This window comes from Primulina tabacum, chromosome 3 (genome assembly GCF_025594145.1).
Source record: "Primulina tabacum isolate GXHZ01 chromosome 3, ASM2559414v2, whole genome shotgun sequence".
Classification (NCBI taxonomy): domain Eukaryota; kingdom Viridiplantae; phylum Streptophyta; class Magnoliopsida; order Lamiales; family Gesneriaceae; genus Primulina; species Primulina tabacum.
Window position 1 is genome coordinate 3,116,353 of NC_134552.1, and position 58,772 is coordinate 3,175,124.

Consider the following 58,772-nt stretch of genomic DNA (forward strand, 5'->3'; position numbering starts at 1 on the left):
CAAGAAATAAATAGACCAAGGAAAGTAATTTACCAGCCTGCGACCCGGGTTGATCAAACTCATCTATCATCTGGTCCACACAGGGTCTTCAGGCCGGGACTCGATCCCATAATGAACCAGATTATTTCCCCCGATCAACACCGAGGATAAGAAGGATTGGCCCTCAATCGCGTCCCAGGCCTGGGTGAAAGGGGGAAGGAGTTTGTAGTCTCGGGAAAGATCGGGTTGATCGGGAAGGGAAGATAAGAAACCGGTATCACACGCAAGGAGACTGGGGAGTTGTAAAAAGAAAAATTTGTTTTTCCATCCCTTCAGAGAGGAAAGGATGTCTATCAAAAATCGATATTTCATGCGGGCCATGAAAGAAAAGACCCTTTCGTTAAAGCGACATGAATAGAAGAAGTGAAAGATGGACGAACTAATTAATAAATTTTTCATACGGAATAGAATAAAGGTAGCTGCCATAATCCGAAAGGCATTGGGGTGGAGATGATTGATCGGGAGACCATAAAATCGGGCAACCCCCTCAAAGAAATGATGGACCGGAAAACGAAAACTACTCTTAAGTTGTTCTAGGAAAAAGGTCTGGAAGCCGGGATGATGGGTGTCCGGGTGGTCATTTAGCCCAGGAATTTTGATTTTGTAGTTAGAAGGGATAGAACCTAAGGATCTTATCTCCTCTAAGCTACCCGGACGAAGGGTAGAGGTCACAGTAGAGAACCACAAGGGCCCTGCTACTTTGTCCTTCCCCTTGCCAGAAACCCCAGTAGATCGGGAGGAAGAGGCTTTGGCTTGTTTTTTGGAAGGGGGTCGGGAAGAAAGAATAGGTAGATGTGCTCGGAAGTTGCGGAAGGGGTCGGGGAGTTATCCTCCGATAGACCCTTAGCGTTACGACCGGAGGTAGAAGAGGTGGAGTTAGACATGATGAAAAGAAGAGTATTTTAAAAAGACTTACTGAAAAGATGAGGGGAAGTGGTCACGGATAAACGTAGAAGTCACAGGAAACACGATTTGTACGTCGGAAAGCTTGAGAGGAAAAATTGCAAGAGTTTGGCCACCTTTTTGATTTTGAACGTGATTTTTGAAAATCTCCTATGCTACTATATATAGAGGGTAAAAAGTGATCTGGGTCGTCGATAGGAGGACACGTGGACATCTCAGATATGCCTCGAAAGTTGTGTCGGGTAGTCGAAAGGACAAGAGCGGGATTCGAGGCGCCATGATATTTATCTTCTCGGAATACGAAAAGTTCCTGACAACTTTAATGATAGGGCGTACGTCGGCACTGACAAATATGACCTCATCCTTATCATCTCGGGGAGACTAAACGACAAAATATCTCTCTCGACCGGGCACATAAGATTAATCGGGACAGCGAGTACGACTCTAGCCCGACTATTTAAGGAGGAAGTGATGATACCCCGGGATGTCCCGGGTCATGGATAGTACCCGGAACGTCCCGGGCCATGGAGATTGTGCGTGGAAGAGTGCCTGGGTCCGAAATATGGATTGCTCCGGATTGACAAGACGACAAACTGGACCGACATCCAAGTCATATGATTGCTTAGACGAAGAGAGCACGACTTGAAGAAATCATGGAGGGGCCAGTCAGTTGAGATGCCGGGCCATAGGAGCACCCGGGACATTATCTCCCCGGGACGTTGTATGCCCGGGCTCTCTTAAGAAACCCCGAGAAGCATTTTACCCAGGCTACTTCGATATGAGTGTCGCATTTAATACCGTCGATAAAGTAGGGTGTGCGCAGCCGACCTATCTCTGACACTAGTGCAAGTGGTTGATAAAATCAAGTAGGCTGGATGTGGCTAGTATGCGATTCGACATGTCAGAATAATAGGGTATAATCAGCCATCCTACTATAACTAATGCTCACACACAGAGAACGAGGTCATCATTGCATCCTCTACTATAAATACCAGGTTCTTTACTTGTATTTACTCTCTATTCATATATTGAATTCACACATTGAATGCTCTCATTTATTGTTCATTTACTTCCAGTCTTTACACCAATCGCACAGCCATCACTTGGCTACATTGGTTTTCTTGCTTGAGTTCCTCACTGACTTAAGCGTCGGAGTGGTCACGCCCGACACCCCTCCGGCGCCCATTCACGTGGTTAATTTCTTGCTCGCAGATCTCTCAAATCTCTCAGGAAGGAAGGAAGTTCAATCCAGACGTCCAACTCATATTTCCTCAACATCTTGATAGCAAATCCGGCAGAGTACCCGACCCGACTCGTCTATTTCACCCGGGTTGCATCAACAGGTATGGGGCAATTCTCGAAAACTAGAAAGCTGAAAATCGAACTTAAATTACTTCAAATTCGGAAGACCGATGGTGGAAGTTGCGGTGATCGGTTGGAAGTTGTGCAAAAATAGTGACGAATGATTTTCTGGTTGTTCCAAAACTTCACGAAATTGATATGAAAAGATAACTCTCATCGTGGGATTTTCAAATCCGGGCTCGGTTTGAAATTTTGGCTAGTGCATGTGTTGCTTTTAATTTTTGACAATTTGTGGTGATGATAAGGTCGATCAAAAGTATCAAAAATGATTGAAAATGAAATTGATAAAGAAGAAGACGCTGAGAAGGGGATATAATTTTTTAAATCGACAACTAACAATCAATAAACAGAAAAATTATTGCTTCTCTTATCTTGTGACAGGTTTGGGCTTGCTCTTACAGCATGTTCATTGGTGCGAGGATCTTGGTGTGACGAAGTTGGTTACACGACGGTGGGATGATGTTACATATATAATGTTGAAAAATTAATTGTTTGTTTCATTAAATATATGGATATTTAAACATAAAATAAAATTGCATATAATTGAAAATTTTTGAATGACACATAATTAAAACTTAAAAGCTTAAATAATTTTAAAAACATAATTAAGCGAATTTATAAGAGATTGAAAATATATAAGTTCCCAGCCGTTGGAGATCTCTATGCAATATTTTTTTTAAAAAAAATTTAGTGATTTTTCTATTTTTTAAAATTTTTAAAGGCTAACATACTTTTGACGATGGATCTACAATGACCAAATCATCTCATTCAATTTTTTTTTAATTATTTTTAAAAATGTTTTATCCTTAATTTTAATTTTTAAATTTTTTTATTAATTTTATTAATTAAAACGATCAAATTAATCTGGCTATTGGATCATCGATAGATTTTATTAAAATAATTAAAAAAAATGATACAGACGGGCTTCACCGCGCGATTCCAACCTGCATCATCGAACCAGGATTGCTCCTCGTGCGATTGATGGGGCGACAAATTAATTGCCCATTTGCCCTTATGGTATGCGCCCGAGTTATCAAGCTTATATATTGAAAAAGCATCACTGTACCATCGTAAATAGTGAATCGGACATGCGAGCACATCGAACACGACAAGTCGACAACACGATCAATTAGGCCATGTTAACACACACATACACACAAAAATACCATGTTTTATAAAGCTGCAGAATCATGCCAAAGATTACCGACACTTGCTCAAGTTTCTCAGCTAAAAGGACACTCAATTCAACTACCAAAGGAAATTAAACTAACTGGGATTTTGCTGAAAGGAAGAGGCTAACTCCTACACCTATACTCGAACTACTTGTACAACAAGTTCGAATAAAGACATGACACTGGAACATTAGTGAACAACAGGGAAAAGGACAATGCCACGGATAGGGATTCAATTCCCAAATGAATCCTGAAGAGATCATATAATAACAGAATGAGATGGTTCTGTCATCATCACCATGTGAGAAAAAATAAGTAATCTGCCGGTAGTTCAGTCCAAACTAGTCCAGTTCAAGTTCTTGGTACCTGAAAAGCAACCGTTCATGATTCATCATTGATCTATCTGGTTTCTTTGGTTTCCTCCCTCTTCAAGTGTACTAACAAAAAAATCGTCAAAAGACTGCAATAACTAATGAAGACATAATTCAACTATGAGACATCACAAAAGGCAAGAAACAAAATTTGGTAGCCGAAACTGGATCTCTGTAGAAATGTTATTTCTTTTATATTTTTTCCTCCCTATTTCAGGGTATTTGAATAAAACAACAATAAAAGCATAATCATTCTTGAACAATTAACGGACTAACCAAGTATTGTACACCTGGACATACATGATCGGAATAGAAATCGAGCATAGCAATTTTCTATTTATAGAGTAGAAATTATCTCTGATAGTTGCCTCCTGAAAACAATTTCAGTACCCTCAACCACTAAAGTGATTTGCTCAACATAACAACAGCCAGAATGCGAAACTAACCTGAGCATGATTTAACCATTGGCCACTAGAATGAAAATTTCAGGTTTAATAGATATCAGATTCATGTATTCAATGTAGCAAAAGCAGCCCAAGTTTGCCCTAAATACTTAACAATTTTAATTAATAAGCAATGGTGGAACTTTAACAATAAGTCAAGAAGTTTGTATTTACATAGTTTCTTGATTTTTGTTAAATGATATTCCATCGTTCTTCGTGTGGGATGTCACCATCAAAGAAAGGATACAATGTCTTAAGCCACTGTAGGGATCTTTCTTACGTTCACTTTTTTTTTTTTTTTTGTCTTTGTTCTTTTTGAATTCCTGTTATTATCAATCAAGTTCAGGGAAAAATTTGGGCACATATTACACATAGAAGTTACAAACCACAAGAACAATACTGGAAAATGGCAACAAATTTTGGGAAATATGTACCGCAGGATTTAGATCGTCTAAATGAAAAATACAAGATGCAGATCTCATCTCAGTTATTCATACCAGAATAAGTATAAATATTCTGTATGAAATCGTTATCAACTGAACTGCTGCGTTTTGGGGTAGAAGGTGGCATGATTTGGGGCGGTGAGCATATGTCGCTTCCACTCAAGAGCTCATTTGTAATCTGATTACCCATTTGATGGTTAAAGTATATGTCCAGGCTTGAGCATGATACTATTCCTGCCTTCCTCTTGATTTTAAACCTTCACTTAACAGAGATATGAGGAACCAAATAGAAACTAGAAGCACTTAACACGTGTCTTGTTTGTAACACAGATAGCAACTTAATTATTTAAGATACCTGTCTTTTTTCTTCTCGAGATACCTTTGCACAGACGCCTTTCGGGTCAATGACTCTTCCACTGCTTAGAAAAGGAGATACATAAGAATGAAGTTTATTTGAAAATACACGACAGAGTTCTTATACTAATCTTATTTCAAAACAGACAAATTTGGTTCCCATAGATTATAAATTAGCCTCATCGCGGTAGAGAATCTTCCTCTCTAGGAATATAAATAGTGATTGTACAAGTATTTCCATATAATTAAAGCACACATATATTCTATTTGAAATCCATAATAGCACTGATGCAGTTTGTATGCATTATCGTAATCTAAAACACTAGTAAATAAGTTTCTCCAAACTAAATGACATATTATGCCTTATTTTGCAGTTAATATTTCTGAAGACAAAATAAAATGAAATCCCCAATTTATTATCTAAAAGAGGGTCCAGAATTGTACAGGAGAGTATTTGTCATTGCCAGTGAGATGAGTAACCAAGTAAGCTCGTCCGAGCACATTGGGATATGGTTGGCGTTTTTTAGATATGAGGAGCCATTGTAATCCAATTCCATTAAAATAAATGAATTATTTGCTGAATAAAAGATGGACACGAAAGTTAATCAAAATCTTTTGATCGTCTTTTTGTGCATTTCACTTTAACTTAGTTTACCCGACAGTTTCAGTCCTATGGATTGAATTGATGCATTGCTAGTCCATTCAAGGCGTCTTCGTCAATAAAAAAAATGGGTCCTTCAACATGAATATGATACTTTGCAGCTTTCAACCCACGAGTTAATGAAGTATGATAAGTTAGTGCGAATGTAGCCTAAAAGTATAAACCCCATATAAGGCTATTGCAAAAGTAATCCTCCGCAAATTCAGTCATTCTGATAGTTTTAGATAATTTTTAAAAATTAAAGCATTTTACCAGGGTTTTCTTCACGAGGCGTGTTACTTTCTTCCGCGAGAAATCGAGAACCGCCACTTGTTTTCACTGGAAAAAACATTTCAAAATACATAAATTACATTAATTCTATTGAAATAAGTTGTTTTCAAAATTGAATATACGTCCTCCATGAAATTCCTGGTCAATCACAATTAATATGATAAATTATACGAGTCATGAGACTGAACACCGCATGCAGGCATACTTCACGTGCATACAGAGAGAGAGAGACTACTTCAGGCGTCAATTAAAATTTTGATAGATAAGAAAGGCAATAGCACATTACATGGAACAATCACCTGTTTGCATAGACGGCAAGCGAATAACATTATAATCAGGACAAGCTTTGGCCTTGACAGCTTTTGAAAACCATGGTGAAGACTGCATCAAAACAGTGCCCTCAACTGGATGTTCTTGTGGAAAAAGCATCGGGCTTGCAGCGATATGCATTATTTCTTGTGCCTAAGACAGATACCATTATGGTGTAGGCCAGAAGATTTGTAAGCAGTTTAACCTCGCAAGTCAAACATAACTTGGGAAAGGAATATAACATAGTTGGCATACATATTCGGTAAAAAAGAGTAGTAAATATGCACAAGACTGGCCTCGATGTATTCTATTCTTCTAAAAGGGAAAAAATGGCTTCAATACCTTATCTAACGGCACATCTTCATACACATTCACCTCACCAGAGTAAAATATTGTCATCTGTCCTACTGTCATCTTTGTTGAAACTGTGGTTCTGGAAATGACGAAAAAACCCTATTTAGAAGAGATGTCAGACTTCAAGCCATGCCAACAGTTGCATTGAGTCGGATGAGAATGGTAACATGAAGCTATAGTATAGACAGTACTCAATTTATGGTGAAGTGCAAGACACGGGTAACAAATGCAATGGCAAGAGATTCAGTTAACTGAAAAAACCATGCTCCAAATATGATAAATCATGGTCGTATCAATCTCTCAAGCTGAAAATTTTAAACGGAATTAAAACAAATGAAAAGTGTTTATATTCAAGAATGCTAAGATAAGTCGGTAATAGCAATTAACAATAATAAATGTAAGCAATGTGGAATGCTTATTCGTTGACAGGATGCCACAAATAATTCAATTCAAGAAAAAAATGTTATATAATACAAGTAAAATCCTCATGAAATATTTCTTCAATTTGAACTTTCTAAAAGAATTATTAATGAAAGTAAAGGACGGCTGCAGTAGATTATCCATAGGTGTACGCACGCATTAATGTCCGTCATATCATATATAAAATTATATAACTTTTGGATCTAAAGCATACATCAAAGAACAATAATAACCTAGTGAAAGCAGAGCTATCATCGGCGGCAGCAAAGCCACCGGAAGCATCTTCTTTATCCACATCCTTTCTACGGTATGGTGCGGCATCCAGCGCCAATGCGGAATCTGCATCACGGCATGCCCCTTGGGGAACCTACAGTTGTTTAGTTAGTTTAATAACTTAATCAGTGCTAAATACTGTTTTAAACAGCGTCACTGAAACCGATACAGAGCATGTGCCGAATCTTTTATTTTTCTATTCCAAACAAACACATGATAATGCTAACAATAAAATAATCATACGGATAGATTACGCACACTTTCAGAAGCAATCGTGTTATTATGAAGCTTATTAGGGCGGGAAATACGGAGCTTCTTGCGAAAATCAGCATCGCAATCCGCCGGCGTTTCCAGCAGAGCCTTCAGCATTATCACCTGCTGAATTGCCTGTGACTTGTTCCACGACGGTCTCCTCATCCCTGCGTCAAAAAAAAAATCGTACAGAAATTAACTCGTCAAAACAAGATCGCGCTTCTGCTTCTTAATAACTTCAATTTTACTGAATCTCAGCAACCTTTCTCCTTCAGGTACCGGCGGCAGTCCTCACGAGTAACCTGAGCGATGTCATCTTCGGTGAGCTGCTGAAGCGGCTTGTCGAGAGGAGACTTTGCTACAGCAACTTCCTCGTGCGGGACGGAGCCAGACTCCGGTATCATCTGCCGAATTTCGAGATCGTACGCAAGATCTTTAGCTTAGGGAGGAAATTTGGTTCAAATTGGGGTCTTCCATTGGCTGCAGCCGAGGAAGTTACGGCGCTAGCGCAGGTTACTTCTCAGTATTCGTCTGATGGTCGGTGGGGCCCCGGCGTCGCTGCTTTGTTGGGTGAGGACGATTTTTTAAAATTAAATAATAAAATACAACCCCAGGACGCCACGTAATACACTCCTGCCCCTGAGTTTTACTGCTACCGATGGATAATCCCTTTCTAAAATTGACGGTTTCGATTCCAATAAGATTTTTTAAAAATATGATCCTAACTGTTTAGATATAGTTTTGGTTCCGATTGCCAACGGTTTTGGCTCTGTTTTTTTTTTTTTTTTTTTTACGGCATATCAGATAAACATTTTAAAGTTTGTTATACTTGGCTCAAAAGAGGAATTTGTTGGAGCGATATCATTCAAGTACAATCTTCCTCACACAACATTTGAGAGAATGTTAATAGGAAAAATCGAATATATAATTATTAGTCAAACACTCACATATTTCGTCTACTCGGACACTTTTTAAAAATTGTTTTGGTTCTGATTTGATTATGGTGTGAGCCATTTTAATTGAAATTTGTTTTCTAATGTTTTAATGATTATAAAAATATATACAACGACACGACTTCTGGACTAATCAAATGTTAAAGTTAATTTATTTAAACAACAATTCATATGCAACCATCTCACGTTGTGATACAGAGCTCTATCTCGATCCGGTTCATGAAAAATATTATTTTTTACTATTATTTTCCTTTGTAAATACGGATCGGGTCAACTTATATCACAAAGATAAACTCGTAAGACCATGTAATAAGAGACTTATTCTGTTATTTGTAAAAACTTTGTCATGTCGGTTTATATGTTTGCTCGATTCATGCAACTCTAATTATTATTATAATAACAATAACACACATACTGATTATTTATAATATATCACATGCATTATAAATAATAAAAGATGATCGATAACCGAGCGCTATTTGATCTGTGAGAGCCACACGCGAATCTAAGTCCAAATAGGTAAATGCATGTATGTAAATATTGTAAGGCCCATGAGCAACCTATTTTGGGTTCTACAATCACAACCCTCATGATAGCCATGAAGCCCTACTCACATAACACACCACTCCTGACAGTGGAGTACGTGCATCCCTATGTCTCGAACCCAAGACTTCTGTCCAGGCTATAAGTATTTGGAGTAAAGAGACTTGGTACCAATCGAGACTTCTGTCCATGCCATAAGTACTTAGATTAAAGAGACTTGGTACCAATCGAGACCTGGGGAGGCACGTACTCCATTGCTATGTCTGGAGTTGTAAGGACCGTATATTGTATTATCGAACATCTTATGTGATTATCGATAATTTATGAAATTGTTATGTGATTATGTATTTGATGTATATCGTGACAATGAAATTGAGAAAATAAGTATTGAATATGAATTGACGTTGTAAGAGCTCGAGTGGAGAATCCGGACGCCAATACAATGCAAAATCAATATTGGGACAGAACTTGTGGCGCCCGAGCGGTAGAAAATGACCGCCCGAGCGCCAGTGTGGGAAAAATTGAGGCTCGGACAGAACATTCCGCGCCCGAGCGCGGTGTAAGTAGAACTCAGGGACAGAATGTCTCGCGCTCGGGCGCGAGAATTCTACCGCCCGAGCGCGAGAGCGGTGGGAAGATAAGAACAATTTTTGCTGTTCGTTTTCTTCATTTTCTTTCGGCGACTTCGAGAGACACGAGGGATTTTGATTTTCTTTCGTCCAAATCGACTTCGAAACGCTGTCTAAACGCGAAACAAATTATATATTTGTGAACGTCGCGTCAAGGGCTTCTGACTGAGGTAATTTTCTTCTAGTTCCAGCAGCTCGAAATATCAAAGTGCTGGAATAGCATGCATTTGAAGTTGAATTTCTGATATGTAGTAGAATAACCGACATGAAACTTGTATTCGAAGTCGGAAATGAATTATGATATGAATTTGATTTGATATGAATTTTTGAAGTTTCAAAATATATTTGAAACTCATATTGAGTATGTTATTGATGTAGATAAAGTGTAATATCAATATCTTCAGGCTACATCAACTGGAAACGAAGAATTGAGGTATGTTGCGACCGGATAACATACGACATGTATCTGTATTATATGATATATGTCGGATTGATTTGATTGATTGGAATGAGATTATGTGTCTATATGCCTTATTTGTCGATTTATGTGGCATACATGACATTGAGATTGAGATATCGGTGTATAAAATAAATGTTTTGTTAACACACATCATTTTATGCATACATCGATACATGACATGCACGTTGAGCTATGATCCTTGGATACCCTGATATGATTTGATTGGATTCTGGGGTTTGTGAATACAATCGCTATGCCGGTATTATATGACCCGTAAAGCATAGACAATTGTGGCCCCATATGATTGGATATGAGATTTGGGATTTGATGGCGCTTTGCCGACGCTATCATAGGAGTATCCCATATTGGCCGGTGTGCCAGCTCGAGCATTGATTTGATAGCGATTCGATTGGTTCTGACATGTGCTCAGTGGATGGGCATATTCCCTGATACCTCCACGACATACATGCATTGTATACCATATATCATTGTTTAGATATCTGTGGTATATATGATTGGTTGTTCCATACGGAGCTTTGCTCACCCCCAAGGGGGGCTGTTGTTGTCTTTGTGTGTGGACAATGGCAGGTACTCCAGGATATCAGGAGACCGGAGATGGTACTTCTGGAGGGAGCCACAGCTTGGGCTGAGGTTTTATGTTTTTGTCTTGTTCCCAGTATATATGTATATGTATCTATATATCGGGGCATGTCCCGAGAATATGAGTTGTTTGTATATGATTGATTATGACTTTGTGTGGGCATGTTTATGATATGAGATTAAATACTATTTTTAGTATTTAAATTATAGAAGAAATATTTCGGGCTCATTGTAAAGAAATTTTAAACTCGTTTTTCGCTGAAATTAGTTAATCCTAATCAGATTGCATTGTAATAACGATTAGGAGCTAAGGGCCCCTCAAGAGTTCTGTGAGTATGACTCCATGGCTAGGGTTGTGATTGCATGATCCAAAAGGGGTAGACCCATGGGTCTTAAAAATATAATATTACAAAAGTTTACAATAATTTACATGTCTTCAGTCTTCAAAACTCTTGATGATCTGGTCCCACCATCTTCAAATCTTAATGTCCCACTAAATCTAATATCTACATAAAATTTCAATGATACATTGTGATTAGGGATGTAATCGAGCCGAGCCGAGCCGAGCCGAACTCTTGAATGTTTGAGCTTGACTTGTTTATAATCGATCCGAGCTCGAGCTTTATTTAACAAATATATTCATGGCTCACGAGCTTATTCAAGCTTTTATCGAACTTAAACGAGCTCAATAAATATGAATTGTACATTTAAATATTCATTAAATTCATTAAAAGATAAATTATACATTTAGAAAAAAATATAATATTCTTATTAAAATTTGTTAATTTATTATAATAAATAAATTTAATAGATTTTTCTATATACTTCATAATTAATGTGTTAAATCAATAAATTAAATATTAAAATTATTATTTTTCATCTAAGATATTACTTATGAATTTACTAACGAACATGTTCACGAGCTAACGAGCCGAATATTGTAGAGCTTGAACTTGATTCGTTTATCTTAACGAGCCTTATTAAACGAGCTCAAACGAGCTTTTATCGAATCGTGCTTCGAATAGCTCACAAACGGTTTGGTTCATTTACATCCCTAATTATGATACAAGCTTAAGGGGAAGGAATATGACACAAACAGGTCTACTAAATAATTAAAACACAACAATGTAAAATATCATAACATACATATAGCAAATTGATCATGACCATCGGTCATCCTTTTAACATATAATATCATATATAAAAAACATGATATCAAATATAGTTAAATTATGTATTTTACAAAGGCAAAAACTTGTATGAGACGGTCTTACGGGTTGTATTTTGTGAGACAGATATCTTATTTGGGTCATCCATGACAAAATATTACTTTTTATGCTAAGAGTATTACTTTTTATTGTGAATCGGTAGGGTTGACCCGTCTCACAGATAAAGATTTGTAAGACCGTCTCACAAGATACCTACTCTCTTACAAATATGTCACTAACCGCCGTAATTAAAAATAAATTTAAATTAATAAACAACTTTATTTAATTATCCAAATTATTAATAATTATATTTATTTTAAAACAATTTTACTATAAATAATAAAAATCGTTTTTTTCAATTGTTTATTTTATAAGAAAATCACATGATTTTATTAAAAATAAATTTATCAAATTTTCATAAAATATCAACTCTAACACATTATTTTGGAAAATCATAAATCGCACGCGAGTTCAATTTTTTCGAGCCCAAGGATTACCGAGAACTATATCTGGAAACATGTGTTTCTGCCCTACTCGCTGCCCACCCATTACTCGAAATTTATCTGGTTACGCTGTCTTTGCGTGAAATAGCCTAACAATTTTTTTTCTTTAAAATAAATTCGGACCATCGCCACAACCCAAATGTGCACGGCAGCCACTACGCATAGCAAAAATATTTTTTTTTGTTTTTAAAAATTTCAGGTCATGCGATTTGTTTGGATTTCTTTGTTCAACTTGATTTAAACAATAAACAATTGAAGAGTAGGTTTTTTGTGAGACGGTCTCACGAATCTTTATCTGTGAGACGAGTCAATCTTATCGATATTCATAATAAAAAATAATACTCTTAGCATAAAAAGCAATATTTTTTCATGGATGACCCAAATAAGATATTCGTCTCACAAAATACGACCCGTGAGACCGTCTCACGCAAGTTTTTGTCACAATTGAATTAATCACACGATTGAGAAAACTATTTTTGATACTACATTTGGTGTATCATTTTTCATACCTAAGATGTAGTGGAAATTTAAAAATTTTCAAAAAAATTTCATTTGACAATCAAATTTTCTCAGGTTCAAATCTCATCTATACGATGATTAGAGTTTAATTACCTTGGCGTTCAAAAACGCTTGCACCAAACTACTCTAGGATTAACTTGTCATAATTTTTCTCAAAATCATGTTTCTACGTATATATAAACATGATAAATAATATGTGAAAGCGAATCGAGTGTTAGATCCGGCCATTGAATAATTTGAAACTTTTCTGATTTTCCTCATATTGATGTCTTCTAAGCACTCAACACTCTCTGTAGATGGTGTATATTTTTTCTTATAAGGTGTGTACTTAGGGACCTCAATCACTTCTATTTATAGGCGTTTCTCATACCATCAACGAGAAAAGTCGTGAGTATGAATGTCAAAAAAAGAGGCGCGTGTCTTCTCAATTGTCAAAAATTTGAGGCTGCATGTATTGTTCGTAAAAAATGGTAGGCTTCTTGGCCGTCGCCAATTCCTACACGATACTTCTTTTATTATGTGTCATATTTCTTAAATTCTCCCACTTGACACATATATCTCATTTACCATATGAGAAAATAAAATACATGAATTATGACGATAGGTCATCTAAAAACGATTATTATCTTCCATGTATCACAATGTATTATATATCTCAAATAACTTAATGAATAAACTCTATGTTTATTCGAGGTCCAACTTTATTGATATTTCTCGAATTAATGAATGTGTGCACAACAAATATGAGAAAATATCACATCGTAGTTTCATTAATTTGTTCTTACAACAAAATTACATAAAGGAACCAAGTCTCATTCTTTCTGTATGTTCCTTAAATTTCAATGGTGGCATACCTTTAGTCAAATGATCTGCAATCATCAATTCAGTGCTAATGTGCTCGATAAGTAACTTCTTATCTTTAATACGTTCTCGTATGGCTAAATACTTAGTGTCGATGTGCTTGCTTCGATTACCACTTTTGTTATTTTTAGCCATAAAAACAACAGCTGAATTGTCATAATATATTTTTAATGGCCTAGATATAGATTCCATGATTCTAAGCCTCGAAATGAAACTCTTTAATCATACATCATGTGAGGTTGCCTCAAAACAAGATACAAACTCAGCTTCCATAGTGGAAGTAGCAGTCAATGTCTGCTTTGCACTCCTCCAAGATACAGCTCCACCAGCTAGCATAAAAATATATCCTAAAATGGATTTTCGTGAATCAATGCAGCCATCGTAGTCTGAATCAGAGTAGCCAATTACTTCCAAATTCTCAGTTCGTCTGAACATAAGCATATAATATTTGGGCCATGGAATGTACCTCATTACTTTCTTTGCAGCTTTCCAGTGGTCTAAACCTCAATTACTCTGATATCTTCCCAACATCCCAACAACAAATGCAATGTTAGGTCTAGTGCAAACCCGAGCATACATAAAGCCCATCAGAAGCATAAGGAATGTTTTTCATTTGTCATTCTTTGGGCATTGGCTCAAATTGAATTTATCTCTTTCACAACGGGAGCTATACTTGGTGAACAACCTTTCATCCAATATCTCTCTAAAACTTTTTTGATATAGGTTTCTTGAGACAGACCTAGAATACCTTTAATTCGGTCTCTATGTATCTTAATGTCAATGACATAAGATGCATCACCCATATACTTCATATCAAAGTTTTTAGAGAGAAATTGTTTCAACTCATATAAAAAACCCTTATCATTATTTGCAAGTAATATATCATTCACGTATAGAATAATGAAACAAATCTTGCTCCCACTGACCTTCTGGTATATACATTGATCCATGGGATTCTCAACGAATCTGATGAAGAGATAACATCATGAAGTTTTAAATACCATTGACGGAATCTTGTTTCAATCCATATATAGATTTCTTAAGCTTACAAACCAATTGCTCACCATTACTAGAGAAGAATCATTCAGGTTGTTTCATATAAACCTCTTACTCTAGTTCTCCGTTGAGAAAAATTGTTTTCACATCCATTTATTGTAAATCTAAGTCAAAATGTACAACTAATGATAGAATGATACGAAAAAAATCTTTCTCAGATACATGAGAAAAAGTTTCCTTGTAGTCGATTCCTTCCTGCTGAGTGAATCTTTTAGCTACGAGTCTTGCTTTATACTTTTCAATATTGCCTAATGAGTCTTTTTTTTGTTTTGTAGATCCATTTACATCCAATGGCTTTTACAACATCGGGCAACTGAACAAGATCTCAAACTCCATTAAATGCCATAGAATTCATCTCTTCTTTCATAGCATTAAACCATAGTTTTGACTCATTACAACTCATGACTTGTGAAAACGTTTTAGGATCATTTTCGGCTCCGATGTTAAAGTCCGATTCTTGTAAATACACAACACAATTACTAGATATTGCTGATCTTCTTATTCTAGTATATCTCCTAAGGTTGTTTGGTTGATCAACAATTTCTTGTTGTTCTTCATTAACAATTTGATCTACTGGATTTCATCAGCGATTTGTGGAACTTCAGTAACTGGTTGTCTAACACTCATTTGGTCTTGAGGGATGTGAATAACGACCAATCTGTCATTTGAATAAGAGGGTTGTGCATTAATGTGATCATTCTAAAAAATTATGTCATGATCACTACCATTAATCAAGTCATTTTCAAGAAATTTTGCATTTCTTGACTCCACAATTCTATTGTTGTGAGATGGACAAAAGAATCTCTACCATTTGGATTTTTCGGCATACCCAATGAAATATCCACTTATAGTTCTTGGGTCTAGTTTCTTTTCATGTGTGTTGTAAACTCTTATTTCAGAAGGACAATCTCAAACGCGTATATGTTGCAAACTCGGTTTCCAACCTTTTAAAAACTCAAATGGCGTCTTTGGGACATCCTTAGTTGGAACTCGATTTAATATATACACAGCTGTCTTAAAAGCTTCAGCCCACAAGGCTTTAGGAAGTTTGGAGCTACTTAACATGCTCCTCACCATGTCCAATAATGTTCGGTTTCTCCTCTCAGCTACGCCATTTTGGTCCGGAGAACCAGGCATAGTATATTGGGCAACAATGTCATGTTCTTGGAGAAACTTCGCAAACGGACCAGGTGCCTGTCCATTCTCAGTGTATCTACCATAACATTCTCCACCTCTATCAGTTCTCACAATCTTAATATGTTTTCCACATTGCTTTTTCACTTCAGCCTTAGAAACCTTGAAGGCTTCTAGTGCTTCGTTTTTATTATGAAGTATGTAGGTATACATGTATCTTGAATAATCATCAATGAAGGAGATGAAGTATTTCGGACTTTGCATGTCCATATCAGGACAACAAATATCTGAATGTAAGATTTCTAATATTTCTGTACTCCTCTTGGCACCCTTTTTACACTCATTGGTTTACTTTCTCTTAATGCAGTCTACACAAGTCTCAAAATCAGTAAAATCTAAAATACTAAGTACTCTTTCATTCACTAATCTTTTAATAATCTCTATGGAGATGTGTCTTAATCTCCGATGCCATAGTATAGAGGAATCTTCATTTATAACACATCTTTTAATACCTCATTGAACATGCATAGTGATGTTATTATTTTGTAAAGAAATAGAGAAAAGACTATCAACCATTGTACCATTTCCAATATGATTTGGTTTATAAAACAAATTTATTGATTTATCCAAAAACTGAAAGAAATAACCAAGAGGTACAAAGTTTAAAACCGAAATTAAATTCCTAGAAAAACTAGGAACATAAAATGGTTTTTCCAATTTTAAAATAAAATCACTATCCAATATAAGGCAGCAAGTCCCAATAGCTTCCACATGTGAAGACATCTTGTTTCCTGAGTAGATGTTTCGCTCATTTTCTATTGGCTTCCTTAGGTTTTGCATACCATGCAAGGCATTTGTAACATGGATTGTAGAACCAGAATCAATCCACCATGTGTTATAAATCATATCAACCATATTAAATTCATAACAGATAAATAAAGTAGGAATACCTTTCTTTTCAAGCCAATCCTTAAATTTAATGCAATCCTTCTCGTGTGTCCCGTATTTTTACAGAAAAAACACTTGGATTCTTTCTTGATGTCAGGTTGGGGTTGAATTATTCATTTCCCTTTTCCCTTGACTTTGGCTTGTTTCTTAAATTTTCTTTGTGTAGTCATAAAGACATTATCATTTGTTTCCATCAACAACCTTCCTTCCTCTTGAACACACATGGTCATTAATTCATAATTGACCATTTATTCTTATGTCTGTTGTATGAAATTTTGAAGGGTCCATATTGCTGTGAAAGAGTGCATAAAATACAGTGCACAAGAAAAGTTTCAGACATTTCCACTTCAAGTGTCTTTAGTCGAGCCGCTATGTCCCACATCTTCATGATGTGCTGTCGCACACCTCTCACACTGGTGAGCCTTAATGAAGAAAATTACATAATTAAGATACTAAAAAGTTCTTTATCTGAAGACTGAAATTGTTCATCAATATACTTCATTAATTCTCTGACATTATTATGCTGATCGACAGAACCACGCATACCAGCAGAGATTTTGGTCTTTATGAACATTACGCATAGTCGATTAGATTGCTCTCATTTTTCATAAAGATCAACATCATCCGGAATGATGTTTTCAGTAATAGCAGATGGTTCGTCTTTCCGTATAGCATAATCAATATCTATCCACCCCAATTGAAGAAGATTTCTTTCTTTCCATATTTTACAGTTATCGTCCTTTAGTTCGGGAATATCACATTTCATATCAGAAAAACTCGCAGGTTGCATAACTGTACAAAATATCATATGTTTAAAATTTTGAGACAATATCATGTTTTACCTGTAATGCCCAGAAATTAATTATCGTAATCGAATATGATTATTGATTTTGAATTGATATGATTATAGACGGGTTATTCCGAGACCAGATTGGCCAAAGCATATGAAGGGTGCAATTTTTGGACAGAACTAGTGGCGTCCGAGCGGTAGAAAATGACCGTCCGAGCGCCAATGTTCAACAAGAACATGTTCGGGCAGAAGATGTGGCGCCCGGGCGGTAGATTGTGACTGCCCGAGCGCCAAGGGAAAGTGCTTGGACAGAGAGTGCCGCGCCCGAACGGTAAATTACCACCGCCCGAGCGCCGGCTGAAGTTTAAGAAAATGAGACACGTTTCCTTCAGCATGCAACGTGGGAGGTATATATATATATACATATATAGACGTATCATTCTTCACAAAACAAAAGAGAGAAACAAAGGAAAAGAACGAGAAAGCTTCAGAGAAACTTCGTGAAAAATCCTTACGCCTTTATATTTCAATCCGCCCGTTAGATTTTGAATATGACTTTAGTACTGGGTTCCTATCAACGTAGGCTACAACTGGACGTAAGTTTTACTACGTTTTGACATGCTTCGAAATTATGCTATTGTCAGAATTGAATAGGATTCATATATGATGTTCTTGTTATGTTAGACATCATATAATCGAAGTCAGATTGAGAAACGGACTGATTATGAAATTGTTATGATTTTCTGAGTATATTGATTTGAAATCGGACAGATTTGGATTATGAATGAGTTATAGACTATATCAGATATGAGTTATGATTTGTAATTGATGTCTGTTGATATGGTAGTGACGAGGAGACTGAAATTGTTCCGTTATGCCGATGATTTGAATTAAATCCAGATTAATCAGATTCAGTGTTGAATTGAGAATTGAATATTGATATTAGGATTCTCAATATATCGTTTCAGATTTACAGAGACAGTCTTCAGTTCAGAACTGATATTGCTACAGACCGAGACTACAAACGGAAGGTATAAGTCAATGTGGTATTGGGAGATCGACTTGAGTCAGTTTAGACTTAAGTTTCCCTAAATCACATACTTTACTTTATTGCATTGATATTGCATTGATTTGATTGATATACTTGTTCTCTTGATTTATAGATAGCAGGTATTAGAAGAGTATTCTTATGACAGAAGTGCCTGATAGTGGTGGGATCGCCACGGACACATTGTACGATGTCATAAGATGGTGTATTGGCGATAGTGCCAAAGTCTGTCACTGGATGTTTGGCTATCGATGAGGATAGAATGGTAGCTTCTTCTATTACTGGTAATCGGTACTGTATCGATGTGGATAGAATCGTAACTCTTCTATTACTGATGATCGATGTTATCTCGATGTGGATAGAATCAGAGTTTCTTCTATTACTGGTGATCGATACTATATCGATGTGGATAGAATTATAGCTTCTTCTATTACTGGTGATCGATACCATATCGACGTGAATAGAACTGGAGTCTTTTCTATTACTGTTGGTCGATATAAGAATGCCAACTTCTGAAAAACCGGGATCCCTAGACTAGGATTGAGTCTAGTCTAAATTGTGTAGCTACGAGTATAGTCGACAGTTTGATATTACTTATGTTTCAGATTTTGATACATATTGCTGTTACCTGTTACATGCTTTATATTTGTTTATATGATTGCATGTTTCGTTGATTTATACTGGGATTTATTCTCACCGGAGTTATTCGGCTGTTGTCTTGTCTGTATGTGTACATGACAACAGGTGGGACAGGTTCAGGGTTGAGGAGATGAAGAGAGATCGTGAATAGAGTGGAGATTCCGGACTTGGATTAGAGATAGGGTTGAACACTTGATATTAGCTGTTAAACCTTAGTTAAATAAATGTATGTGATACATGATTTGTACTTTTATATACTGAGATGTATATATGTTTTTATATCACTACGTTCCGCATTATTTAAAAAAAATTAATTAGACCTTGTTTATTATAATTGATTAATTAGTCCCAATGATGATTAAGAACATGATTAGCGTCTGGGTCCCCACATTACCAATGTAATTCATGTTTTAAAAAATCTATTTACATAAAATTTGCATGTGGCCTAAATTCTAATCAATAAAATTTTTCTGTAACTTTATGATAAAACTATCAAAATGTATTTTCCTTAACTCCAGTGGGTAAATTAAGACAAATACAATATTTTAACCTAATTAGTATAATACAAATATCTGTGGGGTAAAATTTATTATGTTTATATAATTAATTACAATTGATGTCCATTATGTGATCCAAATCCACTTAATGCATAATTTTTTTATAATTAAGGATGACGTGGCTATTCCTCAATTATTTAAAATTATACGGTTCACCGGACAAAATTTTGGTTTTAGTTTAATACTTTCTATAATAATTATTTAGTAACATAATCAACATTTTCCAAGAGTACTCACAGGAAAGATAGGTGGTGCTAAGACCCTTTAAATATCTAACTCCTAGTCAGAGCAACATTTCTCAAAGAGACCAGTGGCAAGTCAAGGCAGTTTAAATCGATCTATGAAGAACACCCTCAGATCATGTTTTCTTATGTCATCTTATAATTATTATTCACTTAATTATCAACATTTATGTGAATCTTTATAAGCCAAAATTTTTCATTAAATAACTTTATATTTACATTTTTACTTAATATGAACAAATACGTTCTCCACCAGTTTTTCTCTTCAATCAGAGTAATGATAAAGTGATGATTATATTTACGTTAAAATGTGGGTTCCTCATCAGTTTTTCTCTTTAATCAGAGTAGTGATAAAGTGAGGATATTATTTGTTCATTTGTGAACATCTAAAATATTTTATTTTATAATATTATATTCACATCTTACTTGATATGTTTATTTCAAATTATAAACAACTTAATATAATTTAATATGAACCTAATGTGAATATTGATGTACCAATTATTTGTTTTTAATATTATCTGCATTTTAAATTTCAAGAATAAATGCAAACATATTATTAAATTTGCATGTACACATCAAACAATTATCCATAATATTTGACATTATATCTAACATGCAAAAATAATTTCTAAACATGTATTAGAAATTACATCGAACTTGAAATTATTTTAATGTGTACAAATTATTTAACCAAATGCTATATGTATTAACGACAATTGGTTCAATTGTCAAATTTATGTAGGTCTCTTTCAACATTAATTGATACCAATAATATATATACACATTAATTATTATTATTATTAAAATAATAATAATAATAATAAATAAATAATTTGACCAAATGGTCACCGACACTTTGGAAGAAATTTGAAAAACGTGTGGGCTCCTTTATATTAATTTGCATGTGTTTGTCTAAATGATTGATTAATATAATCATGTCATTCAATTGCATCATTCTTCAAGCTTTCTTCTACAACTTCTTCGTAAATGTTTTGCTCTCAAAAAAATTTCCCATCTACAATTTCTCATCGTAAAAAAAATTTTAGAAAGCAAATCTACAATTTTTGAGATTTCAAAGAAGAACTTCAAGGTGCAACCGAGAACAAATTTTCAGGTAAGTTTCTTAATATTATTATATCCAAATTTTCATTTTTACGTAAACTTTCAGAAATTCCAAACTTTCATTTTTATGTAAATTTTCATAAATCAATTTCTTAAAGTTCATGATATCCGATCTTCAAGCTTCTTACACAAATTTCAGAAAGAAATTTTTCAAAGTTTTATGTTATCGGATAAATGAAAACAAATTTTCAAGGCAGAGGTAACACGGCTCTGATACCAAATGTCAGAAATTTTATCAAAATCATGTTTTCACGTATATATAAACATGATAAATAATATGCGGAAGCGAATCGAGTGTTACCTCCGGCCATTGAATAATTTGAAACTTTTCTGCTTTCCTCCGATTGATATCTTCTAAGCACTCAACACTCTCTGTAGATGGTGTATATTTTTTCTTATGAGTTGTGTGCTTAGGGACCTCGATCACATCTATTTATAGGCGTTTCTCATACCATCAATGAGAAAAGTCGTGAGTATGAATGTCAAAAGAAGAGGCGCATGCCGTCTCAATTGTCAAAAATTTGAGGCCTCATGTATTGTTTGTCAAAAATGGTAGGTTTCTTGGTCGTCGTCAATTCCTACACGATACTTCTTTTAATATGTATCATATTTCTTACATAACGTGTGTAGTCCTTCTTGTAAATCCCTACGAACGATATACTAGAATAACCTTCGTTCTTCAATATCCAAGTTAGGCGAACGATTGAAGACTGGATTCCTCTTCTAATTCGCACTACAGAATATAGAAGAAATTTGTGTTAAGCCGCGATCGCAAGAAGATGGTATGATCACTGCGGCCGCTGCGTGGTGGTGGAAGTGGATCGGCTAAAATTCTTGTTCAAGAGACAAGGGTGGTCGAATTTTGAATTATGTGAAGGAGTGGGAAAATTCTAGCATCTAAATATGACATCTAACGTTATATTTATAGATTTCACAGATTGACTTATTCTAGGACTCAAAACTCATGTAAAACATTGTTGATCGTAATCTATATAATGGCAGCCTCCTTACCACAATTAACACATGAATTTGGAATCAAAAAATCTAAGTTTAGAACACATGTACATGCAATTTCGAAAATAATTATCATGGCCCTTGATTTTTCATTCCAAACATGCAATAAATCTTAATATGGTGTGGTGATGTTTTGAAGGAAAGAATAGGCGTGCCTTTGCGTATTTAACGCACGATTATCCGTTGACGATGGCGAAGAACGGGGCAAGAACCTTGGCTTGAAACTCCCTTGAAATTTTCGACTTATCTCTACCAATTTGTGATGTGTGTGTGCCATGAATATGGTGAGTTTGGGAGAGCAAAATTCTGATTTGAGGCGTAGGAAATTGTGAGGGTTTGAGGTGGTTTACATATTATATAATTAAATATTATACTAACAAGGCTTTAGGCCTATTAAGCATAAGTTTAGGCCCATTAGTGCTTGATTAGGATTTAACTAAAATATTAAAATAGTTTTGTTAAAGTAAGTTTGTGAATTTATTAGCCGGGTTGCTAAAAAATTCGTATTTTTGTTGAAAAACCAACACCGATAAAATTTACATCCCGGCGTATAAAATCACATCAAAACTCTTTATTTTCAAAAATATGCAAAACCATCAACCATATTTTAAATAATTAAAAACAATTATTTAATAAAAATATTTTACGTTTTTCAGCCCTCGGTCTCTGTTCTTCGATCACAACTTGAATAATCCTTTAAAAATACAGTTTTGTGCATAATGACAATTAAATCATATTTAACATATAATCATGCATGTCACATAACCAATTAAGCAATTAAATCAATTAATTACTTATTTTTCATATTCCCTAGATTTGCATGCAGTTGTGTTACGTCATCTTAATTTTTGGACCTTACAAGGAATTTGCGTTAAAATGAGATTGCCAGAAGATGGTAGGATCACTGCGGCCGCTGCGTGGTGGTGGAAGTGGATCGGCTAAAATTCATGTTCAAGAGACAAGGGTGGTCGAATTTTGAATTATGTAAGGAGTGGGAAAATTCTAGCATCTAAATATGACATCTAATGTACACCGGTGCCGCATTTATTTGTCATGGGCCGGTAGGATTGTATGCTTCGAACAAGTAACTGTATAAATATGATTTTTGCTACTCTTTCCCTATAAATAATTGAACACTTTTTACTCTACCGTTTGTTGTGTGAATCTGTGTGTTGTTCATACACCATTGCATTGCCATGTATCCTGGCAAATTATTCCCGCAGAATGACGTTGGTTCTCGCCTCTTGGTTAGTTGTTAAGTGAAGCCACGTTCTCCAGGCTTCTTCATTTGTGGTTGTTTGTTTCTCAGTAAATTGGTGCCCCAACTCTTCATAGCTTATGAACATTTCTTTCGCAGTTACCAATTATTGGCTTAACTATGGATCTCTATCTCCGTGAGTGTTGTGTACTTTCGCACGACATGTTATTTTCTGTAATATATTCGCCCCTACACAAGTTAATTCATGCTGAGCGATGTCCATTTTCAGAAAGTTGTTCATAACTACTAAAGGGAGGCAAAGGGGACAAAACATCAAATTACAAGGGGAGGCAAACAAGCCAAAGCATAATCCAGGGAGGATAATAAAAATACAAACCATAGTTATTTATCTTATATCCTACAAGTTTTTTTTGCCACTCAAGTAGCTATTTTTTTATTCCTTCTTTTCCTTTCAGACACAATTGACAGAAGCCGGGAGACACCTTGAGTCCACATCTCGTAATCTCTTGCATTTTTGCACTCGAATTCAACAACGCCACGTCCTTCCGTCTTTAGTCCAAAATATCGTCTCTGCTCTCCGTCCTCAAACAGATGCCTCCCTGGCCATGCTGGTATGTCTTTACAAACATCTAAAACCACATCTGCAGTGTTGTGAATCGCGTTGAGTAATACAGTAGTTTTTAGTTTAGCATGGGCTATAATTTAATATCATTGTGGGAGCAGAAACTTACTCTTCTTCTTTTTAGTGATGGTCTTTCCTACATATTTGCTCTTCATCTTCAGCATCACCTGCAAAACATTAATTAGATTGCAAAGACTAACGAAACTACGTACGCTTTATGAAAAAATGGAACCTGGATCAACTTACATTTCCACTTCGATGTATGTAAACTGAGACGATCTTCCAATGAAGATCACCTGCGACATCATATTCACTTATACGCATGAGTTGCTTACTTTAATTTCTACTAGTGCCTTTTATGTAGTTTTACTATTTTCATCCAAATAAAAGAGCAAGATGTCGGTACCAGTACGAGTTCTTTTGAGAAGCTCGCTACCTCGAGCCAGCAGTTCTTGATTACAAGCAGCAAGAAAATTCTCTTCAGGTACCAGTTCCTCACAGTAGCTTCCAGAATTGTTGCTGCTGCTGTTGGTCCCTGTGCCTAAACTGATCCCTTTTTCTATTGGTATAGCTGATGCAACGTTCCATACTTCTTTCAATGCCCTGGCTTTCAATGTCGCTACACCCCGCAAAGCTGTAAAGTGGGAATGGAATTTGGGTTTTAGAAAGATTGCTCGTGAAGTTTGAACCTTTTCATTTGATCATCTGAAACCTTGATTGTTGTTTCAAACTATTTACCTGTGGCTGCGGCAGCAGTGAGGGTTGATATATCGCCATGTGACCGGACATTCACAGCCGAACTAATTGCGGACATAAGGTGATCACGATCAGCTCCGATGTTCTCCGCAGCCTCCATACATTGTGCAGCCACCAGAGTGGCGGCTGAAGCCACCGCCATATCCGTTTTCGCCATCAGCTCATCCTTTTCCTTAGAAGACGCAGCTGCTGTCGCTGCTGCTATTGCCGCCACGGCCGCTGCCACTCCAGCTACAGCAACAGCAGCATGGAGCTGCGCGTTTCGGGTTCGAGTCTCTTCTTTCTTCTTCTCCCTCCTCTCCTTCAACCACCTTCCCACCGTCTTGCCACCTGGGGTGTTAACGCTACCTACACCTCCACCACCACCGTTGTAGCCGCTGCGGTTGCCCGTGAACAACGGTTGCAGCGTGTTGTTGGCACGTAAGTACTAAATAACATGGTTTTTTTGCCGTAGTCAGGAACTAAATTGAATGGTTATATATTTTTGACAAATTCAAGTCACATTTAGAAATTTGGTGCAAAATTCACAAGACTGTTGCAAAAATTCATTTGTTTTCCATTCTGAGGTAGCGAAGGTTATGTTGCGTTTTTGAGAGGACATTTCTCAACTTGTAAGCTAAGGAGCAATGTTGTCACTATCACTATATTACGGTTCTGGTTTCTTGTTATATTATGATACTGAACAAATTACCCTTTAAACCAACAACGTTACATTATAACATCAAAATATTCAGATCTCAAGTCTAAAAAACTAGAAAACTCCATTGGATCAATGTCTATCATGGGAATAACAAGTCAAGCTCGAGTCAAGGTATTAAAGTTTTTCAAGTTCATATCCTTACCCATTAAACTTGGAGTTTGAATTTACAGATGATTCAAAATAAATTATAAGTATAAGGAGGACAATGAAATCAAACTTAAGTACTGTGTACAAATGAAGAAACTTTGTGTACAGTGTGAATTGAAGTGTTCTGCAGATTGTAATGCTATATTTAGAGGATGATGTAGTAAATGTTGAGTGAGAGGCACTGATAAACTGAGATGAAAAGGGTTAAAAAGGATTCAGTTTCATCCAACTAGTATACAAGTGTAAGTCTGTGCCAATGCCTTCAAGTGAACTTAAACAAGAAAAAGAGAGAAACAATAAAATTTTTGCCACTTGTTCACCCAACCAGCTGTTACCAAACAGAGGAGTGTATGTGTATATGTATATGTATATTATTTATCTTTTTTACTTTATATTTTTCCTCTTTGTGGAATAAAGTGATACAAGAACTGTTCAAGTTTATGTAATTGGTTTTGCATGTGAAAAATCTTTTAGGGTGAAGTCAAAAAGGTGAGTGAGGAACGGCTAAAGCTAAAACATTTAAATGTAAAGAAAACAAAAGTTAATATCGAAAGTGACAAAAGTAGACTTATGTTTGCTCACTTTTCTGCAATATACATTGTGAAAGCTGAAACAATGCCTTAACCCCAATCAAACGTAGACCCCATCACACACTAATCATATATCACTACCAACTTGTGTTGTAGTAAATCAAGAATATAGCATCTGTCACACTCACACAGACCAAAAGAATAAATAAAATGATAAAATATTTTATCCTAAATTTTATTAATGATATTTTTATGCATGAGAATGATAAATTTTGATATTAAAAAAAAGTGCATGATGAGTAGGAAAAAAGTTGGTGTGTACGGGGAAAAAGTAAAGACCCGTCACTGATTAATAAACTAGATTTTGAAAGAACCAACAATTGACCATATGTATCTTGGGATTAAATTTTTTTGGAAAAAGACTCATTAATTCTAATGAATGACAGCTCGCAACTTCTGTTCGATTAAAACAAGGATTTTGTGGGAAAGAAACAAACACAGAAACTAAATATTTTTGAGAAAATAATAAAATGAACCCACGTTGCCAACATTCTACCAATGCGGAGAAATTCTTGGAAATATAGAAAAGGAGAGGACAAAAAAACATGAGAAATAATTAAGATACCTTAACTACATCTTCGTACTCGTCGGATGGAGATATTGGAGGGCTCTGATCAGTTTCTTCCGTCAGGCAACCGTTCAAAGGTCCGCTGCTATGAGAAAGCCTGCCCGATGTCAACGGTGATATTTCCTACATTTTTCAAGATTGTTTGAGAGAGAGAACTTTACTAAAAAATTTGTACAAAATTTCAAAAAAAAGAAGATAACAATTAATAACGTCATCCCTTCAACCGCCGGATATTTTACAAAACAAGAAAATAATTCAGATTATATTATTTCTTTAAGCTTCATGCATGCGAAGAATTCTGGAAAGCTTACAGATTGGGACATAATGCGGTCGAGTATGAGCTGAGAGGTAGCAGAAGAAGCAAAAGAGAAGGTGTTTCCTGAGAGCTTGGCGCCGGATTCTTGTTCTTCTCCGGCGATGTTTTCCGGTATGACACTGTTACCGTGTGCATTAACATTACTGCTTTTCTCAATGGAAAGCTTGTGAAACGTCAATGGCGGATTTGGAGGGGACAATGCTTTAGAAACTTGGAAAGCGGAGGAGCTCCAGGATCTTGAGAGGAACTCCATGGGACCTCTGGGGCTTTCCGGCAGATGGACTTCTTCGGCCGCCAGGCCCTTGTCCGCCCACAGCAAGTCCATTTTGCTCGTACTGTTGTTGTACATGCTAACGGGAAAATAGACGAATATTTTGGTTGCTTTTTGGAAACAATGTGCGTGTGAAAGGGTGACAGTGTGTGTGTTTTATAAGGAATTCTTGACTGGTCTTTGTGACTGAGCTTGGAAAATCCCGACTGAAAATACTCAATAATTTTTTTTTCCCTCGTCTCGAATATACAGAGTAGAATATTTTTTAAATACAACTCGTGAGACCGTCTCACACAAGTTTTTGCCAGATATATATATTTGTTTCATTTTTCGCACGATTAAAATTTTAATAACAAAATTGCTATTTTAGTCTTATTTTTCAAAACTTAGTCAATAAAATATATTAGTGAAAAAAACAAAAAAAATGGTACTAAATGTGAAACTAATTAGCCTAATTAACCAATATCTTTTTCAATACTTATATCCTACAAAAACCTTAGATTTGGTCTATGGATAAGAAATTTGGGCATTTTTTGGTTACAAAACCAATGGGTTGGCCCTCAAAAAAGTGTAGGCAGGAAAAAGCAAGTGCTTTATTCTTTTTCTTTTTATCCTTGAGCGAAAGTTTAACACACCAAATATTAGCTCAAATTAACATTTCCAAGACTTGAAATTACTCATTTCACACTGTATGGGAAGACAAAAATTTGTGTGAGACGGTTTCACGAGTCGTATTTTGTGAGACGGATCCCTTATTTGAGTCATCCATAAAAAATATTATTTTTTATGCTAAGAGTATTATTTTTTATTATGAATATCGGTATGGTTGACTCGTCTCACTGATAAAAATTCGTAAGACCATCTCACAAAAGACCTACTCATATGGAAATCGAATTAGTCTAAAGAGTAGTGATAGTTTAGTGATATCTGAAAAAAATAAAGACTTTTTATTAAATATTTAATAACTAGTAATCATATGTTGTGTGCATATAAATTAGTCTTTCATTTACGATATTTAGTGGCTTTGTTAAATTTTCTGTCTACAAACTTTAGAAATCGTATTAAAAAAGAGAGCAAATGATCCATAAATCATCATCTCAATAGTTAAATGTGTATTGTTCTTATGAAACGTATTTTTTTTGCAGCTCCATCTGACTAACCCAAAAAAAAAAATTTCACTCTCAGGGCCCATGTGTGTTTTTTGGGATAAAATTCAATATAAAACATTGAAAATATGAAACAAATATATAATATTTCAAAAATAATTATTTTATATCTAACACTAATATTTTATTTTTGAGTACAAAAATTATATAACAAATTTTGATATTAATTAGGCGCGTTTTCGGATGAAAATTCGATACAAAATCTTGATGGTATTTATATATGATATTTGAGTACTAAATGTTTAAGATATGTCATTATATGATTTTTGAGTATTCAAACATATATAAAAAAATTTGATATTATTGACACATGTTTTTTTCAGATAAAAATAGATGATTTTTTAGTATTCAAACATGTATAACAAAATTTGATTTTATTGACACATTTTTTTATCATGAAAATTGGTACAAAACATTAAATATGTGAAACTAATATATGATATTTCAGTATAAACTCTTTCAGATCCAGTACTGATATATGATATCTGATCACACAAACAAGTGTAATATATACTGATATTAATATAGTTACTCCAATTTTATACTCAAAATCTTATCTTTTATGTCATATATAAACAATTTGTTTTTCAAAAGCATATATATGTTCCAAATTTTCAATGTTTTGTGTCGAATTTCATTCGAAAAATAATTGTGGGCATATGAAGTGCAGAAACATTTTTTGTGTGAATCGGAGACGATAAATAATCTGATAGGAACTGAACATGCATTTAAATACGTTGTTGGGAATTTAAAAGAAAGTCATCCTAAAAATATGGATTTTAAAAATAACTTTTTTAATCATATTCTATATAAAACAGTTCTTTTGCACATCATTCATCTATTAAATGTGATAAGTATATCAAAATTATATATACGATAGGTAAAGTGTGTTCAAAATTATATATATATATATATATATAAATATATAATTAGAAAAAGACATACATACAAGATTAGCACTAAATGGCAAATTAGAGCAACTAATGAAAAGGGTAGTGATGTCTCAATCATTATGGCCCATGGTGATCAATATCTTGGATCGGTAGAATATATGGCATTTGGTCTAACCTATATCTTTGAATATGTTTAATAATTTGTATTGTTGGTCCCTCATAAAGCTTCCAATAACTCACATTTAGGAACTTTAATTTAATTTATATATAAAAATAATGTATTGTATTTTAATTAAATATATATATTTTTAAAAAAAGGTAAAATATAAACTCTTATTATTATTGTTTAAAATAAAACATTGTTGGTCATCAATTAAAATTGTATAAAATAAATATTCAATTTTCCTTGTCCATGTTGCATTTGGATTGTAGATCAATTATTTGTTTCGACATAAGTGATGCCAATTGAATATATTTTACTATTACACCTCCCGATCCTTGGAGTCATGGTTGAGTTGGACTCATAATGATGAAATCCCTCTAGTTATTTATCTCTATTTACGATGTCAAAAATTTGTGTGAGACGGTCTCACGGATTGTATTTTGTGAGACAGATTTCTTATTTGGGTCATCCATGAAAAAATATTACTTTTTATGCTAAGAGTATTATTTTTTGTTGTAAATATCAGTAGAGTTGATATGTCTCATAGATAAAGATTCGTGAGACCGTCTTACAAAAGACCTACTCATTTACGATATTCGAACTCGAGACATCGTCCCAGAAAAAATCAAATTACTAGCCTATCTGAACAAATATTGATATTTTTAGAACTTTTTGATCAACTTGCATTGATCACTAATCATGTTACACTACCTTACTTTACCAAAAGGTCAATTTAACACATCCCTTAGCTTGACATTAGTCACCAATATATAATTTCAAGCATATCCACATCTGAAAATCTTTCCCACAAATTAAAATTTTTTATTTTAAGGATATACACAAATTTATTTATTTAAAAGAATAATTTAAAAACTTTAGCGATCCAAGAAATTGGAGATGCTGACGAAAGGAGGGTGTGTACTTATTGTAAGCTTGTCCCCTTTGATGTCTTAGGTAATGGCAACATCACACCCCGACCAACGTTGTCTGGACGTACAAATATCCCTCAGTCCATTTCTGAAAAATCTGCCAAATATTCTGTACCCAATGCATGCCTGAAGAACTAATAATGCTCAAACTACAACCATAATTTTTGTTTACTCATCTTTTTCAGGGTCAAATTTTTGATTTTTTTTTTTATAAAAGTTGGTAATAAGATCTGCAAAACACCCTTTAGATTTGAAGCTGAGTGGAGCTAAAATCTGATACAGAATGCTCTTGTAAAGCAATGGGGATCTGAGATTTTGAATCCATAGCCAAAAGAAATGGTAGCAGCCTTTATCATTTGAGAGCAATCGGAATCTTTTTTTCGTGGAAGGGACCATTAACTTATGGACTGTAAAAAGAAGAGCTTTTTATTCCCTTTGAATCATGGCATTGTCCTCTCCTTTTCAGTTTCTTGGCATTGTGATGGTTGATTTCAGCTTTTTTCCTGCTTGTCAAAATTATGCAATTACAGAATAGACAAGTCTCTTTTGCAACAATCCTCGTGTTAATAGTCGAGATCATTATGTTAAAAGCCTTCATCAATTGTAGGATCGAGCATGTTAAAACTTCAAACTTGAGTATTCGAAATCTACTTACGAGAGAGTTGAGCTATCACCAAGACGATGGTCCCTGCTAAAATTAACAATCGAATGAAGTTTTTGTTATATCCATCTTATATCTAAGAAATCTTTCAAGTTTCTAGCTTTTATTCTTAAGATGAATTACTTGTTCTGGTACTGTTTTAGTCCATCTAGTTCCCCACCACTGAGGTGAATTATTGAAGCGTTGATCCCAACGCAAATAGTTCTTTAAAGAAAAGGACACCAATTCCCAGTACTTGAACAACAAATTACACCTATTAGCCACAATCTGACTTAAATCTTTATAATTTACGTCGTTAAAGCTCCAACTGCTTGGCATATTATGTAAAAATTTGCCATGCTAGAGGAGGCTTCCATCTGTCCAAACATAAAAAAATATATCATACCACGAGACTCAGTAATCTCAATTTTCACTGATAAAAAGTTGCAAGGTATTGAGATAGCAACCACAAGTGTGAAATTAACTCGAAAAATCATTTCTTTAAATAATAAGGCTACAATCTCATTATGGTATTTCAGATTCACCACGAACAAAATATCACAAATCCATTTAGTAATTTCATTAAAGAAATAATCGTTTAGTGATGAGATCATTCATTTCTACTATACCATGAACAAGAAATTCAAGCAAATTCCAAACTAGTTTGTCTCACTAGATCTCACCAACTATCATTATAGAATACATATCAGATAACAGAAAGTTAACAAGAGTAATAGAGTGGACAATTTGGACTAGTTAGCGGTTAAATCTGAGATAGTGTAATGGGGTCAAATCAATAGACATAGAAATGTTAAACTGCATTCTTCTCCTTGAAGCTCTTGGTAAGCCAAATTGCGGTTTCTCGAGGAGAAACCTTCTCAGGTCCGAATGGTTTCAACAGCACTTGAAGCTCGTCAATACGTTCTTGCTGCAAAAGTTGGGCGCTGAACTCAAGTAGCCCCTCCAAGGCCTCGGCACGTTGCTGGTATGATGAGGTATCAAACCTACGTTGGCGAAAATCGGAAGACGAGCCACTAGACCTTCCTCCACTAGTGGGATTATTTTCTGAGCATTCACTTTCATTATGTGGAACATCAAGAGTGCGTATAGCATTGCGTGGCCGGATCAGGGCTCTGTCGAGTAACTGAACTGTACACTTGTCTTTCATAATTGAACAGTCGGCGCTGTACGGAGGAGAGGTAGAAGAGCATTGAGCAGATAGTGATGATATTCTGTGAATGGGTAATAGAGGATCTTCAGATGAAGCCAAAGGGAAGTCGACCATTTTATCGAGACGTGGAGCATTGACAGAGACGTCCGGGGATTCTACGGCATGGAGAAAACCTACACTATGTTTATAAGGGGATACAGGTGGGATAACTCTTGCAGAGAAGGGAAGAGAGGCTCTTCGTGATATTTGGGATGATTTTCTAGCTGGAGTATGCGAGACTGGAAGCTGCATGTTCAATCAATAATGCCACTATGGTTCTTACATGAACTTCGATATCAAACAAACTACTCTTGAAAAGTGAATGATACCAATATTTAAATCAAGCAAAAGCTCATTAACTTACCAGTTCACGAGTTGAACCAGGATTTGATATCTTTAATGGACTGGTCTGTCTTCTAGGATTGGCAGATGCTCTTGCTGTATTCACTCTAGATGTTTTTGTAGCATTAGAGAACCTCGTGCTCACTGGTTTTGTAATCCCTTTGTCTGCGCCAACATTTCCGACAGATACTTCCGAAAATTTAGTATTTGAATGACTCAAGGAATTTTGAGTTCTTCGAGAAGAACATGGAGAATTTAGTTCATTTCCAGATATACTAGGATTCAAGGCCCTATTGTTGCCAAATGAAAGCCGTTGTTCTGATTTAAGAACTTCATGTTCTTGGAATCTTGTTTTCTTGACATTATTTGCATCAGGTGCATGAAACGGATAAGTTTGACGTCTGGGGTTGCTTGCCTTCAAATGAACATTTAGGACATAGGGACGAACATGAGGATGCCCGAGTAAATCTGCAGCCTGTAAACTCAAACGAGAGAGTGATTTTCAGGTTAGAAGAGTAGCTTTTATAATTCAAACGTGAGGTACAAAATCATTATTGGTAGCTAAATCGGGTGAAGGAGAAGAAGAAAAAAAAAAGAATGTACACTTGGTCTGAGCTCTGGATTTTTCCTTAGCATACTCTTGACGAGTCCTCGACTGCAAGAACGATTTCAAAAAGACGAGAGCCAGTTAAATTGATGGAGTTATTCAAGAATCACACACAATTCCACATAATGGACTTACAATGGACCGGAATACATTGTCGGGAGTGGAGACACTATACATTTATTTATTTTGTTGATTAGACCTTGTATATCCTGTTCATGATGCGGAATTTCAATCAGAAAATTCAAGAAACAGTAAACACAGCAGATACCAATACGAGACGTGTATTACTCATCCAATTACTGGATTTCATGAAAAAGCAAAATGCAAAGTTAAATATTTATAATGGTTCAATGCTCAGAATAGATTGATACAAGTGAAGACTAAACAAAAAGTCAACACCAATACGCCAATAAGTAAAAAAAACAACTCACAAAGGCTTTAAATGCTGGTACTCGAGCAGCCATTTCATACACACAACATCCTGAATATCACGTGTCAAGAAAAGTTAACAGCCAAAAAATAAACAAAATTTTAGATGGATGATAGAATTAAAACATAGAGAAGCTTACCCAAAGACCAAATGTCTGACTTGGAACCATAAGGTATATCCGCAAGAAGCTCTGGGCACATGTAGCTCGGTGTACCCACTACCTGTGATCACATGAGAAGTAAACAGTATTTAAATTTAAATATGCAGAAAGATAAAACCCCAAAGAATAAGCATCCCATAAACTTACGGAGGAAGCAAGATCATCAGATGTCAATACTTTTGCAAGCCCAAAATCCCCTGAAAGCAACAGCAGAATGGGAGAGAACGTTTAAAGACAGTGATTGAAATCTGAAACGAGTTATTCATAACTGAACATTTAAAATATCATGAATATGGCATATATTCACTCACCTAAGCGGATGTCCTGCTCTTTTGTCAAAAATATATTTGAACACTGAAAAGAAAAATGTAGATTAAAAGATGAGCTTTCAAAATTCCGAGCCTGTATCGTGACACATATGGATAACTATCACTTGGTATTATAATACATGGATATGTGTGGCATCATGTCCTAAGGATGGTACACAACAGTTTAGAATCTTAATATACCTTGACATCACGGTGAAGTATATGGTTGGTATGCAAGTAATCAAGCGCCATCAATAGTTGGACCAACCACTTGCAAAGCTTCTGTTCCTCGTTCAACATTCAGATGGCAAAATTAGCAGAATCAGTAACGAATTTTATCATAAACCTATCAAACATTAATATTATATAAAAATAAAACTGAGTCATCAAACAACCTCCTCCGAAAAATGAACTCCATTTGCCTTTTTAATGGCCTCGGCCCTACAAAAATTTTAAAAGACATAATACAACAAGTCAGTACCATTATGGATTACGCCATGAGAGAATGGTGCCGGTCCAAATGAGATTCATGACTAATGGATGAATTAGCATTATTTAACGACGGCAACTTACATATCCCCTCCTTCACAGTAGCCAATTACAATGCAAACAAAGCAACCCTGAAATCAGAAAATCACATGTCAACAAGAGATGAAACAAAATATAAAAGCAGTCAAAAGTTAACAAAATCTGAAATCCATAAGATTCCAATAATTGCCAATTAAAGTAAACAGCATAAAGAGAAGTCATGGTGTTCCATAGTTAGATACTTAGATCACAACTCCTATACTTGGCACATACCCTTTCCACCCAGGAATCCTTGTATTCCACAACATATGGATGCTGCACTTTAGAAATAAGCTCCATCTACAGAGAGGAAAATATTGCGTCAGATTAGAATTACACAACATAGAATTTTTTTTAAGCCAGGCCGTACACATATATTGGATCCATTTTCACAAGAGAAAACCTTGATATGCAACCATTTATTTTCATGGAAACATGATTCATCACATACCCTTGAGCTTGGAGCTTTTACTTCAAATATTACTCGTGTAAACTGAACCATATCTTCAAATACCAATAATATAAACTTCTTTTGGATAACAAACAAAAATGTGAATCAATGAAGCGTAGCCAATAATAATTTGAAATAAAAAGTTCTCCGGTCAAATTATCGGCTAATGACCCTCTACATATCCTTGAAGGAATCAACTAGCTAGTTCATTTACATCTAATGAAGAGATTAAGAAGCCACCTCCTGGTGGGCAGATCTGCGGGTTCTATCAGTCTGTCGAGCAAGTCGAATTTTCTTCAACACATACCTTAGACCATAACAAAATATAAAAATCACCAATCAATAACACACATATATACTGCTAGCATATGATCTACATTGCATCATCGTCTGCTTAATTTGAAGTAATCTCAGAACATAGAAAGTTCCCTTACTTCTTTTTCTCTTGTTTATGCCTGACAAGTAGTGCAGAACCAAAAGATCCTTTGCCAATCTGCTCCAGTATATCATAGTTGTCCATTTTATGCACTTTCAAGCTTCAAGCCGCTACCTAAAGAAATCTCTCGGAATATTGTAATCCAAATCCACCTACTAAAGAAAAATAGAATTAATTGCCATATTTATTGTCAATAATCAACAGAGAATATTCAGGAAATATTGTCACGCAATATCTGCACAAGAAATCAGAAATGACAAATAGAACCTCATCAAGAAAAGTAGAACCTCATCATGAACCGCGAAAAAACGAGTCGTGCTCTGAAAAAAATGCTACATTACTCAATATTTAAAGCGGATCGTTGTTATTGGTAAATGAGTAAATAACAGTCATTTTCAAAAAAGATTGGGGGGTTTAGGTGATATGGATTATTGAAATAATTACGAAATTTGGATTTATTAAGGAGACTTGATTTGGCAGGATTCAGAATTTAATTCTATGGTACTAACGAGATGTTGAGTCTTGGTATAGGAGTCACGAGAGTGATATGATGTCTATTATTGTTGCTTGTGATCTAAAATTAATAAAATATTAATAATTAAATCAATTGTCTTCACATAAACCAGACGGATTTTCAGTTTATAAAAAAATATTATTTTCATTATAGATATTGGTCGGATCAACCCGTCTTCTTATCGATATAAATGCGATGTGTGTCGGGCCAATGATGACCTTTGGATTAATCGATAGGAGGTGTATTGAGTTAATTTGAGGTCGATCGTGTTTTTGCTCGGTTTTTAATTTTGAAATATTATTTAAACCATGGATGTATTATTCAATGTTTCAAATATTTTGATTATTAGTTTTATAACCTAGTGTGTGTTATTTTAATGTCACAAATTTCAAATTTGAATCTCAACGATGCTTTAAAAAATCAGAAGCTCAAATAAATAAGATTTGATTTTTTTTTTTAATATAAAAAAAAAATCGACGTGGTGGTATGTTACTTAGCACAAAATATAATAAATCCTTATGGGCCGTGAAATGGGAATATAATCCACATCTCATTTTGGGCCCTATTGTTTTAAGTATGTAAGAGTGGGCCACAAAGATTTTATTGTAACGGTGAATACGCCACGGCCCAACTTGATCAGTGACTGATCTATTTGATGTGTTGTCGTTCCAAAAAGCTGATTAATAATTTCTTATATATAAAATATGTGTTTAAAAAATAATACTATTAAAATAATTTATTGTCTATAATTTTTTTTTAGCAGTGACAAAGATTTGTTATAATCGAGTCTCGAATATAACACTTCGTCCTTATAACAAAATATGTTTTTTTAAAGAAATATATTTTACAGTGCACAAGTGAAACAAAGCATGCTAAATAAATTTTTTTTAACAAAATTAAATTATTATAGGCAAAACTTGTGTGAGACAGTCTCACGGGTCGTATTTTGTGAGACAGATTTCTTGGTAAAAATTTAATTTTGTTAAATTTAGGTCTGTTGTCTTATATAATTTTGTTAAAAAAAATTATTTAGCATGCTTTGTTAAATATTTGTAATCACTAAAAGAAAGAACAATATCATATAAGGAAAAGTGAAGTGATTAAAAATTTAGTAAAACGTGATAATATTAGTGTTTGTTATTTTCATAAAGTTTAATTATAATATTGTTTTGTTTATAAGGTAAATTAAATTCGATTAGTCCATATAATGAATATTATTTAATTAATACAAGAAATGAATACCACTTACTTATTTTTATAAATATATATGTATAATTTTGCTGTGGCCCAAAGTGAAGGAAAAATACCGGGCCTGGATATCAAACTCTCCAAAACTTGGGCCAGCACTTTTAGTATAAAAACAAAACCCATTTACGGCCCATATCGAGGGAGAACTTTGATTCACTGTTTATTTACACTTTTCTTGAATATATAAAAAAAAAGTTCGATGAATCGATTACTACCTCTCTTCTGTCTTATAAGAGCATAAAGCTTTAAAAACTAAAGACTTGAATATTAAAAAGGGTGCGATCATTTTCACATTCATACCAAAAAATTTAAACGACTCGAAACAGAAACGAATCAATAAAATAAAATTTATGATATTTCGTGCCGAACAATCGAAAATAAACATTCAAGTCGTATATAGATCTATAATTTCATTTATATGCAAATCTTGTTTGATATTCACGTGTGTGTGTGTGTGTGTGTGTCTATATATATATATATGTTAATTGCTATAAAATAAATGGAAAGAAGGAAGTATGAATTCATTGGACGTATGGAGACTCGTGTAAAACAATTATTCCAATAAAAAGTGAGATGTTGAGAGCCATTAAAAACTTAGTTTTCGAAACAAATGGAGTAGACCACATGACTCGTGGAAGGACGGTTCCTTTTTGATGAAAAAAATGACCCAACTCACAAAAAATACACACATTTCTTGGATTCTTCTAGTTGGATTTTTTTTATAAGGAATTAAAAGAATAACTTGAACGTGAATTTTTTTGGTTCATTTAGAATCCCTTACGTACAATATATATATATATATATATACACAATAGTGACCTACCAGAAATAGGAGTTGTGGGTATTGTCAAACAATTAAAAAAATACTGATTTTTTTTTTGTCGATTTTCAATTTGCAAGTCAAATTACAACTCTATGTAATTACATCATCCTCCCTCATTCCCCCACACATCTTAATTTTAGCTTACTTCAAGTAAATTTGAGCATACAAAAAAAATTTACATGAAAGTCTCACGTGAAATCAGGGTTTAATTTGCTCTTTCACCGATTGTAGGTTGACCAGTCGTATGATTCAATTTTGTGAGATTAATCTTGTGCACGACTCGAACTACGAAAAAATATTACTTTGTATCTAAAAAATATTATTTTCACCGTAGATATGAACCAGGTCGACCCGTCTAATAGGTATAGATCTGTGAGACCGTCTCAACCCTTTTATTAATTAGATAAGTTTATTCATGTTAGAATACAGTTCAAACATATTTTATTATATTTATTTTTAGATTTATTTATTAAGAAATGCTTTTGGTCTATATTAAACTTACTTTAATGCTCCTATTGCACTTATTAGCTGAAAGTTTTCAAGTATGTATATATATAGACACTATATGGATAACAATCAAAATGATATTCTAAGTTTACCTAATGTTTTTTGTCTTATAAATATTAAAATTTGTGTTTTGATTATGTATGTTAAATGTGTTTTTGTTCTTTTTTATTGAGTGATGACGTGGAACCAAACACATTGATATTTCCACTTACCACATCAAAATTTTCCGATGACACGTCAAAATTTCGGCAAAAAAAGACTTAAAAACCAAAATATAACACAATTAACTTATATGACCAAAATCTAAATTTTAATAACTACAAGACTAAAATACAAAACAAACAAACTCAGAACATCATTTTGGCTTTTTTTCTCATACCATAAATTTTTTTTTTTTTTTTTTGCGCATAGGCCTATTGTATATTTAATATATCAGTTTTACTTCCCCCTAACATGTTATAATTTTTGTACTTGATAAGATATATCAATGTCAAATATATTAAATTCTCCACAAACTTCTCTATATATGTTGGGTGCAATAATTATCTCTGCTTGGTTGAGCGATCGAATCGTGGTACTTGAGCTGTTGTGCGATTTAAAAGATTAGAGTTACACTATTACTACTAGCTATAGCTTTTGGTAAAGCGGTAATCACTCGGTCCTATAATTGGTATCAGAGCCAAGGTCACAGGTTCGATTCTCATTGATTGGAAGAAGTGCAATTATTGGGAGGGAGATTGTTGGGTGCAATAATTGTCCCTGCTTGATAGAGCGATCGAATCGTAGTGCTTGAGCTGCTGTACGGTTTAAAAGATTTGAGTTACACTATTACTACTAGCTATAGCTTTTGGTAAAGCGGTAAGCACTCGGTCCTACAATATATATAAACTTGTATCATAGATTTTTTTTATTAACAATAAAATTGCGAGTTTATCATACCATGGAGGAATGACATCCAAAAACAACTCCGACCAAATACGTTCGACTATTGATCATGAAGGCCTTGAATTTTTTTATTTTATTTTTTATGTTTAATTTTGTTCATGAATCATGTGAAGGGTGACATCAAAAACCTTGTTCCATATGGCAAATACATGAATCACACCCACCGCTATATCCATTTATTATTTTATTATACTTCAAGAAATAGCAAACTTTGAAGTTGTTGGCAAAGTTCGAAGCATCATTGAAGCACATAGAATTTTAATCTATTCAATAAAATATTGAATAGCTTCCGATCTCTCTTCGTTATCCACAATCTTCAGTTCAGTGGTTGCATCCACAATTTTATTCCCGTGAATATAAAAGGGAATGCTCCAATTTTATGGTGGGGGCATGCATTTAATCATACACAGCACAAGTGGCCTCAGAATCAGTGAAAAAGCCCAGCAAAATTTGAAGGAAAAACAGGCAAGTTTTTTGCTGCAAATAGTTCGGATGACGTCGTGGGTTCAACTAAAGAACTTCGACGAGTGAAGACATGCATCATATATGGATTATAGGCGAATATACAATATTGTATTTTAGACTATTTTTTTGTTGTTGTTGTTGAGGAAGTGGATCTTTTAATTTCCCCATATTCAGACACTTATGTGTACTTGTAATCATGATTCTTCGATGTGCACTTTAAGTAATATGTTGGTGTATTTGAATTGAGAGATTGAGTATGTGATATTGACTCTAATTTCAATTATAGGATTAAGTATTTGTCGATCTACCAAACCGTATCATGTCTTATTGTAAGAATATATATAATTCAAATATTTTAAATTATATTATAACTTGGTATAACCATATTTAGATTATTCTTCCATCAACAAATGTGTTAGGTGAATAATTTTATGAGAGCTATATTATATATGTTATTATATGCTTATTTATAAGAAATAATGCATTATTGCGTATCATATTTTAATAAAATTCTTTTAAAAAGTAGTATAAGAATATGCGTATTTAATTAAAAAAATTAGTAATTATTTGACGAAATTTGTATCCCGTGAGTGGCAAGGGACCATATTTCAACATCCTGTGTGGCATCAGAACCACTTTCACTTCAAATCTTGGAATTTAGATTCTCAAGCAATGTGGCTCAATGGCCCTGGGGTTGGCCTCCTTTTTTGCTCCCCACAACCAAAGCTAGAGTCTCTTTCTTCTTCCCACACCCCATGAGCTAATTTATGTTATTCACTTTTGCATTTGACCTTATATTCATTCCATGATATATACTTCTCATTACAGGTTTTAAGAGATAAGTTCCCCTGGATATATATATATATATATATATATATATATAGAGAGAGAGAGAGAGAGACACACACACACACACACACACACACTCTTATTGTAATATAAGATATAATTAAAGATCGAAACTCGGACGAATTCGAAATATTTCAACCAGAGAGATAAATATAGAATCCAAATTATCACGGTATTCCATTAATGGTTAAGTTAGAAGGATAGATGAATAGGTTTCTCCATATAAGTTGGGCGACATTAATAATGGAAGTTTGATATTACAAGACAAAATATCGATTATATATATATATATATATATACATATACCCTATTTCGTATAACTTTGTCAAATGTTCGATGTCGTTTGGCTCATGGAAGGGATAACGAATTATGTTTGTAGAATTTTTATCCAATCATTATACGAAACATATACGTGTAATCAATTAATGTCTCTTAGTTCGCACCAAACGATATGATCAGATGATATGTGATGAAGAAAAAGTACGAGTAACTAAAAGCAATCTTATGTTATTGCAACAAAATATTACTACTCTTAATGTTGTGTCATGGAAGTCACATATCTCAGTAATTATATGATATTGTTCATTTTGGGCATAATGCTTAACGATTTGCTTTCGGATTTATCAAAAAATGTCTCATAGCAATTGAGATCCCCTTCCATCTTATTAACTCATAGTCTTCCCCTTTGTATTTCCAAAGTGAGACCTTAGTTGCATTCTCAACGATCAACGCCTCAAACATAGGACCATCATTCTTCTCATAGTCTGAGCATCCCCTCAATCTCATATTTTTATTCTTAAGGTCACTTCTCTCCACTGCGTTGGGACCGCACGCCTTACATGAAATACTTAGAGAACCGTCAGCCTCGATTTCGTCATGAATTTTCTTTCACCTCATTCGTTTAAATATCTGAAGATTCCACTCACATGGATCGATTTAAACTATGCCTCGATCTACATATCTGAAGAGTACACCAACATGGATCGATATAAATCGTGACTCTATTTCCCATGACTTTGTTTCCCACGTATTAAAAAAGAGAGCAAATGATCCATAAATCATCATCTCAATAGTTAAATGTGTATTCAATTCTTATGAAACGTATTTTTTTTGCAGCTCCATCTGACTAACCCAAAAAAAAAAATTTCGCTCTCAGGGCCCATGTGTGTTTTTTGGGATAAAATTCAATATAAAACATTGAAAATATGAAACAAATATATAATATTTCAAAAATAATTATTTTATATCTAACACTAATATTTTATTTTTGAGTACAAAAATTATATAACAAATTTTGATATTAATTAGGCGCGTTTTCGGATGAAAATTCGATACAAAATCTTGATGGTATTTATATATGATATTTGAGTACTAAATGTTTAAGATATGTCATTATATGATTTTTGAGTATTCAAACATATATAAAAAAATTTGATATTATTGACATATGTTTTTTTCAGATAAAAATAGATGATTTTTTAGTATTCAAACATGTATAACAAAATTTGATTTTATTGACACATTTTTTTATCATGAAAATTGGTACAAAACATTAAATATGTGAAACTAATATATGATATTTCAGTATAAACTCTTTCAGATCCAGTACTGATATATGATATCTGATCACACAAACAAGTGTAATATATACTGATATTAATATAGTTACTCCAATTTTATACTCAAAATCTTATCTTTTATGTCATATATAAACAATTTGTTTTTCAAAAGCATATATATGTTCCAAATTTTCAATGTTTTGCGTCGAATTTCATTCGAAAAATAATTGTGGGCATATGAAGTGCAGAAACATTTTTTGTGTGAATCGGAGACGATAAATAATCTGATAGGAACTGAACATGCATTTAAATACGTTGTTGGGAATTTAAAAGAAAGTCATCCTAAAAATATGGATTTTAAAAATAACTTTTTTAATCATATTCTATATAAAACAGTTCTTTTGTACATCATTCATCTATTAAATATGATAAGTATATCAAAATTATATATATGATAGGTAAAGTGTGTTCAAAATTATATATATATATATATATATATATATATAAATATATAATTAGAAAAAGACATACATACAAGATTAGCACTAAATGGCAAATTAGAGCAACTAATGAAAAGGGTAGTGATGTCTCAATCATTATGGCCCATGGTGATCAATATCTTGGATCGGTAGAATATATGGCATTTGGTCTAACCTATATCTTTGAATATGTTTAATAATTTGTATTGTTGGTCCCTCATAAAGCTTCCAATAACTCACATTTAGGAACTTTAATTTAATTTATATATAAAAATAATGTGTTGTATTTTAATTAAATATATATATTTTTAAAAAAAGGTAAAATATAAACTCTTATTATTATTGTTTTAAATAAAACATTGTTGGTCATCAATTAAAATTGTATAAAATAAATATTCAATTTTCCTTGTCCATGTTGCATTTGGATTGTAGATCAATTATTTGTTTCGACATAAGTGATGCCAATTGAATATATTTTACTATTACACCTCCCGATCCTTGGAGTCATGGTTGAGTTGGACTCATAATGATGAAATCCCTCTAGTTATTTATCTCTATTTACGATGTCAAAAATTTGTGTGAGACGGTCTCACGGATTGTATTTTGTGAGACAGATTTCTTATTTGGGTCATCCATGAAAAAATATTACTTTTTATGCTAAGAGTATTATTTTTTGTTGTAAATATCAGTAGAGTTGATATGTCTCATAGATAAAGATTCGTGAGACCGTCTTACAAAAGACCTACTCATTTACGATATTCGAACTCGAGACATCGTCCCAGAAAAAATCAAATTACTAGCCTATCTGAACAAATATTGATATTTTTAGAACTTTTTGATCAACTTGCATTGATCACTAATCATGTTACACTACCTTACTTTACCAAAAGGTCAATTTAACACATCCCTTAGCTTGACATTAGTCACCAATATATAATTTCAAGCATATCCACATCTGAAAATCTTTCCCACAAATTAAAATTTTTTATTTTAAGGATATACACAAATTTATTTATTTAAAAGAATAATTTAAAAACTTTAGCGATCCAAGAAATTGGAGATGCTGACGAAAGGAGGGTGTGTACTTATTGTAAGCTTGTCCCCTTTGATGTCTTAGGTAATGGCAACATCACACCCCGACCAACGTTGTCTGGACGTACAAATATCCCTCAGTCCATTTCTGAAAAATCTGCCAAATATTCTGTACCCAATGCATGCCTGAAGAACTAATAATGCTCAAACTACAACCATAATTTTTGTTTACTCATCTTTTTCAGGGTCAAATTTTTGATTTTTTTTTTTATAAAAGTTGGTAATAAGATCTGCAAAACACCCTTTAGATTTGAAGCTGAGTGGAGCTAAAATCTGATACAGAATGCTCTTGTAAAGCAATGGGGATCTGAGATTTTGAATCCATAGCCAAAAGAAATGGTAGCAGCCTTTATCATTTGAGAGCAATCGGAATCTTTTTTTCGTGGAAGGGACCATTAACTTATGGACTGTAAAAAGAAGAGCTTTTTATTCCCTTTGAATCATGGCATTGTCCTCTCCTTTTCAGTTTCTTGGCATTGTGATGGTTGATTTCAGCTTTTTTCCTGCTTGTCAAAATTATGCAATTACAGAATAGACAAGTCTCTTTTGCAACAATCCTCGTGTTAATAGTCGAGATCATTATGTTAAAAGCCTTCATCAATTGTAGGATCGAGCATGTTAAAACTTCAAACTTGAGTATTCGAAATCTACTTACGAGAGAGTTGAGCTATCACCAAGACGATGGTCCCTGCTAAAATTAACAATCGAATGAAGTTTTTGTTATATCCATCTTATATCTAAGAAATCTTTCAAGTTTCTAGCTTTTATTCTTAAGATGAATTACTTGTTCTGGTACTGTTTTAGTCCATCTAGTTCCCCACCACTGAGGTGAATTATTGAAGCGTTGATCCCAACGCAAATAGTTCTTTAAAGAAAAGGACACCAATTCCCAGTACTTGAACAACAAATTACACCTATTAGCCACAATCTGACTTAAATCTTTATAATTTACGTCGTTAAAGCTCCAACTGCTTGGCATATTATGTAAAAATTTACCATGCTAGAGGAGGCTTCCATCTGTCCAAACATAAAAAAATATATCATACCACGAGACTCAGTAATCTCAATTTTCACTGATAAAAGTTGCAAGGTATTGAGATAGCAACCACAAGTGTGAAATTAACTCGAAAAATCATTTCTTTAAATAATAAGGCTACAATCTCATTATGGTATTTCAGATTCACCACGAACAAAATATCACAAATCCATTTAGTAATTTCATTAAAGAAATAATCGTTTAGTGATGAGATCATTCATTTCTACTATACCATGAACAAGAAATTCAAGCAAATTCCAAACTAGTTTGTCTCACTAGATCTCACCAACTATCATTATAGAATACATATCAGATAACAGAAAGTTAACAAGAGTAATAGAGTGGACAATTTGGACTAGTTAGCGGTTAAATCTGAGATAGTGTAATGGGGTCAAATCAATAGACATAGAAATGTTAAACTGCATTCTTCTCCTTGAAGCTCTTGGTAAGCCAAATTGCGGTTTCTCGAGGAGAAACCTTCTCAGGTCCGAATGGTTTCAACAGCACTTGAAGCTCGTCAATACGTTCTTGCTGCAAAAGTTGGGCGCTGAACTCAAGTAGCCCCTCCAAGGCCTCGGCACGTTGCTGGTATGATGAGGTATCAAACCTACGTTGGTGAAAATCGGAAGACGAGCCACTAGACCTTCCTCCACTAGTGGGATTATTTTCTGAGCATTCACTTTCATTATGTGGAACATCAAGAGTGCGTATAGCATTGCGTGGCCGGATCAGGGCTCTGTCGAGTAACTGAACTGTACACTTGTCTTTCATAATTGAACAGTCGGCGCTGTACGGAGGAGAGGTAGAAGAGCATTGAGCAGATAGTGATGATATTCTGTGAATGGGTAATAGAGGATCTTCAGATGAAGCCAAAGGGAAGTCGACCATTTTATCGAGACGTGGAGCATTGACAGAGACGTCCGGGGATTCTACGGCATGGAGAAAACCTACACTATGTTTATAAGGGGATACAGGTGGGATAACTCTTGCAGAGAAGGGAAGAGAGGCTCTTCGTGATATTTGGGATGATTTTCTAGCTGGAGTATGCGAGACTGGAAGCTGCATGTTCAATCAATAATGCCACTATGGTTCTTACATGAACTTCGATATCAAACAAACTACTCTTGAAAAGTGAATGATACCAATATTTAAATCAAGAAAAAGCTCATTAACTTACCAGTTCACGAGTTGAACCAGGATTTGATATCTTTAATGGACTGGTCTGTCTTCTAGGATTGGCAGATGCTCTTGCTGTATTCACTCTAGATGTTTTTGTAGCATTAGAGAACCTCGTGCTCACTGGTTTTGTAATCCCTTTGTCTGCGCCAACATTTCCGACAGATACTTCCGAAAATTTAGTATTTGAATGACTCAAGGAATTTTGAGTTCTTCGAGAAGAACATGGAGAATTTAGTTCATTTCCAGATATACTAGGATTCAAGGCCCTATTGTTGCCAAATGAAAGCCGTTGTTCTGATTTAAGAACTTCATGTTCTTGGAATCTTGTTTTCTTGACATTATTTGCATCAGGTGCATGAAACGGATAAGTTTGACGTCTGGGGTTGCTTGCCTTCAAATGAACATTTAGGACATAGGGACGAACATGAGGATGCCCGAGTAAATCTGCAGCCTGTAAACTCAAACGAGAGAGTGATTTTCAGGTTAGAAGAGTAGCTTTTATAATTCAAACGTGAGGTACAAAATCATTATTGGTAGCTAAATCGGGTGAAGGAGAAGAAGAAAAAAAAAGAATGTACACTTGGTCTGAGCTCTGGATTTTTCCTTAGCATACTCTTGACGAGTCCTCGACTGCAAGAACGATTTCAAAAAGACGAGAGCCAGTTAAATTGATGGAGTTATTCAAGAATCACACACAATTCCACATAATGGACTTACAATGGACCGGAATACATTGTCGGGAGTGGAGACACTATACATTTATTTATTTTGTTGATTAGACCTTGTATATCCTGTTCATGATGCGGAATTTCAATCAGAAAATTCAAGAAACAGTAGACACAGCAGATACCAATACGAGACGTGTATTACTCATCCAATTACTGGATTTCATGAAAAAGCAAAATGCAAAGTTAAATATTTATAATGGTTCAATGCTCAGAATAGATTGATACAAGTGAAGACTAAACAAAAAGTCAACACCAATACGCCAATAAGTAAAAAAAACAACTCACAAAGGCTTTAAATGCTGGTACTCGAGCAGCCATTTCATACACACAACATCCTGAATATCACGTGTCAAGAAAAGTTAACAGCCAAAAAATAAACAAAATTTTAGATGGATGATAGAATTAAAACATAGAGAAGCTTACCCAAAGACCAAATGTCTGACTTGGAACCATAAGGTATATCCGCAAGAAGCTCTGGGCACATGTAGCTCGGTGTACCCACTACCTGTGATCACATGAGAAGTAAACAGTATTTAAATTTAAATATGCAGAAAGATAAAACCCCAAAGAATAAGCATCCCATAAACTTACGGAGGAAGCAAGATCATCAGATGTCAATACTTTTGCAAGCCCAAAATCCCCTGAAAGCAACAGCAGAATGGGAGAGAACGTTTAAAGACAGTGATTGAAATCTGAAACGAGTTATTCATAACTGAACATTTAAAATATCATGAATATGGCATATATTCACTCACCTAAGCGGATGTCCTGCTCTTTTGTCAAAAATATATTTGAACACTGAAAAGAAAAATGTAGATTAAAAGATGAGCTTTCAAAATTCCGAGCCTGTATCGTGACACATATGGATAACTATCACTTGGTATTATAATACATGGATATGTGTGGCATCATGTCCTAATGATGGTACACAACAGTTTAGAATCTTAATATACCTTGACATCACGGTGAAGTATATGGTTGGTATGCAAGTAATCAAGCGCCATCAATAGTTGGACCAACCACTTGCAAAGCTTCTGTTCCTCGTTCAACATTCAGATGGCAAAATTAGCAGAATCAGTAACGAATTTTATCATAAACCTATCAAACATTAATATTATATAAAAATAAAACTGAGTCATCAAACAACCTCCTCCGAAAAATGAACTCCATTTGCCTTTTTAATGGCCTCGGCCCTACAAAAATTTTAAAAGACATAATACAACAAGTCAGTACCATTATGGATTACGCCATGAGAGAATGGTGCCGGTCCAAATGAGATTCATGACTAATGGATGAATTAGCATTATTTAACGACGGCAACTTACATATCCCCTCCTTCACAGTAGCCAATTACAATGCAAACAAAGCAACCCTGAAATCAGAAAATCACATGTCAACAAGAGATGAAACAAAATATAAAAGCAGTCAAAAGTTAACAAAATCTGAAATCCATAAGATTCCAATAATTGCCAATTAAAGTAAACAGCATAAAGAGAAGTCATGGTGTTCCATAGTTAGATACTTAGATCACAACTCCTATACTTGGCACATACCCTTTCCACCCAGGAATCCTTGTATTCCACAACATATGGATGCTGCACTTTAGAAATAAGCTCCATCTACAGAGAGGAAAATATTGCGTCAGATTAGAATTACACAACATAGAATTTTTTTTAAGCCAGGCCGTACACATATATTGGATCCATTTTCACAAGAGAAAACCTTGATATGCAACCATTTATTTTCATGGAAACATGATTCATCACATACCCTTGAGCTTGGAGCTTTTACTTCAAATATTACTCGTGTAAACTGAACCATATCTTCAAATACCAATAATATAAACTTCTTTTGGATAACAAACAAAAATGTGAATCAATGAAGCGTAGCCAATAATAATTTGAAATAAAAAGTTCTCCGGTCAAATTATCGGCTAGTGACCCTCTACATATCCTTGAAGGAATCAACTAGCTAGTTCATTTACATCTAATGAAGAGATTAAGAAGCCACCTCCTGGTGGGCAGATCTGCGGGTTCTATCAGTCTGTCGAGCAAGTCGAATTTTCTTCAACACATACCTTAGACCATAACAAAATATAAAAATCACCAATCAATAACACACATATATACTGCTAGCATATGATCTACATTGCATCATCGTCTGCTTAATTTGAAGTAATCTCAGAACATAGAAAGTTCCCTTACTTCTTTTTCTCTTGTTTATGCCTGACAAGTAGTGCAGAACCAAAAGATCCTTTGCCAATCTGCTCCAGTATATCATAGTTGTCCATTTTATGCACTTTCAAGCTTCAAGCCGCTACCTAAAGAAATCTCTCGGAATATTGTAATCCAAATCCACCTACTAAAGAAAAATAGAATTAATTGCCATATTTATTGTCAATAATCAACAGAGAATATTCAGGAAATATTGTCACGCAATATCTGCACAAGAAATCAGAAATGACAAATAGAACCTCATCAAGAAAAGTAGAACCTCATCATGAACCGCGAAAAAACGAGTCGTGCTCTGAAAAAAATGCTACATTACTCAATATTTAAAGCGGATCGTTATTATTGGTAAATGAGTCAGTAACAGTCATTTTCAAAAAATATTGGGGGGTTTAGGTGATATGGATTATTGAAATAATTACGAAATTTGGATTTATTAAGGAGACTTGATTTGGCAGGATTCAGAATTTAATTCTATGGTACTAACGAGATGTTGAGTCTTGGTATAGGAGTCACGAGAGTGATATGATGTCTATTATTGTTGCTTGTGATCTAAAATTAATAAAATATTAATAATTAAATCAATTGTCTTCACAGAAACCAGACGGATTTTCGGTTCATAAAAAAATATTATTTTTCATTATAGATATTGGTCGGATCAACCCGTCTTCTTATCGATATAAATGCGATGTGTGTCGGGCCAATGATGACCTTTGGATTAATCGATAGGAGCTGTATTGAGTTAATTTGAGGTCGATCGTGTTTTTGCTCGGTTTTTAATTTTGAAATATTATTTAAACCATGGATGTATTATTCAATGTTTCAAATATTTTGATTATTAGTTTTATAACCTAGTGTGTGTTATTTTAATGTCACAAATTTCAAATTTGAATCTCAACGATACTTTAAAAAATCAGAAGCTCAAATAAATAAGATTTGATTTTTTTTTTTAATATAAAAAAAAAATCGACGTGGTGGTATGTTACCTAGCACAAAATATAATAAATCCTTATGGGCCGTGAAATGGGAATATAATCCACTTATCTCATTTTGGGCCCTATTGTTTTAAGTATGTAAGAGTGGGCCACAAAGATTTTATTGTAACGGTGAATACGCCACGGCCCAACTTGATCAGTGACTGATCTATTTGATGTGTTGTCGTTCCAAAAAGCTGATTAATAATTTCTTATATATAAAATATGTGTTTAAAAAATAATACTATTAAAATAATTTATTGTCTATAATTTTTTTTTAGCAGTGACAAAGATTTGTTATAATCGAGTCTCGAATATAACACTTCGTCCTTATAACAAAATATGTTTTTTTAAAGAAATATATTTTATAGTGCACAAGTGAAACAAAGCATGCTAAATAAATTTTTTTTAACAAAATTAAATTATTATAGGCAAAATTTGTGTGAGACAGTCTCACGGGTCGTATTTTGTGAGACAGATTTCTTAGTAAAAATTTAATTTTGTTAAATTTAGGTCTGTTGTCTTATATAATTTTGTTAAAAAAAATTATTTAGCATGCTTTGTTAAATATTTGTAATCACTAAAAGAAAGAACAATATCATATAAGGAAAAGTGAAGTAATTAAAAATTTAGTAAAACGTGATAATATTAGTGTTTGTTATTTTCATAAAGTTTAATTATAATATTTTTTTGTTTATAAGGTAAATTAAATTCGATTAGTCCATATAATGAATATTATTTAATTAATACAAGAAATGAATACCACTTACTTATTTTTATAAATATATATGTATAATTTTGCTGTGGCCCAAAGTGAAGGAAAAATACCGGGCCTGGATATCAAACTCTCCAAAACTCGGGCCAGCACTTTTAGTATAAAAACAAAACCCATTTACGGCCCATATCGAGGGAGAACTTTGATTCACTGTTTATTTACACTTTTCTTGAATATATAAAAAAAAAGTTCGATGAATCGATTACTACCTCTCTTCTGTCTTATAAGAGCATAAAGCTTTAAAAAACTAAAGACTTGAATATTAAAAAGGGTGCGATCATTTTCACATTCATACCAAAAAATTTAAACGACTCGAAACAGAAACGAATCAATAAAATAAAATTTATGATATTTCGTACCGAACAATCGAAAATAAACATTCAAGTCGTATATAGATCTATAATTTCATTTATATGCAAATCTTGTTTGATATTCACGTGTGTGTGTGTGTGTGTCTATATATATATATATGTTAATTGCTATAAAATAAATGGAAAGAAGGAAGTATGAATTCATTGGACGTATGGAGACTCGTGTAAAACAATTATTCCAATAAAAAGTGAGATGTTGAGAGCCATTAAAAACTTAGTTTTCGAAACAAATGGAGTAGACCACATGACTCGTGGAAGGACGGTTCCTTTTTGATGAAAAAAATGACCCAACTCACAAAAAATACACACATTTCTTGGATTCTTCTAGTTGGATTTTTTTTATAAGGAATTAAAAGAATAACTTGAACGTGAATTTTTTTGGTTCATTTAGAATCCCTTACGTACAATATATATATATATATATATACACAATAGTGACCTACCAGAAATAGGAGTTGTGGGTATTGTCAAACAATTAAAAAAATACTGATTTTTTTTTTGTCGATTTTCAATTTGCAAGTCAAATTACAACTCTATGTAATTACATCATCCTCCCTCATTCCCCACACATCTTAATTTTAGCTTACTTCAAGTAAATTTGAGCATACAAAAAAAATTTACATGAAAGTCTCACGTGAAATCAGGGTTTAATTTGCTCTTTCACCGATTGTAGGTTGACCAGTCGTATGATTCAATTTTGTGAGATTAATCTTGTGCACGACTCGAACTACGAAAAAATATTACTTTGTATCTAAAAAATATTATTTTCACCGTAGATATGAACCAGGTCGACCCGTCTAATAGGTATAGATCTGTGAGACCGTCTCAACCCTTTTATTAATTAGATAAGTTTATTCATGTTAGAATACAGTTCAAACATATTTTATTATATTTATTTTTAGATTTATTTATTAAGAAATGCTTTTGGTCTATATTAAACTTACTTTAATGCTCCTATTGCACTTATTAGCTGAAAGTTTTCAAGTATGTATATATATATAGACACTATATGGATAACAATCAAAATGATATTCTAAGTTTACCTAATGTTTTTTGTCTTATAAATATTAAAATTTGTGTTTTGATTATGTATGTTAAATGTGTTTTTGTTCTTTTTTATTGAGTGATGACGTGGAACCAAACACATTGATATTTCCACTTACCACATCAAAATTTTCCGATGACACGTCAAAATTTCGGCAAAAAAAGACTTAAAAACCAAAATATAACACAATTAACTTATATGACCAAAATCTAAATTTTAATAACTACAAGACTAAAATACAAAACAAACAAACTCAGAACATCATTTTGGCTTTTTTTCTCATACCATAAATTTTTTTTTTTTTTTGCGCATAGGCCTATTGTATATTTAATATATCAGTTTTACTTCCCCCTAACATGTTATAATTTTTGTACTTGATAAGATATATCAATGTCAAATATATTAAATTCTCCACAAACTTCTCTATATATGTTGGGTGCAATAATTATCTCTGCTTGGTTGAGCGATCGAATCGTGGTACTTGAGCTGTTGTGCGATTTAAAAGATTAGAGTTACACTATTACTACTAGCTATAGCTTTTGGTAAAGCGGTAATCACTCGGTCCTATAATTGGTATCAGAGCCAAGGTCACAGGTTCGATTCTCATTGATTGGAAGAAGTGCAATTATTGGGAGGGAGATTGTTGGGTGCAATAATTGTCCCTGCTTGATAGAGCGATCGAATCGTAGTGCTTGAGCTGCTGTACGGTTTAAAAGATTTGAGTTACACTATTACTACTAGCTATAGCTTTTGGTAAAGCGGTAAGCACTCGGTCCTACAATATATATAAACTTGTATCATAGATTTTTTTTATTAACAATAAAATTGCGAGTTTATCATACCATGGAGGAATGACATCCAAAAACAACTCCGACCAAATACGTTCGACTATTGATCATGAAGGCCTTGAATTTTTTTATTTTATTTTTTATGTTTAATTTTGTTCATGAATCATGTGAAGGGTGACATCAAAAACCTTGTTCCATATGGCAAATACATGAATCACACCCACCGCTATATCCATTTATTATTTTATTATACTTCAAGAAATAGCAAACTTTGAAGTTGTTGGCAAAGTTCGAAGCATCATTGAAGCACATAGAATTTTAATCTATTCAATAAAATATTGAATAGCTTCCGATCTCTCTTCGTTATCCACAATCTTCAGTTCAGTGGTTGCATCCACAATTTTATTCCCGTGAATATAAAAGGGAATGCTCCAATTTTATGGTGGGGGCATGCATTTAATCATACACAGCACAAGTGGCCTCAGAATCAGTGAAAAAGCCCAGCAAAATTTGAAGGAAAAACAGGCAAGTTTTTTGCTGCAAATAGTTCGGATGACGTCGTGGGTTCAACTAAAGAACTTCGACGAGTGAAGACATGCATCATATATGGATTATAGGCGAATATACAATATTGTATTTTAGACTATTTTTTTGTTGTTGTTGTTGAGGAAGTGGATCTTTTAATTTCCCCATATTCAGACACTTATGTGTACTTGTAATCATGATTCTTCGATGTGCACTTTAAGTAATATGTTGGTGTATTTGAATTGAGAGATTGAGTATGTGATATTGACTCTAATTTCAATTATAGGATTAAGTATTTGTCGATCTACCAAACCGTATCATGTCTTATTGTAAGAATATATATAATTCAAATATTTTAAATTATATTATAACTTGGTATAACCATATTTAGATTATTCTTCCATCAACAAATGTGTTAGGTGAATAATTTTATGAGAGCTATATTATATATGTTATTATATGCTTATTTATAAGAAATAATGCATTATTGCGTATCATATTTTAATAAAATTCTTTTAAAAAGTAGTATAAGAATATGCGTATTTAATTAAAAAAATTAGTAATTATTTGACGAAATTTGTATCCCGTGAGTGGCAAGGGACCATATTTCAACATCCTGTGTGGCATCAGAACCACTTTCACTTCAAATCTTGGAATTTAGATTCTCAAGCAATGTGGCTCAATGGCCCTGGGGTTGGCCTCCTTTTTTGCTCCCCACAACCAAAGCTAGAGTCTCTTTCTTCTTCCCACACCCCATGAGCTAATTTATGTTATTCACTTTTGCATTTGACCTTATATTCATTCCATGATATATACTTCTCATTACAGGTTTTAAGAGATAAGTTCCCCTGGATATATATATATATATATATATATATATAGAGAGAGAGAGAGAGAGACACACACACACACACACACACACACTCTTATTGTAATATAAGATATAATTAAAGATCGAAACTCGGACGAATTCGAAATATTTCAACCAGAGAGATAAATATAGAATCCAAATTATCACGGTATTCCATTAATGGTTAAGTTAGAAGGATAGATGAATAGGTTTCTCCATATAAGTTGGGCGACATTAATAATGGAAGTTTGATATTACAAGACAAAATATCGATTATATATATATATATATATACATATACCCTATTTCGTATAACTTTGTCAAATGTTCGATGTCGTTTGGCTCATGGAAGGGATAACGAATTATGTTTGTAGAATTTTTATCCAATCATTATATGAAACATATACGTGTAATCAATTAATGTCTCTTAGTTCGCACCAAACGATATGATCAGATGATATGTGATGAAGAAAAAGTACGAGTAACTAAAAGCAATCTTATGTTATTGCAACAAAATATTACTACTCTTAATGTTGTGTCATGGAAGTCACATATCTCAGTAATTATATGATATTGTTCATTTTGGGCATAATGCTTAACGATTTGCTTTCGGATTTATCAAAAAATGTCTCATAGCAATTGAGATCCCCTTCCATCTTATTAACTCATAGTCTTCCCCTTTGTATTTCCAAAGTGAGACCTTAGTTGCATTCTCAACGATCAACGCCTCAAACATAGGACCATCATTCTTCTCATAGTCTGAGCATCCCCTCAATCTCATATTTTTATTCTTAAGGTCACTTCTCTCCACTGCGTTGGGACCGCACGCCTTACATGAAATACTTAGAGAACCGTCAGCCTCGATTTCGTCATGAATTTTCTTTCACCTCATTCGTTTAAATATCTGAAGATTCCACTCACATGGATCGATTTAAACTATGCCTCGATCTACATATCTGAAGAGTACACCAACATGGATCGATATAAATCGTGACTCTATTTCCCATGACTTTGTTTCCCACATATGGCGTCAATTTTTTTTGCCATAAAAGTTATATATCTCCACAATTATATAATATTGTCCACTTTGGGAATAACTCTCGTGGATTAGCTCTTGGATTTTACTTAAAAGACTGCAGGACAATCGAGATATCATTTTATATTATTAACATATGATCTTCTTCTTATATTTCCAACGTGGGACTTTGATTACATTCTCAACATATAACATGCGGCAAATTATTGAAGCCGAAGCATAAGTCCAAGTTTATTTTACAAAAAACTTAGATAACCAAAGAATACTCCTCAATCATTCATACATCTTGTATGAAGCGCGCAGTAACGTGGGGCCATATTCACATGCCTTGTCGACTCCATTATTCAACAGAAAATGGATCTTAAAAACAATGTTAAACTAACCCAAATCAGCAGTACTATTTTCATCTTATTGGAAGATTCTAAATTGACCCACCCCTTCATATATATACATACACATTCACTGTACACACAAATATCAACCATTCAATAAGTCATCTGCTTTTCCCTTCACTTTTCTTTCTTTTTGCAGAAATGGGGAACTTACTTATTGTGCTCTCTAAATTGTCAAAACAATAATGCAGATACTGCATCCCATAACACATAAGTCATAAGTAGGTGTTGATCCATAAATTTTTTTAAATATATATTTTGATATTAAATTTATTTTTTAATTTTATATATATATATATATATATATATATATATATAAGTAGTATCGTTTTTTTGAAGAATGATAAATTTATTATTTTTTTAATAATAAATTTAAAACCAGTTATCTAAGAAGAAGAAGAGATGTGGAGTTGTTGTTTATATCATGTCTAGCTAAGACAAGAACGTAAATTATTGTTTTACTTTTTCAACGGAGGGATGGAGATGTTTTCTGCGTCATGGCTGCAAACGAGTTTACTAACGTGTGACCACAACTTAACAAATTTATTTCTGAGTCGTAGACTTTTTTCATTAACTTCGATATTGTGCGTGCAAGTGTGTGTATATATAATTATATATATATATATATATATGCACACACATACTATAGAATATATAACTTTAGTTATATATAAAATTTCACTTATTGCATGGCAAAGAAACTTTTGTCCATGTTGTGCGGGTGCTTTTAGTAGTTCTCGAAAAATTACATAATAAAATATGTTAAATGTCGCACAATAGCATCGGCTTCATGTCAGCCTGAAGTGTAAACACGCGCTGTCCTAGAATATTTTCGGTTAAATCGATCTAGTGATTGAGTTTTTATCATTTAATCAGTCAGAAATTGATTCTAGTATAATAAGTTGGTTCTTTTCCGTTGTAGTTACATTGACGATCAACTTTCAACTAACTAAAACCCCAAAACCCAAAATAAAAATATATGACGTCTTGTTATCATTCCAATAAAAAATTATTGATAGTAAAAATACCAATTTAATACAATAAAATCAAATTTTGACTGATTAAATGACCAACTTGCAGAAGATTATTTTTCCCCATGCATAATAATCACACACAAGAGAACAGGAAACATAAATCAGCTCTAAAATATTTGCTTACGAGGCTACGTTTGGTTGGAGGATAAAATTATGAAATGATTAAGAGAGAAATGATAAAAAGAATGATTGAAGTAGAAATATAATATATAATGATAAAATAATATAATATATAATGATAAAATAATATTATGTTAGGTATGATTGTTAAGAATGAGATAATTAAGAATATTTCGATGAATTGACAAAATTGCCCATCCACTTCGACGGCGGTTGTTGGTCGGCAGTCAGCAGCGGTGGCGGTGGCGGATGTGGTTGGCCGGCGGTCGGCCTGCAGCGGCTGTCTGCCGATGTTCGGCTGTCAGTTGGCGGCGGCCGGCAGTAGGCGGTTGTCGGCCGACAGCGGCTGCAGTGGTCGGCCTGCGGCGACGGCTGCGGTCGATAGCTGGAAGTGGTGGTGAGTTTGGATCTAGGAGAAAGGTAAAATTGAAAAAATATAATAGATTAAGAGTTGGATAAATAATTCTAAGGGTGAGGAGTGATTATTTTATCCCAGTTGATATAATCTAATCATTTATAGGAGGGATTGACTTGGTTAAATAAAAATCCTACCAAACATGAGATTAGTTGGGTTAAAAAACTATAAACACACATAATCCCTCGTACCAAACGTAGCCGAGTATGCTATCATCTTGACAAAACAATAAAAAAAACTAAATAACAAAATAGAAAAGTTCTAGCCCTAAAGATAAAATTTTTTAACTAAACTAAAATCGAAAATATCACGATTTGAAAATCATAAAAGGTTAATATTTATAATTTATTTTTTATTTATACCATTTATGTGGCGTATTGAATATTACTATATTGATGAAACAAATAATGTGACACCAAACGTAGTCGATAATAAAGGCTGAAACAATATATCAAATATCAATTTGAATAATATACAGAGAATAAAACGTATGCACCAAACTTTTAGACTTTCTTGCGTAATTTAAATTATCGATGCAGATTATATGGAAACAAATAAAGTTTATAGTTTATTAATCATCGAGCTGCAAACAATTATTAAAGGACATTCAATTCCAATACTATTATTGTTAGGAAAAGACAAATGTTGTAACTCAGTCAACCTAAATTTTAGGGACACCAATTAAATAGTTTTTAAAAATATGATATGTGACAGTAACTTTAATATGTACCTAGCTACATAATATTCTCTAATCGAATGCAAGCATGAATTAGGTATAGGGTAAAGGTGATGTTTGGTGTGTGTTTTTTTGTCATTGCATGAGAGAATCTTGAGCCCGTGATCATATAA

The 58,772-nt window shown here is 33.9% G+C and overlaps 4 protein-coding genes across 7 annotated transcripts; all 4 read right to left on the reverse strand.

The window, feature by feature from the left end:
- Positions 1-3,457: 3,457 nt before the first annotated feature.
- Positions 3,458-8,247, reverse strand: LOC142539344 (protein TIFY 4B-like). Of its 4 annotated transcripts, none has more exons than XR_012818875.1 (9): positions 7,889-8,246; positions 7,633-7,793; positions 7,335-7,468; positions 6,670-6,760; positions 6,318-6,480; positions 6,001-6,066; positions 5,089-5,149; positions 4,788-4,995; positions 3,458-3,842 (listed from the first exon to the last, which is right to left on the reverse strand). XR_012818875.1 is itself a non-coding variant. In XM_075644748.1 (9 exons), the coding sequence occupies exons 1-9, from the start codon at positions 8,028-8,030 to the stop codon at positions 3,808-3,810; spliced, it is 1,056 nt and encodes a 351-aa protein (XP_075500863.1). In that variant the 5' UTR covers positions 8,031-8,245; the 3' UTR covers positions 3,458-3,807. The 4 variants fall into 4 exon arrangements, 3 of the variants coding, with proteins under 3 accessions (XP_075500863.1, XP_075500862.1, XP_075500864.1); XM_075644748.1 differs by having other exon boundaries at positions 4,788-4,990; positions 7,889-8,245; XM_075644747.1 differs by having other exon boundaries at positions 3,802-3,913; positions 4,788-4,990; positions 7,889-8,247.
- Positions 8,248-23,935: 15,688 nt separating this feature from the next.
- LOC142539345 (VAN3-binding protein-like) lies at positions 23,936-27,831 on the reverse strand. The gene is made up of 7 exons (XM_075644750.1): positions 27,369-27,831; positions 27,055-27,180; positions 25,035-25,479; positions 24,703-24,930; positions 24,543-24,592; positions 24,406-24,463; positions 23,936-24,315 (listed from the first exon to the last, which is right to left on the reverse strand). The coding sequence occupies exons 1-7, from the start codon at positions 27,720-27,722 to the stop codon at positions 24,092-24,094; spliced, it is 1,485 nt and encodes a 494-aa protein (XP_075500865.1). The 5' UTR covers positions 27,723-27,831; the 3' UTR covers positions 23,936-24,091.
- Positions 27,832-31,991: 4,160 nt separating this feature from the next.
- On the reverse strand, positions 31,992-36,138 carry LOC142539346 (serine/threonine-protein kinase Nek2-like). Its single transcript, XM_075644751.1, has 14 exons — positions 35,945-36,138; positions 35,751-35,817; positions 35,294-35,359; positions 35,066-35,112; positions 34,888-34,933; positions 34,694-34,774; positions 34,496-34,538; positions 34,332-34,381; positions 34,164-34,245; positions 34,026-34,075; positions 33,730-33,803; positions 33,591-33,642; positions 33,010-33,462; positions 31,992-32,891 (listed from the first exon to the last, which is right to left on the reverse strand). Exons 1-14 carry the CDS (start codon positions 36,028-36,030, stop codon positions 32,247-32,249), a joined length of 1,842 nt encoding a protein of 613 aa, XP_075500866.1. The 5' UTR covers positions 36,031-36,138; the 3' UTR covers positions 31,992-32,246.
- Positions 36,139-45,622: 9,484 nt separating this feature from the next.
- Positions 45,623-49,781, reverse strand: LOC142539347 (serine/threonine-protein kinase Nek2-like). The gene is made up of 14 exons (XM_075644752.1): positions 49,575-49,781; positions 49,381-49,447; positions 48,924-48,989; positions 48,696-48,742; positions 48,518-48,563; positions 48,324-48,404; positions 48,126-48,168; positions 47,962-48,011; positions 47,794-47,875; positions 47,656-47,705; positions 47,360-47,433; positions 47,221-47,272; positions 46,641-47,093; positions 45,623-46,522 (listed from the first exon to the last, which is right to left on the reverse strand). The coding sequence occupies exons 1-14, from the start codon at positions 49,658-49,660 to the stop codon at positions 45,878-45,880; spliced, it is 1,842 nt and encodes a 613-aa protein (XP_075500867.1). The 5' UTR covers positions 49,661-49,781; the 3' UTR covers positions 45,623-45,877.
- Between the last annotated feature and the right edge of the window lie 8,991 nt (positions 49,782-58,772).

Excerpts from the sequence above, each read along its gene's own strand:
- LOC142539346 (XM_075644751.1), bottom strand. The coding sequence starts at position 36,030 with ATGGACAACTATGATATACTGGAGCAGATTGGCAAAGGATCTTTTGGT. Across the intron at positions 35,818-35,944 it reads CATAAACAAGAGAAAAAGAA|GTATGTGTTGAAGAAAATTC; the intron begins GTAAGGGAACTT and ends TTATGGTCTAAG. Across the intron at positions 35,360-35,750 it reads GCAGATCTGCCCACCAGGAG|ATGGAGCTTATTTCTAAAGT; the intron begins GTGGCTTCTTAA and ends TCCTCTCTGTAG.
- LOC142539345 (XM_075644750.1), bottom strand. The coding sequence starts at position 27,722 with ATGTACAACAACAGTACGAGCAAAATGGACTTGCTGTGGGCGGACAAG. Across the intron at positions 24,931-25,034 it reads CACTGCTGCCGCAGCCACAG|CTTTGCGGGGTGTAGCGACA; the intron begins GTAAATAGTTTG and ends CCCACTTTACAG. Across the intron at positions 24,464-24,542 it reads ACATACATCGAAGTGGAAAT|GTGATGCTGAAGATGAAGAG; the intron begins GTAAGTTGATCC and ends AATGTTTTGCAG.
- LOC142539347 (XM_075644752.1), bottom strand. The coding sequence starts at position 49,660 with ATGGACAACTATGATATACTGGAGCAGATTGGCAAAGGATCTTTTGGT. Across the intron at positions 49,448-49,574 it reads CATAAACAAGAGAAAAAGAA|GTATGTGTTGAAGAAAATTC; the intron begins GTAAGGGAACTT and ends TTATGGTCTAAG. Across the intron at positions 48,564-48,695 it reads TACTGTGAAGGAGGGGATAT|GGCCGAGGCCATTAAAAAGG; the intron begins GTAAGTTGCCGT and ends AAATTTTTGTAG.
- LOC142539344 (XM_075644747.1), bottom strand. The coding sequence starts at position 8,030 with ATGATACCGGAGTCTGGCTCCGTCCCGCACGAGGAAGTTGCTGTAGCA. Across the intron at positions 7,794-7,888 it reads CCGGTACCTGAAGGAGAAAG|GGATGAGGAGACCGTCGTGG; the intron begins GTTGCTGAGATT and ends TTTTTGACGCAG. Across the intron at positions 3,914-4,787 it reads GAATATTTATACTTATTCTG|TACACTTGAAGAGGGAGGAA; the intron begins GTATGAATAACT and ends TTTTTTTGTTAG.